The sequence below is a fragment of the Pseudopodoces humilis genome, chromosome 6 (genome assembly GCF_049639895.1).
Source record: "Pseudopodoces humilis isolate 2021_Gansu_Grassland_sample_001 chromosome 6, ASM4963989v1, whole genome shotgun sequence".
Lineage (NCBI taxonomy): Eukaryota > Metazoa > Chordata > Aves > Passeriformes > Paridae > Pseudopodoces > Pseudopodoces humilis.
The window spans coordinates 65,868,742-65,940,830 of NC_142205.1; the positions used below are offsets into that span (position 1 = coordinate 65,868,742).

Sequence of the window (72,089 nt, forward strand, 5' to 3'; positions counted from 1 at the left end):
AGAACATATGGCTGTTACATTAACAACAGCCACCTTTCTTTCTTTCTTTTTTCTTTTTCTTTTTTTTTTTTTTTTTTGCTAAAGTGAAGCATTTTATTGAAAGCATGAGGGTAAAAAAAGCTAAGAACAGAAATAAAGCATGACCTTTGATATGAAGTCGTCTTCTCTGACAGTTTCACCATTTAGTATAGATTGATGGGTCTATACATTCAACCTCCTGTTACAATTTTATAGCCTACACTTCTGTTTTACTTGGTGTCTCCTTTTTCATTCTTTTCTATGTTTAAGTCATAGAAGAATATTATATAAACCTTACATGGTTATATATTTGAAGTGTAACAAGCACGAGGTCTTTACAAATAGCAACCATCCGATTGAAAACAAGCTGTGCCACAGGGTAGTTATTTGCATTTTTTGAAAAAAAGCTGTTTGAGAAACTTCTAGTGATGGTGTGTAAACTTTCTTGTTTAATATGGGAAAAGTGATCCAACTGTTTCTTGGTGGAAACTGGTAACACATAATAACCTGTAGCAAGGCAAACGATGAAAATTTCTTTATGGCAGCACAGGAGGACGTAATTAATGACTATTTCTTTTGCATGAATGAACAAACATAATGCAAACACATGTGAAATGTGCATCCTTTCTGAGAAGCTCTTGAGAGCAGCCAATTACCAGCAGTCCCTGATGCTTCTTGACTAATTGTCCTTCTCCTCCATGGAACTGCTTGTGACAAGTCCCTGGAGAGAAGACACAGAAGAATATTTTTCTTTTTTTTTTTTTTTCAGAATCTTCTGATATAACTCTTTGTTTTCAGTACATATATATATGTCTGCGTTCCATAGGTAGTCCCACTTCCTTGGGGCTCAGCTCATGAACTTCAGGTCATCTTTTTTTTTTTTTGTTTAACACAAAAGGAAGAGATTGGCATAGATTTGAAACAAACAGCAAAACCATAATTGTGGGTGTTGGCTTCCTTTAGAGAAAAACTTGGTACAGGTTTTCCTGTTAATCAGTATAATTTTGTGTATTTGATGAAGAGTTGCATCAAATTGATGTGTCTTATTAGGTTTGAGTAAATTACATTGACTTCTTAAATTTCTTTCAAAAGTTGTTGCTCGAAAGCTTCTTGAAATCCTTGTTAGCAATAACATGGAATATTTACATTGCTCTTACTCAAAGGCTGAAAAACATAACAATCTATTTTATGATTAGTTTAATAAATAGTAGTAATAAATAATTACATTAATTAATTATTCTTAAATAATAGTTATTTAAAATAACCACATTATTAATAAATATTATTAATATTCATTTAAAATATATAAATATTAGTACTGAAATTAAGTATTAATAAATAAAATTATTAATAGCAATGTACATTAAGATAATAATTATATGATTAATTTAATAATTTAATAATTAAAATAATGATTGAATTTAAGAAATAATTAATAAATGGCCTGTTTTAAGGAATTTGTGTTGGAATAATCGGATTTTTTTTTAGAATCTGAGCCATTGCTCCAATTAATCTTGTCAATGGTATTTGAAAGTAATGTATATATTAATTTAGTTTTTCTTTTCATTGCTTGATGAGTTGATGTAGCAGCTTAAGCTGTCACTTTCAGTGTTGTAGTGGCTTGTGCAAAGTATAAATGAGAGAAATGATTTACCACCTGAATGCTTAGGCCAGGAGCTGGGCTTTGGTGAGCCTCATGATCATTTCAACTCAGAATGGTCTGTGATGCTGTAATTTCATGGCATTGAAACAGCACAGGAGTAATGCAACTGGAGAGAGACTTTCTAATACTTAAACACAGGATTCTTAGTGCATGTCAATTACCAAAGTGTAAGTGCAGCGATTTAATATGATTTGGTTGGAACTTGCCAAGTTCCAATAACAATCACACAGTTTAGCATTAAGTTAATCTCAAGTTAGAATATAAACTCTGTTAGTTGGTGGTTTCCAAACTGTAGCTGTTCCATAATTTAGCTAGACTTAAATTTGCTGTCCTGTTTTCTGTCTTAGTGTACGAACATTGTCTAAGAAACATTCTTGATGCCATGGTGTCTGGTCTTCTCTTTCATGCTGAAGTCCACAGAACACCTTTGAGTCCTTGCACTTGTCTTTTGCCTGCATGCCCACTTTGGTCTGAACTCTCTATCTTTTAGTGCACAGCTAAAGAAAGGGGAGAGCTTTATTCTGTGGGAGTGGGTGCAGCAGAGAGATTTATGATTGCTGCCTGTGTTTATATAACCCTTAGGAAATCCTGTCAATTACTGGAATTAATCTTTATTGTGAGGAGAATTCCCCTCTGTCCCTCAATATTCTTCTCACCCTCTTCTGTTGAACCTTGCATTTTGTAACAGGGGGTTTAATCTCCCGTTCTTCAGCACCTTGTCCATCACTTTCCTGCTCTTCCAGGTCTGCAAACCATGCCTTATGCTCCAGTGACACAAGTCTTGGGGCCTGGCCAAATCTTTAGATTAAGCTGGACTGCTGAAGTGATGACATGAGATTTCCAGAGTAGCCATGATATTTATCCAGGGAGTCTGTGGTCTGTCCCAAGGTGTTGTCCTTCAGTTTGGAGTGGCTATTTAACATCTCATGATGGATCACAATGCTTCAAGTAGGATTTGGGAGAGTGACCTCGGACCTTTGAGAAGTGAGAGAGCAAACTGAGCAGAATACTTGAATGGAGTGGGTGGCTGGTATGAGTGAGGTTTTAAGTCTGTATTTCATCTCAATATTATACTTTTATGGATTGCTGGTTAGCACATTTTGAAAGCAGAACAGCTCTTATTTTTATGACCTGGTAGGACATAAGGACAGCAGGCATATATTAGTGTTGAATTATATATTTTGCTTTTCTTTATTTATTTTATTAGAAAAATACATTTTTATTTCATTTCCTGTAAAAATTCCTAATTTAAAAAAAGGACTTTTTGAGATCTTACAAGGACCTCAAATAACTTGCTCAGCTGGATTTTTCCAAATGTGCCTCATGCTCAAGTATTCTAATATTTGCACAGTTTATGCACATCATTGCCTTAGAACACAGATTAATAAATGTAAGGATCTTTCTCGTCCTGGCTGTCTGGATGGCAGATGAGATTTTTGTGTTTTCATCTGCTTTCATTAGTGCACTCAGCTTTGCTATGATTGCTATTCAATACGTGTTTCAATTTGCTGTAAATAATAATTAGAAAAACCCAATTCCCCTGTTGTATTTATGCTATAGGAATAGTAATGCCAAGAGAAGGGAATTTCCTCTGTCTGCTTCCTTGGCCTCTTTGCCATGGTTTGTGATGTTTTTAACCAGACTCAGTATCAGTAATGAGCTTTTAGGGCAGCAGAGTAAGAACATTTGGAATGAAATGGGTGACCTGTAATCTCTTGGAGTGGAGAAGGCTGATTCTAAGTGAAGTAGCAAAGATTTCTCACTGAGGATGTAATGCTAGCTGCTTTCACCACCATATTGGCTGTTCCACAGAGAAATTTATTCATGCCTGACAGCTAAGCTGGTTTTGGACAGAGGTGATGATTTCAGGACTCTGATTTTATGGTATCTCAAAATCTGTAAAAACCTTTTAATTCACTAGTCTTTCATGCAGTAATTCACTAAGTTCTGTGTGGCAGCTCTGTCACAGTTAAAAGTACTATGTTGTCTTTCATAAATGAGAGCTCTTCTGACAGTGAATTTATTTTTTTTTAGTGGTGGAAAATGGTCAATTCTAGTATAAAAAGTTTTAGTGGTTGAAATTCTGAGGTTGTAATGAATGACTGGAGGCCATTAGTCCTCTGAGAATGCTTTCTAGACACTTTTAGAAAGAAGTGTGATACTTGAAGCTTGAAAGCAGTTTTATTTATATTCCTGCTTGCTGTGGGTCTTTAATGAGTTTTGTTAGTGAAGGCAAATATTCTGTCATCCTTGGATCCCAAGTAACACTGATGAGCTGGTGTTGGAGCTGGGCTTCCTGAACAGTCTGGATCCATAGGCAGTTGTCTCTACTTAAAGACAGTGCTGCTTTCCAGAATCCTTGCCTGATTTTCATACGTGGTTATGTAAGCCATGTCTGCTTTAAAGTATCTGGAAAACAGTTGGGAATGGAGGGAATTAACTTTGCTGGGATTTGGTCAGAGTGCTGAGAGGTTGCTTCTCTCTGTGACCTCCTACGAGGCGTTCTTCATCTGAGCTATTGGCAAAGAGTCTGTGCTTACTCAGGCCATGAGGATTTCATTGGTTTTAGCCCTTGTCTGTAAGGAGCAACCTTGAGATGGAAATCAAAATTTGAGCTATTGTGGAAGGTGATCACGGGTACGTTGAGCTTTCCAGGACATCGCAGCCATCTGTTTTCTTGCTAACATAATTCAAAGTGCTGTGTTATTCTGTGTGAAGTAGAACAAAGATAATTTGCAATGAACTTTAAACCAATTCTCTGTATTTTGTGGCCTTTGTACAAAAGCCAGTCTCTTGCATGCCTTCATATTTTGCAAATATCTGTGAAATTCCTTCAGCAAACAAATTTTCATTCATGTATATGCACTCTTCTGCAGGTAGGGAAGCTTTGCATTTGTTTTGCATTTCTGTTAATCCCATTTTATGCTGTGGTGGGTTTGTTTGTTTTGTTTTGTTTTGTTTTGTTTTGTTTTGTTTTGTTTAATATAAAATGCCATGGCATTGACAGACTATTGAGGGCCACTACTCTCTTTGCCACTATGTCAGCTAAGGGCAGACCTAACTGAGAAAGTGCCTAAAACACCAATGATTTTATGATTTTTCTATCTGAAGACTACCGGTGTTGCAGTAGCCTTGGATTTGAGCTACAGAAGTAGGGAGCAAGGAAAAATTGTTCTTTGTTCACTGCAGTTTTTATATCTTGACTGGGTAAGGTGAACAGCAAAATGGAGAAGAGTCATTGCAATTACACATGAAATTTGACAGTCAAAGCTATGTGTAATTAAATGTGAATTTTCAATAGCAGCAAGGTAATAAGTCTCTTTGTGGAGAATAAATATTGAAAAAATGGCCATTCTAATGAAAATCTGTTTCACACTCAACTATTTTCAATGTATACTTTGCCCAGCGTTCATTCACATTATCTGTTTGATTCTTTTATGGTATAAATTACATTATGGGAGTTACAGCCTCATTGTAAATTCATTTGAATGACCTTTGGATGGCCACCAAAATTTGCTGTGGATCTTAGTGCTCTTGTTGGAGTGAAGGTGTAGTGGTACAACCTTTGGGAGATCTTTTATTAATGAGAAACATAAAATTATGAAATCTGCATTCACTTAAGCCTGCAACTATGTTCTTGTCTTTAAGCATGTGACTGCCTTGAGGCTTTGTCTGAAAATGTGAACCTAGTTCTGCTTAAAATAATAGGAAAAGCAGTAGGTAGAAGAATGGGACAGAGTCTATTTGGAATCTGGGATTTCTTAAATTCTGTGATTTCTTCTACTTAAATCTGTAATGTGTTTATGTATATCAGCCCATGTTAGTACATACTCAAAGAATCACAGAATGGTTTGGGTTGGAAAGGACCTTAAATACCATCTAGACACTTGGACAGAGACACCTTCCACTAGACCAGGTTGAATTCTTACTGAGCTTTTCTTCTAAAAATACTCAGTGCAAGCAGCTGAGGATGGGAGACGAGCTAAGGACAAGCAGGTAAGTGGGAGGCTGGGAAGTCAGAACATGATTTTCAGTTTCTCATTTGAGCTTGCAGCACATTAGTTACAAGTCCTAGTTCTGGAATGGTCTTCCCCAGGAGAATGAAGGTATGTAATAGACAAGAGAGCAGCCTTTGCTTGTAAAGGTTCTGTGATGAAAGATATGGAGCATTTCAAGGGGCAAGAAAAACTCACCATAGGGTGGGGGAAATGTTACAGGGCTTTTTCCAATTTATTGAAAACATTAGGGTTTTGGTTGGGTTTTTTTTTCTTTTGTAAAAGTTCTGTCAGCAGTTGGAATTTTTATACATTGTGCTAATCCTACCTTTATATAAAAGCCATAAATCTTATAAATTAATGCATCAGGCAGTTACCAGAACACTTCAGTCTGTTTCTTTTTATGGAGTGATCTGACACGTTTTGCAAACAGCAGACCTAGGTGCTCTGCATGAGTTCCAAACTGGATTTGTAGTGATCAGCTCATAGGAATGGACTCTGGCCCTACTTCCAGTCGGGTGAGAAAATGTGGTTTAAGTTAAATGCAATAATACTGGAAAAAAAGATAGGAATTACTGACCTTTTGACATTGGATCTTAAAGTTTAGCATAATGGTACAGGGGCCTATGAATGTTTTTATAGGTACTTCCATTAGTTCCCTAATAATCTTGACATTTCCAGCTACATAACATTTTCTGAGGTGTAGAAGTCTCTTTTTTCCATCTCCCTATTCTTCAAGCATGCAGATACATTTAATGGCTAATTAGCAGAATCACTTTTTTTGCTTACACTGCTTGTGAAATTTGAGGGATATGATTCTGAACTTTCAGCTGCCCTCTAAAAGTACAACTTTTTAAATGTGCAGCTATTTACAAACATCAGTCAAAACTGCTTTGTTTACTCTGTGAAGAAAATAAACCATGTAACTGCCAAGAAAAGAAATATGTTATGGAGAGAAAAGAGTTTTACATTTAATATCAAAAAGGCAATTTTTGATACTGTAGGGCAATAAAATAATCTACTCAGTGTCTGTCCTAAAAGAAGAAGCATTTATGGGCAGTAGAGATGGCCAATATACATTACAGAACCAATTTTTATCAAAGTGTTTTCATTTGAGCAAATATCTTTGATTTTTTTTTGTTTTAATAGGCTTTTGTTTTACATATTTCTGATAACTCTTGCTGACATCCAGCAAGTTCCGAAGTCCTGGAATTCTCTTGAGGTTTTCTGGTACAGAGACCAAAAAATAATTGTTAAATGCTTCCAGTGCTCCAGCCCTGAAGCAACATTCTGCAACCAGATGATACATATAAACTCGCTTCCCATAAGAGAGCAGTCTAGTGCTGAAGGAAAAAAAATGCAGCTATGTTTTTAATATCAGATGTTCTTAACCCCAGCATCTGGTTTGAAATGTTCCTAATTCAAAAAATGTCATGTTAAAGAAAGTGCAAAGTACTTCAAAATAATTAGGAACGAATCAGGCAATTTGGAGGAATGGCAAACCACTGGTTTTTTTGGAGCACAAGTAATGCTCTGGTAAGACCTCTGGAAGAGCAGTAGTAGCTTAAGGAATCATTGCTGCTGGTACTGGTGGTACCTGCAGCACTGGTTGTGGTGTTTCTGTCCCAGGAAGCCAAAATCTTGAACTCCTTTCACAGATGTTTATTTTCTTGCCTCTAGGTAGCCAGCTTGGGCCTGGGTTGCTGAGAGAAGAGAATGGAAATGGTGTAACACAAAACACAAACAAATGCTTCTGAGTGGTTCCCCAAGAGCTACTTCTGTATTTGTCAGTGTCTGCTACAATTTTAGGAAACATGCCTTCACTGGAATCAAATCAACAAATAACAACATGTAGGTGTGATGTCTCCCATAATTAACTGCTTCATGCATCTCATTGTTTGATTTAAGTAAGTTAAGTCCCTTAAGTAGAGGGACTTAAGCTTGCACTGGTAACACCTAAATTTGCAATTTTGCCTAGAACTTGAAGCTTGGCCACATCACCAGCACAGTGCTTCATTGTAAAAAGCCTTTCTGACCCTCCTGATTAATGGAAATAGAGCTATGAAAATAAGTACCAGTGGATCTAAGCTTTTCAGTGCAGACCACTGGGTGGAATTTGGTGGCACTAGTGGAACACATTGTCACTCAGATACTAAAGTAAAATTACGTATTTTTCATGGAAAATATGCAAATGTGTGCATTTTTTTTTTAAACTAAACATGCATAAGCCTAGAGTAAAACTGCATTTTCTTTTAATACTTTTAAAAGAAAATTATTTTACTCCTACTGTAGTATTCTTTCTGCTGTGATGGGCTATTTCAGCTTCTGGCAGTTCAGCTGGTCATGTTTCTGCCTGAAAAAAGAAAGCAGTTCCAGTCACTGGAAGTTTCCTAGTTTGTACCAGGAGAGAGTTTAGCTCTACTTGACCACAAAGGTTATTTCTCAAACATATTTTTTTTCCCCCCACTATTTTCTGTAGTGGCTCTTTGAGAAAAGCCAGGAGAGTAATGCCAGGAATGGCTCTTGGTCCCCATGCATGCAGATTTTTCTCCTTCCGAGGGGGTAAATATTGATCAGTTGGATACCTCCTTGTGGTTCTTGAACCTTAAATTTATGTGACTTGTGGTATTCCAAATGGATTCTTTATTTTAAGATCTATCTCCTTGCAGGTCTTACTTGTTCATGAACTTACTTCTTGGGTAAAAAGCATTTTAATTGCTTTCCTTATAAAAACAGTGCAGTGCACAGGATAAGCCACTTCCTTTGGCAGCCTCTTGAGAGATTGCTGATCGCAGATAAATATTCTTTCTCTTTCTTGACAGTGTTTTTTTTTCTGCATCTTTTGAGGTTTTATTCTTCCCTCTTTTCATTTGAAATTTCCATGGGCTTAGCCATGTTTCCTAGGAAGTGATTTTGGTGTGGTTATGATGTGTCTGCTCATGTAGTAATTTTCCCACCATAATTTCTTCAATGTTTTGATAAAGTTAAGGATGGAGGTCAAAGACAAGAAGATCTTACTGGTGTTGCAGAAGCCAATGCTTGGGCAAAGGTGAAAAAAATCCATCTGAGAGCCTCCTTTTTGTCCTGGCACAAAAGTTGCTGTGGAGCTCTGCGGCTGTCTTTTCTCTGTGTGCTTTTTCTGGTCCATTGATGCAAACACACAAATCCTTGCTGGGATTGCAGTGCACCTTGGTAGCAGCCAGGCACATGCTGTCTCCTGGCCCAGCATCCAGGTGGGAGCCTGGAGAAGTCGCTGGCTGTGTCCCAGGGGGTGGAAAAAGGGGAAGGAAGAGTTCCTGCAGCAGGTAGGCACAGAGCACACCAGTCTATGTGCCTGCTCTTTGCATGGAGTTTCTTCAGGCATCTTGGGATGTTTCTGCCCAACTGGAGGTCTGTCTCTTCCATTCCAGTATGTTGGTATTATTTTTATCCACCTGTCTGTGCTGCTCCCACACTGAGGGTGTGGTGTCTGAGGATGAGCCCAGCTGTGGGATGTGTGCACTGGATGGGACCTTGTGGTGCAGGGGTTCCCAACTGTGGTCTCCAGAAGGCTGCTTGTAAGCTGCTGCCTCTCTCAGCTTGTTTGCAGCTGCTAAATTGCATTGAAGGCTTCTAAAAATAGACTGTGATGCTTCTCCATTTAGTTTCCAAGCCAGGAATTTCCATAATTGCCGCTTGTCATGTGGAATATAAGTATGTGAGTGCAAATGCATGAGTGTCTGTTCCAGACAGGGAACTGTGGTGAAAGAAGGTCTCCAGAAGAAGATCCACTTTCATTGTCTCCTACTGAATTAGGAATTTTAAGGAACCCTACCCAGGAATGAGAGGAGTCTTCCTTTTAATTTCCCTTTATGCTTCATGAAAGTGAGATTGGATAATGTTGACTGGCAGATCAGGAAAAATTCTTGAATAAAGAAATAATCCAGGTTTTGAAAATTATTTGGTTCCCATACAGCAGGACTAGAGTTCTGTGAATTTTCATTGGCACAATTTTTACCAAGCCTGATAATTGTTTAAGTCCTGTAGGGAAAAGGGAAAGTAACTCCTCTTTGATTAATATTTTCAGATTGTCTGTAGACTCAATGCAAGGAATTTTGGGGGTTATGTCTGAAGCCATAAATGCAGCATATTTTGGAAGTGGGAGCTCAGAATATCAATTTACCATGATTTTTTTTTAATCTCATTACCCCTCCCAAATATCTGTTCAGTCTCTTTGGGTAATGCAGTGAAAAAATAAAAATGGTGTTAACCCCAAACAATAGCAACAACAGCACATTGTGTCTCATGCTCTGTCAAGTGTCTGGGGTATCAGTTATTCTAGATTTATACTGTTTAATTGAATGACTTCTGTACTCTTCTATCTGGAGATTTTACTGGGAAAACTTTAGCTCACTGTTTTTATGGCTTTTTTGATTATTTTCTGGCTTCCAAGCAAGGAGTCTGCCCACTGCAGGCAGCAGAGGGCTGCAGGCTGGGGCTGAAGAAGGAATCAGTGTCCTTTATTAGAGCTAGGTTGGAATCTTCTCCTCAATTCCTATAAAGTTTGTGTTTTTCCTTAAAAAGCACCAAAACAAAACCAAAAAGTAAACCACTCCCAAACAAAACCACAAGCAAAGGAACCTAATTATGGTTGCATAAATGTGATTTTTTAGGAACTAAAAAAATGCAGTCCAAAAATGAATCCCACCAAACTGCAAAACTTTGAGCATTTTTTTTTTTTGACCATGACATGCAAAGACTGTGAAAATGCTCAGCAAATTCCATGTTGTAATTTTTATTTATTTATTTATTTTTAAACTGTAGAGATGTTTCAATGGAAAGAATTTCAGATAATTTCGGCATTTCTCCCTGGAGTAAGGTCCAGAAGAGATGTGAGTGACAATCACTGGGAGGATCTGATGAAGTTTCATGTAGAGGCTTCCCTGGGGAGGCCTGAGGTGGTGTGATGGGTTGCCACTGAGCTCCTTGATGCAGCCTCTGCATGAGAGGAGAAGGCTGAGCACCAAGAGAGAACAGCTGTCCCCTCAGGTTTGTGCAGGTGGCTTCTGGCCTGGGACTACAAAGCTGTAGCTGCACGAGACAGGAGAGAAATAGAAGCGAGAGGGAGGGGAGCCAACGTGGTGCTCAGCCAGACAGTCATGGGAATTGAAATGAAGTTGTCAGGAGCAGGGATGAGTGAAACCTTAAAGTCAGGGAGCCCGCTCTAATTCGAGAGGAATGGTTCTCTCTAGCCAGTTCATGGATTTAAGTGGAGTAGTTAGAGGGGCAGGTGAAGTTGATCTCAGGCCAGATTAATCCCTAATGCAATCTTGTTGGCATCATTGTGCTGTCTTCTCTCCGTTTCAAGCTTCAGTGGAATTCCTTCAAAGATGTGTTTCGCCCTTCCAGCTCTTGTTTTACAAAATTCCACTGAATCATCACGTTTTACCAGATGCTCCTCGGAGCCTCTGCCCTGGATTACATCACTGGTGTCAGGACAGCGGGTCGGGTTACTGGGAGAGTCGGTTTCCTTGTAAAGAAATTGTCATACTTGTGAAATGTTTTGCTTAATGAAGTTACGGCTGTAGCTGTAAACTTGTGAGTATTTGCAGCACCAAAGAACTGAACAGATCGACAGCAAACCTCCATTTATGTGTGTGTGGGAGGCTTGGCAAACTGCTTCCCTCACCCACTCCCTTGAATGTTTGAGAGACAAGTTCCCTTTCCAGCTTTGCCACCAACACACTTGGTGACGTTGGATGCTCTGCGTAGCACCCGTGTCCCCATTCCCTGTTGTCCATAAAGTGGGAATGACAGTATTCCCTTGTGCTATTGGGAAGCATGTAGTGTTACTAGACGGTGCTACACAGCCAGCCTTTGGTGAGCTGACACATATTTGGTCTGATTCGAGTAATAATGATTAAATCTAACAAAATTATATGAGGAAGATGGCCTTGGGTAAAGGAAAAGAACAGGATGAGTACCAGGAGAGGTGCATATCACTGGACTCTAGCTGCATGTCAAGCAAGGAATGGATATGCCATTCTGTAGGGAACCACAAATCCTTTATCAACAGAACTGACTCGTCATCCTTGAATTTTTAATCCACAGAATGGCCTTATTAATTTTAAATTTGCCTTGTATTGCGGCATGCAAGTATCAGATGCAGACCTGAACATTTTTACCACATGGAAAACATTTCAGCAAGGAGATGGAAAGCATTATTCTGTAAATGCATTTATTAGCAGCACAAACTGGAACAATTGAGCACGTCAGGTCTCAGTTTGATTGCACCATGTCCCATGAGTTTGTGGGCGATGGTTTAAGTGTAGCTAAAAAAGTGCAACAGTTTGAGTTAAAAAAAAACCCCTGTACCACAAGGAATACCTTTTTTTTTTTTTTTTTGATCACGTACTTGAATAATGTTGGTATTTTTTGCCAGCTGACTTTTTAAAATTTAATTTTTTACTATTAAGATGTTAAATATTACTCTATTTGGCCAGTGGTCATAGAGTTTGTAGCCAGAAGCTTGTTCAGTTAAATGTTTAATCATTGATCAGTGATCACTGATGCAAATAAACTTAACTTCAGAAATCCAGTTTGTGAACACCATTGGGATTATACCTGAAATGGAAACAGATTTCCAGATTTTTCATGGGAATCTTGCTAGGAACAGCCCTTCTCCTTGTTTACACAGTGGAGCTCAGCTGTTATGAGAACTGAATTCTTCCAGAACTCTTAAATAAAGTTTCTATCTTTTCCATTAACAATGCACTGAGAGGTGGGATATTTGCTATTTGCTTCCAGGTGGTAGAAGCGTTGTGTCAAGATGGACTCTGTTAGGGCAAATTAAGCACAGATCCACCTGCCTCTTTTGCAGCATGATTGACATTTTCTGTAATTGGAGAAGACAGCCCAAACTGACCTGAGTCTGTATGTTTCTAATAATAAAATGGAGTCAATAAACAAAAACCACATGTACAGAAACTGCACCTGATGGAGAGATCACTTTTCATTTTGAGCAGTGTAAAATGCCTGCTTAGCAGCCTCAGACTGTTGGCATATTGACTGCCCAGAAATGTTGTGTTACACGTTGAAGAAAATGTAATGAGGGTGCTAATTAAAGGATGGTGATTGAAGGCCTCCAGATGATGCAAGGTTGGCATTAGGGTTTTTAGTATTGTGCTTGAAGAATGGATGTAAGCAGTCATCAGCTGTTTGTCTCGGTACCTTTCTATCCATTCCCAAACTCTCCTGGTCTGGCTGCCTGGGGCTCATGTTGGTTTCCCTGGTGGCTTTCCCAGATGTATTTTATTTGGTTGCTCCTCGTCCCATTTGTTGAAAGAAAACCTTCTAGTTAAAAGACCGAGCAGGGGCAATGGGTGAAGGTGAGCAGAGTGCCTGGATGAAGGAACTTCTGAACAGATACATGTCTGAAGGTTCTGCTTGAACACAGCATAAGTTTGTATCTTTTTATTTAGTGCATCTTGAGTGCTGCTTGCTCTGAGACTGTCGTGAGATTTCTCGGTACCTCAGAGGAAGTCAGTTTTATAGACTGTTCTTGTAGTCTGTTTTGCATAATTTCTGTTTAGAGAATGTTCAGTGAGTGATAAATAATTTCCAAATGTATCTATCATGCATTAATGCTTCTGTTGCATCAAAAGAAAATATTTTGGTTGAGCTTATTTCAGAGTATTGGCACAACAAAGCCTAGAAGCCAGATGACAGGCATCACCCTAAGATTAACTCATTTTTGCTGCAGGCAGATGCAAACATGCACACATGGGCATAACACCCCCTCCACTTTGCTGGGAATGATCTGGGGTGGGCTCAGATACTGACACTGCATCACTCTGAACATGACAGATTGCATACTGAGAGCTAATCCAAACAAAAGATGAGCACAAAAAGGAAGAGTCAATTATTTAAGAAACAAAGCAATCTGAGGAAAACCTCTCAAGGGCAGCACAAACATGAGAACAGTTTCCAGTTATGTGAATGACTTAAGATATATTGTGAAGCAAAGTAAAATCAACCTGTGCCATGGACAGGGAGGAGTAAGTTGGTGTTTCTCCGGAAAAAAACACCAAACCAAAACCAACCAGGCTTAAGAGAAAAAGAAATATGTGTTGCAGCTTTGGTATACATTTTATATAAATATAAAACATAAAGTTGATATATATTTTATATAAAGATAAAGTTTCCTTCTGTGCATAAAAAAGCAGAGTATGGTCAGAAACAGAGAGTCTGCTCCTGCTCAGCCATGGGGGACATCACAATGTGTGTACACTAGAAGCGGTGTCCTGAATGTAAGGCAAACTCAAAATATGTTTTCTCTTTCTCTTATCCTCTTATCTCTTTTATCCTCCTCCCAGATTTGGTTAAAGTTAGGTCTTCAAAGCAGATGACAAGCTCAGACTGAAAAGTCAGTGGTGCAGGTGTGCCCTGATATTGAGTACTCTGATACAGAGCGATGTTTTTCTGTACCTGCACATGTTTTGCAAGCCAGCCTGAACAGAGGGGCTGCTCTGCCTGTGCAGGCTGGCACACAGACACTTCACACAGAACATCATAATTCCATGACTCATTGAGTCCTCCATGATTCAGTAAGTGATCAGTATCCTGAAGTTTCTAGGCTAGGTGCCCAAACTGTGAGAATCTTCCAGGAGGCAACTTAAGATACTTGGGAGTTTCTTTCATTGGTTTGAGCAGGCATGTTCTCTTGATGTACACACCTCAAAAATCAGTGATGTTGCTGCTCTTCTCTAAGGAAAATAAAATAGGAAGGGTTCCTAAAAATTACGCTTCTTGTCAAGGGTAGATCTGGGTCTAACTTGGCTCTGACTTTGTAGCAGAACCTGGGTGGCAAACTGGTGGGAAAGACTGAACCAGTGTGCTCACAAAGGACTGAAATTTGAGCATTGAGATAAATAATTTTTTTTTCTCTAAGTTAAATTTAAACACTGTGACTTGGTGTGTTACTCTGGCATCAAGCACTGGAAGGAACACATTCATAGTTAAAATCCTAGGCTAGTGGAGGTGTTACTAGATGGGCTGTTTAATGATTTTTTTCATTTACTGTATTAGTTCTTTTGTTAGAAGAAACAAATCTACTGTACATTTTTGTTCAATGAGCTGAAAAATTTGTGTTTTTTAATTTTTTAACCTTTGTTTCACTAGCTGACTTTAGAATCAATGACTTAGTTTTATCTTCAGGAGGTCAGCCTTCTCAATTTAATTTTCTTTCATTTTGTATGTGAATATCCATGGTACATAACTGTGTGCTTTCTATGCAACCTTAGCCCTCGCAAAAGCTAAATACCAGATCTCTACTTTATTCCTCCATACCCTTCATGCTCATTCATGATTCTAGGAAGAGTTATTTGTGATAAAATTAAGTTCTGAGCCCTTGTTAGTTTAGGAAACATTTTTTTCTTTTAATTTTTTTTACTTGGTCAAAGCTGAGAGTGGCTGAAGCTCTGGCTCCCTCAGAGTGCCTGCAAATAAGTGCTTAAATGTGTATACATCTAAAAAATATGCTCTTTTGGCCTTTAAAATCAGGGATGTGAAGTTGCTCAGCCTTACCTAATGATACAGTATTGCCCTCAATGTACTTTTATCTCAGTTAGGAGCTGTTACTACTTTTGCTGATACATTCAAAAATATGGAAGCAGCTTTGCATAAAAGTGACCATGTCAGCAAGCCACGAGAAAATCATTGATGAGATGGACTATCCCATCCTATAATTTTGATTCTTTTTATAATGGAGAAAAACTTAATGGCTTTAGTGTAGTTTATATCAAAAGATTATTTCTGAAAGCCTGGATAAACATTGCTAGGACCTATATTTCAACTTTCAAGTGTTTAACAAAGAATTATGGGATTGTCTTATAACTATGAGCTAAACTATGGGAATTTAAGTTTTCCTTTTTGCAGGACAGTTCCTCTTAAAATGATACTCTGAACAATGGCTTATTTTCTTGTGCCAGTACTTGATTCCAAATACTGTGGCTTGGCAGCAGGCAGGTCTCAGATTTCAACCACATGTATTAAAAAAAAAAAAAAATCAAAAGATCCTTATTTGGCACTCCACTTACATATCTGAAAAAGCTGTGTTTGTGTGTCAGATTTAAAAATAATTGAAACCAGGGGTGTAAAAACCTGAACTCTTCTTCCAGGATGTTTTGACTTCAATTGCTTCCAAGAGCATTGAAGGGAACAGAATGGAAACCGTGTGCAGCGTGAGGCACTGACAACGTGCAGAGAGACTTAACTTGAAATGGACATACGTGATACCACAGTGGCCTTGCCAGAAATATTCATATTTATCTTTAATTATGTACTTAAAACAAAGATATGCACACAAGTGCATGCTCTCCTGGGAAAATGCTGTGCAGATTTTGCTTGGTAAAGAGGAGGATTGCTTTGCTTAAGGAGGTGGTGTGGATTTTTGTTGACTGAAGATTAGTTGCTGTATCTGTATTTGCAATAATTTAAGAGTTGGAGTGCATTCCATGTGGAATTAAAATTGGTGAGGGAATTAGAATGGTGATCTACATTAGAACAGAATGACAGGGGTCAGTATCTTTATTTTTCAAAAATATCTCTTCAGGTACTTTAATATCTATGAATTATATTTTTGGCCATTGAGGTAAGATACTACTGCATGTGCTAGATGTCACCATGTACAAAAGGAAGCCTCAATTTTTTACACAGTTTTGAGAAATGTTTGGAAAAAAATGATGTAAACTCATAGGTCTAGCTCATCATACTAGCCTCTAGTAACTCATTGTGGAGAAACTTGTCCTTGTTCCCTCAGAATTTTTTTTTCTTCCACAAAAATTATGTGGAAAATTGAGTCCCAATCTTCTGCAAGTAAAACATCCACCAAGGGAATGACTTAGAACAGACATGAGGGGAGGAAGCTCCAGCTTGCTTCTGCTCATTAGTTTTAGGTGAGGCAAAATATCAGCTAAGAAAGTTATCCCAAAAATTATCAAATAAAGCACAAACTCACAGCCATACCACAACAAACGCAAACTAAAGCTGGCACATACACATCCATTCCATTTCCATCTTCCCATAAAAAGGTGGTTCTGTGGCTGATGATGACCCTTCCAGGCCTTACATTGCCTTGGCTCCCATGTGCTTCCAAAGGATGGAGAGATGTAGAGAGCAGCAAAGGGTCCCAGATGAAAGAGAAGAGTCACAGGGCTGGGTCAGATACCCTCCATGACAAATATGTAATGCTGTCATGTCCACACCCCAGAATAAATGAGAAAAACAATTGGGAAATCTGGAAGAGGTAAAGAAGCAACAGAGTCATCTACTGCAACTAAAGGGATTCTTTGTTTGCACAGATTTTGGGAAAAAAACCAGCAAACCAAACACCAGAAACACAAACCAGAGATGGAAAAAAGTAGTGAATTCTTACACACTCACTCATCTTTTGTAGCAGAGGTAAAGAAAAGAAAAAACCTATTTACCAGATGGTACATTGCAGTTTGATTTCATGCCAGGCTTGGACCTTCCATGAATTCTTTTCAGTGTTTTTTTATGTTTGCTAAGGATTCTGCTTGCCCAGAAAACTAATGTGAACTCATGTAATTCCAGTCACTTGCTCATCATTGGAATGAAATCTCAATGACCAAGAAAGAGGAAAACAAAAACTTTGAAATGCAAAGTCATTTCTGACTATCAGTGTTTTGGTTTTTTGTGTGCTTAGTTTTGGTGTTGTTTTCTTTTTTGGTTTTATTTTTTTTTAAATCTGAGATTTCTTGTCATTCTAATATGTAGATATATGTATAGATATAAGCAAAGTAGATTTCTATGAGCAGTGTTGAGTATTTTGCAAAATACTTACATATTCTTTTCAAATAATTTTGCTACAGGCTCAATTTAGGTTCAGGCCAAGGAGGATTTGAATTTGGAATTAAATTAGATTGAAATGAATTCAAGTAAGTTGAATTCATTATTCTTTTCCTCTTCTTGACTTCATATCCTAACTTATGGTTTCCACTGTGTTGTTTCTATTGCTTTTGTTGGTGTCCTCTAGTAAAGATCTTAAATCAGAAAGAAATCATGGTAAGGAGATTGTGAACTTTGAGACACCTTGGTTAAGTAGCTCAGCGGGAGCTGTATTTCTGAGACAGGGAAGATTTCATAGGGCATGAAGATTAAAACAAAAACCAAAATCCATCTTCTCCTCCAGACTGACAAAGGGACAAATAATTCTCTTTTATCTTCCCCTTCCCCCCTGCCCCACCCTAAGAATGTGTATAAACAGTATTAAAACTAAAACACCAAGGAAAAAAAAAATCAGAAGAGTTCAAGCTGGCCTGGCCTGAGGCAGTATGACTTTACATTCTTGCATATACATCTGCTCAGTTTTACTGTGCCTGACAGCATGTAAAAGGCAGAGGCAGTCAATGTAAACATCAATGCAAACATGGAATATATTTTATTTCAGAAGGGATGACTCTTCTGCATTTATCTCTCTTCCTTATTGAAATGCTTTCCCCATTGTCAGCTGGCGTCTTCTATTTTTAGTTATATTTTGTTGCAGAGCTGAAATGGAGGAAGTGGATGGAATATGGATATGATCTCTAGGGGAAGTGTGAGTTTTGATTTAATGTTTTGGTCATCTTTAGGTAGAAGTAGTGATACTGTCCTGACATATATTACCAGCAGCTAGATGTGGTTGTGAATTGCAAGCTAGCCAAGAAGTCAGTTCAAGTTTGCTTGACAAAACACCTCTGACTCCAGCTCGTTTCTCCTCAAAGGGAATGTGAGTTCTGCCTATGTTTTCAGATACTGAATAGGTAGGTAGGTTCCAGTAACTTTCACAAGCAATTAACTCTTCATCTTTCTTGCAGATAAAGTAGGTCAAGTGTGTGGGGTACATATGCACTTCACATATTTTGGTGCCCTTCTGGGAGCAAGAGGTTGTTTTTGTTTTTTCTTTCTAAATGTGGAGTGGTTAGTGCCATGGAGAAGGAGATAGCTCTGCAGCATTTGTAACCTAGCAAGTCATTGGGAAGCTATTCCATTCCATATTTCAGCTTTAGGAAGGAGGCTTCTGCTGCACGAAGCACTCAGCAGGTGTATCCTTGTAGCCTGTTGTAACTTGGAATGGAACATAGTCACAGTAGAATGATTTGTTATTTATTTTTTTTTTAAAAAGGTTGAAATTTGGTGAAAATAGATTCTGGAATTTCAAGCAGATTCTTGAAGTAGTGTCAGATTTGTTGTGCTGTATGAAGCATCATTCCTTGTTCCTGTCCTTTCTTGGGAAGAATATTTAACTGTGAGAGAACAAAGACAAATAATGAACCTCCAAGCGCAGTTGAAGTCAATTGTGGCCTCACAACAATCACAGTCTATAAGTCCCCTGGGCCCCTGTCCAGCCTATTTTAGGGACAGTTTTATGGATCCTACCTGGAGTACAGCTGTAACATAAATACAGATGGGCAAGGTAGGAAAGGACTGCTTAATTAAAGTAATTTGTTTTGTCACTCATCTGAATTTCTTCTGGCTGCCTGCTACTGCCACAAGACTCTTTATCCAATTCCACTTCCTAATTTGTCAAGGGACTGCTCCAGCAGTGAAAAAGAACCCACAAAGATTCTGTACAATGAAAATTATTTATTGCTATCAGTTGAAAATTAGCCCACCCGTGGATATGTTGGGGGTGATAAAACTGAATTCATTGCTCATTGTTGGAACGTCTGGTAGTGCTAAACAGGGAGATGTCAAAAATCATCAGGAAACCAATATCTTGTGAAAGACTCTGTAATTCCAAAGTCACTGTCTCCTCCTCACCCTGCATGGTGAATTCCACAGTTTACTAGCTGTCTCTTGGTGTTCTTTTTCCAGTGATCTTTGCAATTTGATATGGATTTGTTTACAAAATTCAGTGACATGATTAGCTCAGTGTGTTTTTGCTCCACCTTTGCTTTGCAGCACCCAGCTTCCTCTGTTGTGGAAGCAAAATTGTGGAACTCTTTTCTGATCTGATAAAAAGCCTGCTCCCTTGTAAAAATACTCCTGTAATCACTTTATTTTCCTTGTATTTTATACAATTCTAGCAATCTCATTGACACTTGTTCTGCTACTACAACTACGGGGCAAAAGCAATCGCAATGCCTAAGAGGAGGAAGAGAGGATTTTGTAGAGAAGGAGCTGGGTGTGTGGCTGGGCTGGCAATACTTGAATGTGATAATAGTTCCCATCTTACCTGAAGAAAGAGCTGTGCTCTGGAGCTTATTAGTTATTACCTTGGACATGGCAATGCAGAATTGACTGCAGAGTGCTTTGGTTTGTCTTACTTGCCTTTAAATGCAAAACACTCAAGAGTCACTTGGGCAGAAAAGGCAAATCTGTGGTACCTCCACCATGTTTGGAAATTCCTGCTTTAAGTGAATGTTTTCTTGAACTTTTCTGTTTTTCTTCATCCACTTAATCCATGTCACTAGGAATCTGTAGAAGACTTTTGCAATCCTATCCAGGACCATTGCATCTTGGTGAAAAAAATCCGCATCTATTGTTGATACATTTATTACCTTTCAGTATTTTATTTCATAGCAGAAGAGGCTGTTAATTGGAAGGATGCATTGCCAGATTTATGTATTAAAGACACATGCAAAAGTGTTTACTTGAGAAAATGAATGTTGCTTTCCCCCTCACCTTTTCTTTTTGCTAGTTTTTTTTTTTTTTTTTTTTTAAGGGCTCTGGCTTCTACCATTTTACCTAGAATTATTCTAAATAATGTTCTAAATAGTGTTCTAAAGCTGGTATTCCAGGGAATGAAGTATGGTGAGCCAGACTCCTGGGTGGAATTTAATGCTGTGGCATGTGTTTGGACTGACTGAATATAAGTAATTGGAAATGCAGGATATTTGGATGCTATTCATTTCTAGGGTTTAGCAAAGCTTCTTAGCACATTGTGCTTTAAATAGAAGAGAAGTTGAAATAGCTCCTCTCAGATTGGAGTTTTTCCAGCTCCTGTCTGCTCTGAAGGTTTGTGCCAGGATACTGGATTCCTGAAACCTTGTGCTGGAAGAGTGGCCGTGTTTTGACTCTGTGCTGTGATGATATCAGTGCTGACACCACCCAGCTTTCGTGCTGTGCCGCGCAGTGCTGCTGCTACGCGAGCGAGCTACGGGCCACGAGTGCAACCTTGGCTGAAGCCACCTGTACTTGTACTTAGCATTCATTACGCTGTTGCAGCACAGCTCTCCTCCTGATGCATGTCCTGGCCTTCCACAAATGAGAGCATTTCATGTCAGTGCTGAAAAGGAGCTATTTATCACCTGGGAAGACACGTGTTGTGAGCATTTCAGCGCACGTGTAAATGATAAACACTTTTTTTCTTATGAAATGGACAATAAGTGCATTGGTCAGACATAACTTAGTCCACTGCTATTTATGAGGTCTCATAAAATACTGTTAGGTGTTTTAGGTGTTATCAAATCATTTGGAAAATGTATGGGTCCTCATGGTAAAACATATCTGAAAGTCAAAGTTGAGGACTCAAGGTGAAGGAAATCTCTAGTTTGATTTTTAAATCAACAAAGAGTCATCCTTTGTATTGGTGTCCTCTTTGTAAGGCATATATTTTTTTACCTCAAAGCAATATCATGCAATTATTTGTCTGGATGCCTGTTAAGAGTCACAGTATGAGTCTGTCATTACCAGGGATTGATTGATTGATTGATTGATTGACTTACTGTAGTTTAGATAAAAAAAAAAAAGGTAACAATTTGGGATCATTTATGATCCACTTATGTACTGAATTTACTGAATTTATTGACAGCAGCAATTACTCAGTTCTCTTTGCTTTATGATGTCTGATGGGGTTGGATGCAACAGCTAAGCACTGTCCTGGCTCCTGCAGGTTCCCATGCAGAAATGGAGTGAAGGTCCTTGTGCCTTTTCCCAGAGACATCTCTACCAGCTGGACTTGGAATCCCCCAGTTCTAGATGGCCAAAACAGCTAATTTCAGAAATTGAAAACATTAGGTCTACAGGGTAGGGCAAAATAAAGGCAGAGAAAGGCTGATAACAGATATCCCTCTGCCCGCTTGTCCTTGCAGGGGGATTGTGCACGCTTTGTTCTCTGTCCACCAATTTTCCATAGCTGTCTGTGTTATAACAAACTCTAATCAATCCCCTCTAAGATGTTAAAGAAAAAGCTGGAATTTCTCTCTTCCCTAGGGCCTGGATTTTGTTCTCTGCTCCTTGCAGAAGTCCCCAGTCACCATCACCATCCATATGCTGTAGGCTGTTGCCTCTTTCTTCTGACAATGTTTCCTTGCCTCTGAAGGAGTTCCAGCCTGTCATAGGTAATCTTTTTCCCTGCAGGAAAAAGAATTCCAAATAACACACAACCAGATTGGATGCACCCTTCAGAGACTGGCAGCTGCCTCATTAAGTGCCCCTAAATGTGAGAGATGGAGACTCCAGAAAGGAGTAGGTTGTTGTTTCAGTCTTTGGTGAGATGAGGTGGTGTGAGATCTCCCTGTAGACACTCTCACTCCAGCAGAGAAATGTTTTATAGTTTGTGCCCAAAGCATCTATTTCTGTGTGCAGTGGAGTCTTATGTAATATATTCCTCTCCACATGTTCTTTTTCCCTTTTAGTACTGCTTCTGGTGAGTTACAGTTACTGAATGCAAAAATACAAATATGACAATTCCAGATCATCCTTTTGTGGCCACTGCTTTGTATCTCAGTCTTTCACCTTCTCAGCCCACTCAGTTTAAATCTGCGGAAGGAAACTCAGTGATACCACCTGAACACAGAAAAGCTCCAGCTTTTGAGGCAATTCTGTCTTAAAAAATGTGTAAGAGTACTTTAGTTCTGAAAATGTTTGAGAAGACTGTACCAAAGAAACTCTGTGAAGCTGAAGTCCTCATTTTGATGCAGCTTATGGAAGCAAAAAAAATGAAAAAGCTGGAAAAATTAATGCTAAAGGAAATGTAAGGAAAGCAGGTTAGTTTAGTGGGTGCAGGGCAGTGGTTTCAGAGAGAAAAGAACTAGGTCTCAGAGGACCACATCCAGGTACATCAGCACAGAGCTCTGCTCAAGTCAAAAACTGTGTAACAATATGTCTTTTTTTCTTTTTTTCTAAGGGAGAAATGACTTAATGTCTGTTTTCATTCAGTAGTTTATGTATCAGTAGCAAAGTCATCCCTGAATGGTCCTGAGTTGTGTTCTGAGTAAAAACACGAGCATAAGGATGATGCATTTCACAGTATACAAAACAAAATTTAATTTGTCACTTTGGGGGTTTAATTTTTTTTATTTATTGGACTTGTTAGTTCACTGAGTTTATAACTACCTTTATGCAGATGGATTGGAAGAACCAGCTTCCTTATATTTTTTTGTGAAACAGCTGCCAACAATAACATGTTGTTTATTCATATAGTTTATTAATTTTCTTAAAAGTGAGTGGATGATTTTGACATGTCTTAGAGAAGGCAAATTAGAAGGTTTTTGTTCATGTGATAGTGCTTATGAAAGCTGAGCTTGAGTACATTGTAAATTATGAATTTTCATTTTAATGTATTATAATTACATTATAAAGTGGTTATGTAATGAGCAGAAGCAATATTACAGTTTTTTTCACACTGCATCAGTCTGTTTCTTCTACCTCAGTCTCTACTTGAAAGACCATCTCAAAATAAGTAAGAAAAGGCTTTTGTCCATGTTCACTGAAGTATTAGTTAAGGAGCATCCTTTCCTACAGGGAATTAGACTAATTTTATCCAGGTATCTGCCTGGTTGTCAGACTTACTCTTTACTTGTATAAAGGCACTTGAACTGAGGATTGTGAAAGAAGTGGCCCAGTCCTTAGGAGCAAAAGACCTTATTTCAGACAGAAGTCAGTGAATGGGAGGAGAAGTGTATGTGCATATGTGTGGGGGCAGGAAAGAGCAGCGAGAGGAAGGGTCAGGGTTACAATAATAATGATATTCAGGTCCATTTGGGTGCACTTCTTGAGTTTATTACTGCTGTATTTAAGTATCACACCGCCTCAATTTTTTCTCTGACCAGTCTCTCCTTTGCTCAAGTGACTCATAGTAAATGTGAAGCAAGTGAAGAGATGTGATTACTAAGGATTATCATCTGTGAAGCTGGAGGGAGAAACAGCTTCATTTTGGCAACTTGAAATTTGAAACAGAGCTGGGAGGCAATGCAGGACTGGTGGAGACTGAAATAGATACATATATATATGTGTATATATATATATATATATATATATATATATATATATATATATATACATACCTATCTATGTATGAATGTATGTTTGTTTTTTGTTTTTTTATCTGTGTAAAATTAAAAAAAAATATTAGCAGGCCTGAATTTCAGAATGGTGTCAAGTTCAGTCCCTTTGAAACACCTTTTTAACCCATCTATGATGCATTAGGTTTAACACTGAAAAAAAGTGAGGAAACTGAGCCCATTAATTACAGTACAGTAATTTAAGCTCAGGTTTATATAATCTGGGTAGGAGAAATAAAGGAGAAGGTTGGATGAAAGCTTAAATGAGAGTTTAGCCAAGCTGAACCCTAGGATTGCATCTCCTCCTTCTGATAGATGACATGAATGTTGCATATACAGAATTTAATGTTGCTTGGAACTTCCTTTTTTAATAAATTGATTTCACATTTAAATTTTGTCAGCTCATAGCAGCTCCTTCTAGAGACACATGTTCCTTGCATACAGCATTAAAGGGCTTTTCTCTTAGCCTTTGGGTATTTTGATAAGGGTCAGGGGAAGAACAAAGGGAAATAATGTAAATATTGCTTAAAAAACCCACCACCCACCACTCCAACCTCAGCAAGTAACAGCTTATTGGTCTCACCAAAAATTAGGATAGTTTATACTTGGCTGAATTTTCTATTGCTCTGTTAAAAAAAAAAAAAAAGTGAAGTTGGCACACAATTTTTTAAGCAATTACACCTTCTGTATTCCATCTCACCCTCTCATTGTACAAACCATAAATCTTCAAGTTCTGCAAACATGTTCAGTTCTCCCCTGCCAACAATACGAGGGAAACAACCTCTTGTACAAAGATATTGACCAAATGCCTTTAATGCATTTTGCAAAATATTCCTCTCTTTGCTGAAATTGTTGATCCTTCTTGAACTTCTACTGCAGATTATTTTATCTTTTCTCTTTTTTACTTTTAAAATTTCTTCTCCACTGCCAATTACTTGTTGTTTTTGTGACCCTCAAAGAAGATTCCTCCAACATTCAGTCAATTGTAATTCTTTTCCTTAAGTCAGCAGGAACACAGCATGACTTTTTCAGAATCAAGGGTAAAATTATTCTGTATGAGAAAAGAGAGAGTGCTGAGACTTCACAAAATGGTTAAACCAGAATGGAAATAATTCTGGATTTGGTGACTGCTTGGATTCTCCAGCCTACCTTTTGGTGATAGGGTTATCTGATTTAATTTTGAAGTGTTATCTCAGTTTCCAAACAGACTGCAAGGAGAGTCTGTGCTCACTGAATATGCTAGGTAAGCTCATGATTTATTTTTACTTCTTGTAGCTCACATGCCTTATTTATTTAATACCATTCAAGTGTTGCTCTGAGAACACTTTGAGCAGTTTCCTTGTGAGGTTTTCCAGCTCCCTCATTGCCATGGTATTTCTATTCCTGTTCTATTCTCCCTGTGAGAAAATATGATGATCTCTTCTGGAGAAAGATGTGATGATTTTGGTGCCTGAAGTGTCTGAGTGAAGAACCCTGATTAGTTGCCCATACACTCCTCCCAGAACTTAGTGTTTTACAGCACCTCAGCCCAGCTTCTTTTCCTACCTGTTGCAAATGATAAAAAACTGCTCCAGCAAATCAGATGTCATCATAAGAACACTTTAAAATAATCTTATCTGGGAAAACCTTCATTTAAATGTTGGCCCAAAATCATGTACCATTTTTTTTCGTCAACTGTAGCTCAACAAAATTTCAATTATGTTTATTCTCTCTCTCTCTGCTTTTCTACCATTTGAAGTGTCGTATAGTAGCAATTACTTAATGACCACTCATGTAAAGAATGATCCTCCTAAGAGGGATAAACCACAAAGGAGGCATAAAAGCTTTTATATCTAAATATTTCAGCCCCCCAGTCACTTCTGTCCTAAGACATTCTTGCAGAAATTTCTTGGGAGGTGCCTGGATAGCATATTAAGGCTTTTTAGTTTTGCAAATTTCGTTGTAAGCTGCCCTTGCCCTTACCCTTTTTGGGCCACTTAAGAGAGCACATCTTTAGTCCTCGTATCTGATTTATATTTGCGAATGCAGTTGCGCGGGTCTGAGAAGCATTTGCGCTCACGAGGCGCGTTGCACGACACCCAGCATTAATGTGTGTGTGTTCAGGCTGTGTGAATTCAGCCAGGAGAGTTGTCCGTACCTCTGGGCGGCACACAAGGCAGAGAGCTCGGAATCACACGGGACGAACAGCTCCGTTCCGTCCTGGCCGAGAGGAAAGCATCCTGGGGACGGAGCGTCATCGTGCTGATGAGTGGCTGGCCATGCGCCGGCTTCATCGACACGTTTCGGAGGATGGGTGGTTTAATGAAGGCCAGGGCTGGGGGATAATTCATTCCGTGCCATGAGGTTAACCACAAGCCTCTCAGAAATCGCAGCCCTTGCTGCTCCGGCAGATGTGCTGGAACCCTGTGCTGTGACTGGAGGTTTTTCAGCACTCCGTTCCCCCCACCCTTCGCTCATCGTAAAGCACGCACCCGTCCTGCTGCCAAAACTTTTAATAAAAAATAGATTTGGGTCTGCAGTTTCCAGAGCCTTTATCAACCTTCCAGCCAAAGTCAGAGTAATAAACCCGGAGAACATCTAAGCGTGTGCTCTGCAGATGATTGATTTCTGCTCTCGGGATGTCTTAGAGGCAGTGGCTCCCACCATTATTTTTACATGGTGTGCTGCAGGGGACTCCTGAAAGCCCCTTTCCTCCTAGTTGCACAAAACGTTTGGGATCATTTTTTTGCCTTTGAAGGGAGTAATTTTTCTGTAGAGAATTAGTTTGTTCATTCTGCTGAAGGTACCTTGTCATTAAGTTTTGGATGGATACTCTTTTTGTTAAAGGATTTCAAAATTTGTGTTAGATATTAGAAAGTACCATAAAAGAAAGACTTTCAGAAGACCAGCCTTGTAAAAAAAAAACTGCTCAATTTTTTTTTTAAAGAAACTCCTTTTTCTATTGCTCTTTCTTCCACACAAGACAAGATCACTGTCACATTCAGCCATTATGTTTAATATAGGTTACGTAAGGGAAGAAAAAAAACCCACCTCAAATCCTAAACCCACTGAGGTAACATATATTGAAGCTTAATGTTTGGTTAGTTTATCAAATGTAAACTCTTCTGTGAATACCAAAAAGATGTAGAATGAAGATAATCTAAAATGTGATCCAGCTTTTTGTTATTGCTCCTCATCTGGGACTTGCAGCCTTCTCACTTGAGCTGTTGGAATTTTGTGTGTAAACATTCCCCATTTGTTCAGTGCAGAGTAAAATGTGTTAATTTATTAATCACCTGTTAGTTTAAGGTGCTGTGTCTCACTTTTCACTGGAGCTCAGAGCACTGTTCCCATCCCAGGGAGGAGGCTGCTCAGGGTGGTAATGAGGAGCTGGAGATAAAGGATTTATAAAGCCAGCACATTAAGTACATATTTGTTCACCATGTCCTTGATCTGACCAAACTAAAACCTGTACCAAATTGAACCAAAGCTGGTGCAAGAGCAAAATAAGCATTTGTGCTTTTATAGCTCTAGTTTAAAGCAATGTGTTTTCTTTGTATGAATGAGCTGCTTGCAAAGTTCAGGTAATGTTTAATGTATATTTTTTGTTGACCCTTCTAAGAAAATGTGTTCAGGTGGGAAAGAAATGAATAGATTCTTCAGTATTTCTTTCTGCAGGACCCAGATATACCCACAGGTTGACATGCAGGGAGTATGTTTGTGGGAATCCTTATTACTAAGCCAACAGGAGGTCATTGACATTGAGGGCAATTCTGGGAGAATGAATAATCTTGACTTCAGGATGTTTTGAGTTTCTCCAGATATTCCTTGCTCTAGCTCCACTATATTTCTGAATTCCTTTTATATTTGTTATCAGTGACACAAGTATTATGCACAATTTTTTCACTATCTTAGTGTGAAAAATTTGGATCCAGATTCTTCAGACTTTAGCGCCTCTATCTGTTAGATATTGTATGTCTTCCCTCAAGCATTCAAGTTTGAATGTGCAGTGCTAAATTTTCATTTATGTGCTTAATCCTCCTTCTTGGAACTTGCCAACTGGAATAGCATAATGTTAACATTTTTAGCAAAAATGTTTATTCTTAAATTGGGATTATTTTGATTTCTCTGCAAGGAGGAGCAAGAATAGAACATATATTGGGATACTGTTATACTAACCACCAATTTATTTGTAAGCATTCTGGGATTAATAGTATCTACTATCTAGATAAATTAAAGTTGGCTGTTTTTCCCATTTGTCTAGATGTGTTTGTGTCCATAACAATTAAAATGAGGCAACTTTTTAATTTGATGGTTTTATTTAACTTTTCAAGTTATTCCTCAATATAAGAGCTTACTGTCCTCTTTGACACAATCCTATTTTCACTTCTATTTGTGTAAATTAGGAATAACTTGGTAAATTACTTCACAGCCTCGATGGCTTTAAAATTGTGTAACACAGTGTTAGGCTGGATTGATGTTTCTGACTCTGCCATGAGTAAATGGCTCCATGTGGGTAAAGTGGACACAGATTAGGATTGAGAAATGTGCAAAGAGAAGCTTGGAGGCACACCAACAAACCAAGGTAATTGTATGGTAAAGGCAGAGGAATTCCCAAGCCTGTTTCAGTGACATCACCCTAACACTGAACTCATTGTCATCAAGCTAAGGTTGATAGAGTTGTGCTAAGAGATAGCAGCTGTTTGAATGCCATAATAAGCCCTCAAGAATGACAGTAAAATAGCCTTAGATCTGCCTGTTTAAACAGCTCAGAAATGGGCTGCCACAAAACACACAGCCAAGTCAGCTTCTTCTGTACCTTTAATTATTTAAGTTTTCCATTCTTCTTTTACTGCAGTGTGAAGCCTTCCCTTTTTCAGACATAGCACAAAAGACAGTGCACCCCATCAACATTTACTGTCAGCAATATTCACTGATCTGTTACCATCTAAACTGTTCCAAAATTCTCAGACTGGTACATGCTGAGGTTCTGCTACTGGGTCATCTGGAAAAAATAAAGTAAATGAAATATACTTTCATATCATCCCTATATGTCTTCCCCAGATGTTCTCCAGAGTGCTACTTCTGCAAAAGAGCGGTGTAAGAGCACTTTCTGGGTATCAGTTCTGCAGTCACCGACAGATGTGAACGGGATACTTTCAAACTTTTTTTTTTTTACAGAAAACAATGCAAATATTTTCCCCATGTGTAGATCACTACTGCTTCTCAGAAAGGGTGCAGAAGACAAAGTGGTTTTGCACACAAATACATATCCTCAGTTTTAAGTGTTCTTCTTGTAAATTGCTGCTGCATCTATGGCAATACTTACCACTGAAAATTATTTGTTTTGTGTCCCAAAATATATTGAGATAAGCTCTCAAAAGTATATATTTTCAAATCTAGGTCATTCTGTGCAAGAACTTTCAATGTTATGGAATATTGAATGCTTATTGAAGGAGGAAAAAAACCTCTCCTTTGTATTGACATGAGGCAATGGAGAAAAGGAATTTCCTTTAAAAAACCAATAAAATTGGCTTTGTCTTCTTCATGGTTCTTAACATAAGAAGATGGGAGTGTGTGTGGACTTTTCTCATGGAGTGAGGACTAGGGAAATTGCATCTTGCTAGATCTGGAAGAGACTTTATATAGCTCAGATATGTAAGAATTGCCAAAGCATCTCTGCTTATGCAGGTGTGATGTGGATGGTCTCTGACATCGGGAGGGACCCTTGACAAAGCTGCCCTGAACAGGCACTAGTTTTGCTAATTCCTTTTGCTCACAGTCAGGAAAAGTGTCAACTATTAAGACAAAAAGGTGGGAGCTCCTGTTGGGTTCTAAAGCATGTGAGAAGCAGCTTCAGCTTCAAGTCCCTCTGTCTGGGTTGTCTTTTCTTTTGCATTTCTTTACATGAAACCCAAGTCTTTCTTATGTATTGCGTGGTTCCTCCAAAAAACTTAGAGACAATTTTATTACAAGTAAAAAGGTGATTCAGCCTCTTGTTTAAATAAATAAACTTCAGGATTTGAGGTTCTTTAGGGCTTCTTCCAAAGGGAGGCTAGCGTTTGAAGTGGAGGCAATCACTACATTTTATGTGATTACTTCACAAGTCTCTAGGACTCTATTCCAGCACAATTAACAATGGTTGGAATCACTGGCTTTGATTTCAGTGCAGTGAAGAAAGAGTATTAAATTCATACAGGTAGAAGTGGAATTTTCTCCTGCTGAAATACACTGTTTTGTGCCAAATGAAAAACAGTAAAGGAGTTTTTATGTCACTTTTCTCATTAACTTGTCCCTGAAACAGAATACTACAAGAAAAGTCAATGGACTTGGAACTGATGAGAGATTGAATTTTCTCTGATTCAACTCGAGGATTAATGCCATAGACCTCTGGGTGGAAGAATAATTAATTAATTTCCTTAAGACAATAAATCAAGAGAATAAATCAGACTTTTGTATCAGGTCTAAGCAGATTGCATTCAACACTAGTCTTTCCCATATGATTTTTATTCTTTTTTTTTATTTTCTCAGGAGGTTCTATGAAGGCAGAAGAATTAAATTCAAGATATTTGTAGCCAAGAGATCTCTGTTGGACTGATTTTTCCAAATAAACATATCCCTCTTACCCCATATTTCTATGACTAAGTTTTTAAATTTTGGACTCTAGTATATTGCATTGTATGTATATTCTGAATACTTTACAACAGTTAAATTTACTTAAATTTAATTTCAGACATTTAATTAATTTTAAGAATTTACTTAATTTCAGCCATCTGAAAAAAAGCATTTTCACACTTTTTTTTTGCTTGTTACTTTTTCTGTGAGGAAGATCATGATTTTGGTTTTCTGTTGGTACTTTATTAATGCACTCCAAGATCTACATTCTGTATTATTAATATAGTAGTGACCCTGGGTTCTTGGATGGCTACTGCACTAAACCTTATGGCTAGTAGTGAAAATGAGAGGAGCTGCATAAGTAATGAAATCTGAGAAGTGTAAACTAGCCAAAAGTCTAAAAGGTCTGTACTTTTCAGGTTTACAGTGCCATTCAGTTGAGTTGGAATATACTTTGGGCTAAGAGTCTGAGCATAAGAGGCTGTAGCACCTATTTTGTTGAGCATTTCCCTGTTTCCCTACTCCATTGCATTCCAGCTGTGATTTGCTGAGCTGCAGAATGTCCCTGAGTGGTATATTGCATGCAATGCTTGAAAATTTGGCTTCACATTCCTCACTTTCTTTTCAGCAATTTCTCCGTTTCTTTTATTGCCTCACAACAGACTTTGCTTTAGCTGGAGAACAAGGTTACAAAATACAACTCCTATGTAGTTAGAGAGGTTTTAATCTATAATAATAAATGAAATATTTTTTACTTCTTTTTATTCTTCCTGGTGTGATGCCAAAAATAAAAGGTAGTTGGAACAATGGCTTCTTGGGGTGGCTGTTGTCCCTGAGTCCTGAATCTGTATTAGGGATATCCATGTTGTCCAGGCTGTCTCAGCAGGAAGAGGGAGGAGTGGAATACTAAAGTTAGGAGCTCATGCCTGTCCATGATTTATTAAAAGCAGCCTAGCTTCATGTCTTAGGCCCTGAATTAAATAACTGCAGTTTGACTGTATGGGTATGTATCTGTGTATCCCACTTCTGTGCAGTGCCTGAAGGCCAGGGAGCTGCCATTGTTACCTCTCCTGCCTGCTGGCACTGCTACAGGAGAAGGGAAGAAATCCAACTAATTTTTAATCATCTAATGTGTCCCTTTTGGATACAGAATTCATCGAGAGCCATAAATACAGTGCATGGCTTTAATAAAGAGTAAACGTGAATTTTAAACCACACCTAGCGTTGATGTTGCTTGGATTTGAATGCGCGTGCACAGCCCAGCGTTCCTCCTCATCACCCCATCATTAATTTCTGCTGTTTCTCCTCTTAATTCCTGTTTGAACAAAAGCAGAGTTTGTGCCACTGAGTTGAGAAAAGCCTGCTTAGACATCAGGCAGCTGCCCTTTGCTCACCATCGCGAGTCCTTCTCTCGCTCAGAGTGGGTGGTGACACTGAAAGGATTCGTGTACTGACTGTGAGCAGCGAGCTTTGGCTCTGGAGCAGCTGAAGGACCATAAGGCAAGGAAGGAATTTTTAAAGAAGTTCTCACTAATCCCTGGATTTGGAGAAATGATGGAATAAACTGCAAACCTTTTGCTTCAGGCACTGGAGCAGATGATTTTTCTAATAAATAATGTTGTTTTGAGTGTTATTGAGCTCATTCGTGTTGTGAGGGATTTTTTCTTTAAAAAAATGTTGATTTCTTTGTACCTTAACAGTGCAGCTTTTGAACAGCTGGGTGCTTTTGTGTTCCTTCTCCCATTTATTATGTCATTTTACTGCATATCCAAGAACAGCTTTTAATTTTTCTCATTTTTAGCTTCACTTTCTAGTTTTTACAGCTAAGTGCATTTTTTATGCTGTAGGTCACCTGTCACATTTCACTCGGGCAGTATCTGTACACTGGAAGTAATTCAAGCTCTCTCTCTGTTTAATTTCATGTTAATGTCTAGGAGATGTTGTCTAGGTTAGCCAGGCAAAGGAACATAATGCTGTTTCCTGATTTTCTTTAGCTGAGAATCTTTTGGCTATCTCACTGCCCCTTGGAGTGTTATGTTGGTCTGGATTTTGCAGATAGCTGAGGTGTGAGCTGGCCAGATGAATTGCTGCCCGTTCTGAATTGCTCAGTTTAAATTTCTGTGCTGTGCTGGATACTGCTCAAGGTGTTGGGTCCTTAAAGAGGATCCTCTGCTACTTCTTGCTTCAGATGCTGTAAATGGGGCAATGAGAAATTCCTTCACATCACTGACTAAAGTCCTGGCCAACTATTTGTTGTTTCCCAAGGTATTTTTAGGCAGAGTTCTCCAGAGGAGATGTGTGATGAACTCCCTTTGCTGCTGTATCTGTGCCATACTTTCACCTTGTAGCTGATTGTTTATAACATACATAGGTATGTGTTAGAAGAAAATCTGGGAGCATGGTGTGTTCATACCTACTTGATAACATATTTTTGGTATGTATAACATGTCAATGGAAAAAGGGAAGTGCAACACAAAGAGTATGTTTTGGGTATCTCTTGCAGATGTTGAATCTGTCCACAAGAAGAGATTTCTAAGAAACAAGTTTTATTAATGAACGTTGCATCATTGCTCTTTTTATGCTTGCAGCTGCTCAGAGGGAAGGAAAGTCCCATGTCTCTCTTACACATGTTGAAATGCAGCATGATTTATTGGTGTATATAAATTTAAGCTAGTTATTTCTCAATTGACTTCATTTTGCTTTGTGCCAAGGTCCCCTGAGTAATGTGAAAGAAAATTAAAAAGCCTATTCTGATGTAATGATTGAATAAAACGTAAAGGGATAGTAACAGTCAAATTAGATCCTCTTGCTGCTTGTTGCCAAGAGCAGTTGGTTCATTAAACCAAAGCAGGATGGAAGTGATGAGCAATGTGCTTGCTTAAAGGATTCCTCTCTTGAGAAGGTACTGGTGTTACCTAGATCCTTAAGATCATCCTCTGGTGCTTGCTGACTGCCTCTGAGGAATAAGCCTTAATGTCATATTACCTGTCTGTGATCCATCTGCCTTAGTTACTTTCTCTCATGCTGCATTGGTTTGGAAAAGAAAGAAAAGTCAGGAAAATTGTGACTTTAACCTCTGTGAGTGCTTTGGAGAGAACAAGACTGAGTCTTCTTATGTAAGAAAGTGTGTCTGTCTCTTAAAAAGCCCGGTGCTTATTTTCTTTGCTAGGCGATTGCAAAGAACCAGTGAAATAGAGAGACAGTGTTGTGGTGAATATTAACTTTTAATAAGCTTACAGAATAGAGCCTTTCATAATTGGAATTTCTTAGATCTGCATAGATAATGAAAATAAGAACGAACTTGCTACATACGCTAGCAGATGATTTCCAAACACTTAAACCCAGCAGATTTAAAATTTATTATGCTAAGGAATTGCTTGGAACACACAAATCTTGGACAATAACTACATTTCATGCTAAGTAGACATCATCAGGTTATGTTGAAATGTAAAGACTCAATTTGGGTCTTGCTGAAAGCAGTGGTAGATGTACTGTTGGCTTGGCTAAATGCAGACCTGGGGCAGTGGGAACTATCCTGGAGTTGGGAGACAACAAGGTCTGCACTGAGGAGGGGTGGGGGTGGAAAATCACTGTTAGAGGTTATTTTAAGAGCTATAAAGGGCTTGGAATGGCTTGGGAAATTCTGTTACAGGTAGGAATGATGGTGGGATGGGTTAGCATTTAAGAAATGAAGATTAAATGGAGGGCATGTAGGGAGTTGAGGACCTTGTGTTAAGGAACAAGAACAGGACATACCAAAGCAATGCTGTGTAGGATGGGTGCTTGGAGTGGGACCTGCATTCTGGAGGCAAAATAAGAGTGGAATTGCCTTGGCAAAGAAAAAGAGATGGGGACCAAGAAGCACCCAAAGAAGCTGGAGTTTGCATGAATGGCTGGAAAATGTAGAACCAGGGTAGAGAAGAGAAGCAAATAGCCCAACTTCCTTCTTTGTTTCCTTACATATCTATATATATATTTATTGCTCATTCAGTAAAGACAATTGCCATGCTGGAATATCAGTTTCCAGGAGGCAGAGTCCCTGTGAGCAGCACTAAATCCAAAACCTTTCTAATATGCTGGGACTGAACTCTATGTTGTATGAAATGACCTCTTTCTGAAGAATGGTATTCTCAATCCTTATCCCAAAGCACAGACTGACTAGCTTTTAGTTAAAAGGGAATAGGATAAATGATTGTTTTACCAGAACATCAGTTTAATGTCTTGTAGATATGCTGAATTGAATGAAATGTCTTTTTATTTTCCGTTGTTGGAAATTCATTATAGCAGGTATTACAAATGTAAGTGAATTTAGTGCTTTACTCCCAAACAACAGCTTTTCTGTGCTGGCTAGCTGCTTCAGAATGCAGAGAAGGTGGTGTCCACTGCTCAATCAGAAATGCTGAGTAGCTTAAGTGAGACAAGATGATCATAAAGGTCCCCCTCCTGTTTCTCAGGGAGAGTTAACTGTTGAGTTAAATCCATACTTGTCCACCTTCGGTGTGCGTGGAAAAGAAAAAAACTTAGTGATGTTAATCAGCAGGCAGAAGGAAAAACCCATTTTGACAGATTGAGCTCTGAGACAGACTGGAGACATGAAGCTCTTTTAGATTTCCTTGAGGCTCTTTCCCCCAAATCTCCTATTTGGAGTAATGTCCCATCAATGTATTTGCCATCAAGACCAAGACCTCTGCTGGATAACCTTTCTCTTTAGTCTGAACAGACTGTGAAGGCAGCCCTAGCATTGTCCTTTACAAGGCATCAAGTATGGGGAGAAAAAAAAAACTATTTATATTTATCTTAATCTTGACCTTTGCTTGAGTGTGAAAAGGAAAGAGGAATGAGCCTGGCTTATTATTTTACTGTAAACTTTTTTCAGATTCTGATTATTTTTCCTTGAATACCTTGGACACAGGCTAGTGTTTTGGCTCTGCATTTACACTCTGGTTCCATGATGTGTGTAAGACACTACGTGACCTTTTTCTTAGAGGAAAAATAGATAAATAAATATAGGAAATATAGGAAAAAGATAAATAAATATAGCCTGATATGTAGAAGGAATCCCATAGTGCAAGGAGCCTCATCAGCATGATCATCATCTGCTTTTGCGTTTAACAAGGAATCTTGTTCAGTTGCACATATTCAATCTGAAAACAATAAAGGCAGAACTGTTACAAACTAAACTATTAAAAAAAAAATTAAAATCCTCCTCATTTCATTTGTTGAAAAAGAAGGAGAAGGGATAGACATATGGCCACCCACTTGGTTGTGCAAATTGAAAGAAGTGAAAATAACTTGTGACAGAATTGCCTGGAGGTTTTGTTTAGCCTGTCACACATGGCCTCAATAACGCTGTGAAACAGTTTCTTTTACCCCCTCCAACCTACTCAGCCCCTTCTGCTGCGGAATCTGCAAGGCATTTTTCAAATTAAGTGAGCACTGTTTTCCTTTTAAGTTTCAGGAGCAAGTGCCTGAAAAAGACATGCTGAGAGCTTGGAAACAATCTGCATCAGCAACAAAGGGAGATGCCTGCTGCTTTGCAGGCAACACAGAAAATATGCCAGCCATCCAGCCCTGATTCCTGGGCTGGCTGATGATTATTTGTCCTCTGCACTAGCCTTTCTCAGAATGCTGTGGGGAGGGGGGTGGATTTAAGAGTCCTTGGAAAACTGCTGGAGTGTAGGTCATGTTTTATTAGTGCATTGTCTGGGATTTGGAGCTGGTGTTTGCCTCCTGAGCTTAGGTAATGAGCTTTTTGGGAGTGCTGTGCCTGAATTCCCTGTGCCTGGGGAGGTGGATGGGTCTGTGTTTGGTGCTGGGGGTCTGACTGCTCAACGCAGTTAAGCACTGGGGAAATTAAATAGAGCCATTAACACTGGGGGAAATTAAATAGAGCCATTTGTAGGTTCTGATGAAGAACTGATAGCATCAGAAATAACCTTGGCAGCCATTTTAATTGGTGGTAGAGGAGCAGCTTTTGCATCTTAAATAAGCAGGGATCACTTACCCAAGTCAAGGAGTTGCCTGATAAAAGCATCTGAGGGTGAATACAAGGAGTCATAGAAGTGGTAGGCTTGTCATAGCTGCATCAGTCAAGGAAGAGAAGGCAGGAGCTCTGTGGCAGGGCATGAGCTTTGCTTTTCTTATGGAGACATAGAAAGACTTTGAAAGAAGACAGTGAACAGTTCAGTACCTATCTGTAATCTAGATAGGACAGGAAGGTAGAGGGGAAAGTCCAGTAGTTGCTTCTGTTTTGCTGCTGCATACATCCATTTAAACTTCTGTTTTTTCCTCATTATAAATGCACTCATGCTTGAAAGACTTTGACTACAGCCTGTGTGCTATGCAGGAGCCCCTTGCTGCTCCTGGTTCAATAATCCTCTGCCTGCCCCAATGTCTCTCTCTGCAGGGTTTACCTATATTAAATCACTCAAGACAGCTGTGGGGCCAGAGGAGGTGCTGGTGAGGGAGGAGCCAGGTCTGTGTAGCAGCCCCCTGCCAATGTGTGTGTTTCTGGCTGCCCCACAAGGCAGTGGAGACTGTGGTGCTGGGCTGTGATCAGCCCACAGGCTGGGGAATGAGGGCAATGTTCCTCCCAGCGCCCTGGCCTGCTGCTCACAATGTCCCCCAGGTCGAGGATTTTGGTTTTGGTGAGCTAACGAGCAGTAGCTTTGCAGTTCTGCAGCATATTAATAGCTTGAGAGTGAGCTATAAACGCTTTCTTCCAGCCTGGAAGAGATTAAGCATGTAAATGATGTAACCCAATTTGAAAAAAGGCCAGTATTCCAGGAGACACCCTGCCCTTGCTTTTCTTTTCTAACCCTGCGTTTCTTTACATCGATTAACAGCCAAGAAGTGAGAGAAGGGACAACACTGAGATGTGAGTGTCAAAAAAAGCAGTGTGATGATCTAGGTCTTCACACTGATATTTAGCTGCTGTATTATGGAGTAGCTGAGGTTCATATAGTCATAAATGAGATACAACTGTTGACTTTTACCACTGGAATTAGAAAAGTTTTGTGTCAATCACAATATATTTTTAAGGTTTCATTTGCCATTAATATGATTGGATTTTTATTTATTTTTAGTATTTTATATATATATATATTTATATATAAATTTTATATCAGGGATTAATACTAGAAAGGTAAGGGAAAAAATGAAGCCCAGGGTTGTAGTAAGCTGAGGTTGTCATCTTTAAACTTGGAATTTATATGAGAAAACAGGGAGGCTATAACTAACTATAGGTTCAAAATAATGGAAAGTAAATATAACCAATATAAGTATCTGAAATTCTCAAACATTTTCTTTCACATTAGATGGTTTAGTCTGCCCATTTGTACAGCACACTACTCAAAACCTTTCTTGGCAGAATGTGTCAACTGGAAGACATTTGCAGCCAATATGCTGATAGCAGGTATAAAATGCTTTTGCCTTACCTAGGGCCCTGGAACTTGTTTATTTGCATCTGACACAGAATTTCTTCTGGGAATAAGTGGCTCAGAGATACAGCTTAGAAAAACTGTAAGTTTTTCTGGCTTCATAGGGAAGTATACACAACATTTGTTTGTATATGCCAGTAAGCCAAGTGTGGGTGAAGAGTATTCAAACATGTAGAGAATTACAGTGTTTAACACTCTGCTTAAATTGTTTTAGCTTATGTTATTCATGCACACAACTCCTGAAGAGGAGAAATACCTGGAAGTGAAAACTGAGAAGTAAAACAAAGTGAAATAAATTTTTCTTCTCCTGTTCTACTTCTCCTAGGTAAACCCCTTAAATGACTGAGCTCCAACTCTTCTCCAGCTCTTTCCTTGTCTTTTTGCTGTTGATAACACAAAAATTCACCCACAGACCCAGCAGACCTTTTTATTATTCTTTTTTTCTGGCATGGAGAACAGGTTTAGAAGGCTCTGAGGACTCAGTTGCCCCTGGAGCCTTGGCTGGCATGGGGTTTGTGCAGCAGCAGTGAGGTGGGATCACAGCTATGCAGCCCCCCTGCTTAACCTATGTGTAGCAGCAGAAGTTGGCAAAGCAGCATATTGACTTTTAAGGATTAGTGTCTGTGCCAGCTGCCTTGCAGAAATGTAAAGCACAGTTGCAGGAGAAAGTGGCACTGGTTAGGGGGAAGCAGGATTCCCTGGGCTGAGAGTCAGATAAACTTGGCTCCCTTGTTGCACTTAGGTTTGCAGTTCTTGTGCTACTGATGTTTATTCTGGACATCTAGTCTTTCAGAGTGCTATTTTATTGTAAACTAGTGCCAATTTTGATTACAAAGACTTTAAAACTTTCTAATTCAAAAATCAGAAAATTACAATCCTACACATGCTCACACCTGAAACAAAAATATTTCTTTTCGTCAGGTTACACTTCAGGCCTTTAAATAAAAAGTGTAGACATTTTAATGCCTTGCTCATTTTCTCTTTTTCCTTCTGGGAAAAATACTTCGTAATTTCTCCAAATTATGGAATAAACCCCAAAATTATTGAATTAGAAAAATAAAAAAAAAGGAAAATGGAGAACTGGAGAATGAGGAGAGGGGGAGGAGAGAGTGAGGATTATTATTTCTTCCTGTTGTGCTTAGTAACAGAAGAGGAAGGATGAACGTTTTTGGAATTTATAATCTTAATGAGAAATACACGGCTTTCATGAAACCTGGTTTTGAAGGCAGACCATTTTCAAATTAAGTTTCTCCCAGCTCTGGCTCTAACAGCTTTTGCCTTTACCTGTCAAAGAACAGGAGACTTTAAAAGCTTTGATTCACTCCAATCCAACGGGACTTAAAAGTATGTGACTTCAAATGTTCTCAAGTGGTCTTTTTAAAATCAGCCTAATTGATGTCGTACAGGACTGTGGGTGTAGTTAAAGTTAAGTACGTGATTAAGTGCTTCCCTGGAAGCAAGCCAGAACACTTAACACCTTCCAGAACGAACTCAGCCTGAATATGTGCAATATGCACTCATCGGGAGTTGTCTCTCTTTTCTAAGAAAAGAGAATTTTTCCTATTCCAAACCCAAAATTGCTCTTCCTTGCTTTCATCTTTTAGATGTACTCTTTCTAAGCCCCCTTCTCCTTGAACTCCCCTTCCAAACATAAAAATACCGAAACACATATGCTCTTTACTTTTGGATTGTGCGCAGGTGAATGTTTTCCTCTCTCCCAGCTGTGGAGAAGCCAAATGTCCACTCAGCAATGTTACTTTTTTATTTCCTAATTGATACCTGAAAATGGCTTTTCCATAGGATTCTTTGTTAAAAGCGATTATCTGGAGATAAATAAATAATGAAAACCCAGAGACTCCTGTCTTTCCTCTTTTTATCGTTTTTTCACACTAGGCCAAAGCATATTGTGCTGTTTCCCTGGGACACTGACAGTATGCTTAGGTGTTTAGAATGTGATAATGCTGGTGTGCATTTACAAGGACTAATAACAGGGATCCAGGAGTAGGTAAACATGACAGGGATTTCCATCCTCCCTGCCAGCTATTCAAAAAGTGAAAAAACTAAACAATGCAGTATTTAAAAAAAAAAAAAATCTGGACAACAGGACTTCAGCACTGCTTGTTCTGCAAATAATTTTTGGACAGGAAAAATTCAAGCAGTTTTGGCACTCTTGTCAGATGGGATTCTGGGGTCAATTATTATTCAGTAATTGAGGTGGATTTTTAAAATTATATTTTATAGGAATGCTGTGAGAAGAAAGACTAATACATTGTTTTCATGGTGAAAGCTTTTGTTTGGAAGACTCCATTACAGAGGTTTTACTCATCCTGTGCCAATCAGATAGTCTCTGCTTTCACCAAAATTTGCCTGTGTTCCTTGCCACAGTCCTTTGCCTCTTCACCTGAGAAGGTGCAACTGCAAGCTGTTATTTTATACTTACATGACTGTGTGATAAAATTAGCTGGCACATAGCATGAAGTCAGTAAAGCTTAAGCTTTTATATTTAAAAGCATTTTGCTTTTATTAACCTTTGTTAGTTGGAACAACTGCTATGTTTCAGAGGTAGCAGGTAATTTCACCTCCTCCAACTCCTCTATTATAATGGCTGAGAGATAGATAGATAGATAGATAGATAGATAGATAGATAGATAGATAGATAGATAGATAGATAGATGATAGATATTGTAGTATGTAAGCAAAAGCATACTCAGCTCTGGCTGCAGGAATTTAGCAGAGAGCAGAATTTAAAGACAAGCTGTGATACCTTTATTTGCATTGTAGAAAATTTTACTGTGTGACTAGTGCCAGTAAAGTCTACCAGAACACAGTCATTCCTCCAACTGCAAATCTGATACTCTTGCTAGATTTGGGCCTGGATTAGGAGAAAAAAGAAGTCCCTATGCAGTTTGCTGCGTCAAGGAACATCTCTGTCTTTTCCTCAACTGACAGGAGCAGGTGTACTCATCATCTCAGGTTTGCTATCACCAGCCTTTGTCTCTTTGCTGCACTCACTTCCATCACTCACTTTTGTGTCATCCTGGTGTTTTTTTTAAGTTTTGGGCAAACTTATTTGTACCATAAAGGTTCCCTACCATCATGTTGTAGCAGTAAGAAATTAGTAGGGGAGCTTGAAGGAAGGTGGTGCTGGAAGAAGAATCAAGAACTCAGTGTTGATAAAACTTTTACTTGTACCTTTGCATAATTTTCTCTCAAATTATAAATGTGTTTTTTGTGTAGCAATTATTTCCCTTTGCAACTTGTATTTCCTGGTGACACTGTGTGGAAGCCGTGCGGATCTCAAGTGGCAGAGTGGGAAAGAGGTGCTCCTGAAAACACTGGTAGAGCTTGGATTTTTGCAGTAGATACAGATATGTTAATTTTGTAGAATAATTCTGCATCAGCCTTATCTTGGAGAGATTCTTATATATTAAAAACCAGAAATCCCTTTACATTTTTTTTTTGACCGCTCTGTATCTTTTCAGAAACAAAATGCCTATTTTTCTATGGTAGTAACCTTCTGATATATTACCCATTTTGTTGAAACCTCTGCTCAGTATGGGATTCTCAGAATAATATGCCTTAAGAGCAGAGTCACTATGATATGAACAGGGAAGATTTTCTGATCTGTATTTTTCATTTCAAGGATTTCCTCAGTGCTTGCAAAAGTAACTAGATTTTTCCTGAATTTCTTTGCTTTCATTGTCTAACAAGTTCTTCCTGCTGATAAGAGCAAATTCAGTGTAGCAGTTGCTCCTTAAGTATTTGAAATAGAGTTCAAAACTGGATCTTTTCAATTTCTTTTTGACTTATACACATACTCTTTCTTCTACAGGATTGCCAAGTCTTTGCCCATTCATCTACTGATTGTGAATATTCTCAAAGAGGTAAGAGCATTTTTTGTACACTATCATATTAGCTCCTACACTTGTTGCCAAAATAGAAGGAAAAATGGCCTGTACTGTTTTCTAGATGATTGTTCATTAATCTTTCTCCGAGATATTCTCTTCTCTGAGTAATTATTTTGAGATAATGGCTATTGGCATGCTTGCAAACTCCATGTGTTAAGCTGGCCTTCAGTCACTTTGTAGCAAAGGCATGTAACTCTTTATAGTTCTTGCACCTTTTTCCCTAAATTCTGAGTATTTTTTCAGTTGATAATGCTGAATACAGTGGTTTTTTTGTGGTTTTTTGAGTTATTCTGACTTTGAATTCTGTAGCTCTTTTTACCTTATTTGATTTTGCTAGACAATTTTTGATTTTTAATGGCTGAGGACCATCCCTCTTTCAAAAACCAGCTCATTATGCATGGCAACTTCTCTGTGCCTTATCAAGGGCTAGCTCTGTGTCATTTAATAGTGTGTACTAGAATGTTTTGATCCCAGTTGTGATGCCTGGTCTGTCACCAGAGTCAGTTTCTCTGTGCTTATCTCTGCAGGCTTACACTGGCAGCACACATTTCTGTGTTATTGCCTTACTGGACACTGAGAAGTCTATGTCCTTTTGCCTCTCATTTTTCTTGCATGAAGTGCATTTCCCCTCAGATTCCTGTCAGCTTGCCCTGCCTGAATAAGCTAAAACCTCCCCCAAATTTCAAGTGCTTCAATAAATGCTACTGTCAGGCAGCTTCTGATAACTCCTGTGAAGCTCCTTTCAGAGGAGGCCACTGACAAGAGGCTGCTGGAGAGAAAAAAGATAAACTATTCATTCACTACCGATATGGGGCTTAAAAGTAAGTATCCATCTCGTCTCTCCACTCAATATAAAAAAAAATCCCACCATGAAAAGTCATTCTGTATTTTCAACAGGACTGCATGAAAAAAAATACTTGCTTGTTCATTCATTTTAATGGCAACACCCATTAAAGGGAGGCTCTCACATGTCAGCATCCTAAGAGTGCTTTTCAGGTAATTTATATTAACTTAATTGAGCTAACACATCTTAAAAAGGAATCTGTTTTGCCTGCCAAGACAGGAATATAACAGCAAGTAATTCACTGCATAGCTGGAAAATAGCAGAACATCAAATGCATTGGGAGGCAGTGAGTGTTACTTTTGCAGATGTTCTTACACATGCAGCTAAACTGTATGGGGCAGGTAGATACTTTCAGAAAATTAAATTGCCACAAGGTAGTGAAGACAAGGCTGGCATTATGCACAGGTATTGAACTGTGATCAGCAAAGCTGGCCTCACCTCTCAGACTTTCTTGGCTGGAATAATTTATCATCAGCTGCTGCTGATGCAGGGAGACTTGCTTTACTAAAAAAGCAATAAATCTTTTTTGTCTGGACAAAAGTATAAAAATTGTAAAAAATTGATATTTCAGAATTAATTAATTTTAACCTGGTTTTTAAACTGGTCCATACAGTTAGTACTCATTGTGTGTTTTGTTTGCTTCAACTAATGCATGCTAATGTTGGAGATCAGAAGAAAGTTTGGGAGTGCTATTCGCAGGTTGGTAGCATAAAGGCCTTGGGGGAACAGAAGTGCTGGCACTGTCCTGACAGCCTTGTGGCAATTCCTTGGCTTGGGCTATTCCCTGATTAATAAGATGGATCAGCATCTCTGGCAGGTACCCTTTGAAAGCCAGACACAGCTGAATTTTGCACCCAGACTAGCCCACCCCCAGAGGGCTTTCCTGTTCCTCGTTTTTTTATCCTGCCATGACGCTTGATGTTGGTAATTCCCATGTTTGTGTTGGCATGCTGTGAGCTCCTGTCTCTGGCTCCTAGTGTGTGGTGAGGGGGAGGAAGCCAGGAGAGGAGGTGATCAGTCTTCTCTGGGCTCTCACGTGGCTGCCTGTAGTTGAAAGTGGCTGGCGCCATGCAGGTTCTTTTTTTGATTTTATTTAAAAATACATGTATGTTTAAGAACAGTGAGATAGATGACCAAAATATGCTGCTCTGTGGAATTTAAAAAGAGATAGGTTTGTCCCATTACCTCAACCATTACCTAAGAAGCAATAGATATTGACGTGTGATGTTTGATTTTTCTGTGAAAACAGATTTCTCAGTCTGTTGCTATAAATGTCTAAAAATGCCATGTCATAAAAGCAGTCCTTCTATATTCCTCCTGCTGTATTTATTTTCCTGGCTGCCAAAGACTAATCTGGGCAGAGTGGAGAAATGTAGAATAATTTCCTAAAAGGCTGAAGGAGCTCGGCAGAGAGAGGGAAGCAGAAAGTGGCCCCAGCTCGTGCCAGCTGGCCAGAGCTCAGCCCCAGCGAGACAGCCCATGCTGCCAGTCCCCCAGAACGTGCTGGCAGCCAGCACCTTGCCCAGCCCTCCCACTGCCAGGTGGGGGAAGGCAAGCAAAGTGCTCCTTTCCTTGCTGGGATTTGCCATGTGATGTATTGGACTGGTTTAGATATATTACATTAGTGCTTCTGGCTTTAAATTGGGAAAGGCTGTGATTAAAATACTCTGGACTCCGTGGTCGCATAGTTGGTGTTGGCAATTTCTGTGGTCACATATTTGGTAGCTAATGTCTTTTATGAATTCCAGATTTTTCTCCTTTGGGTTAATTTTGCTCCTGGAGCTAGTGCTGGAAGGCTGTCCCTTGGTCTTATTTGTTGCACTGTCCTTGAAGATGACAGCTTTTTCTTTTACTTCTACCACAGGTACACTGGTGGGAAAGCAACAGAACATCCCTGTAGCTACATCTAGTACCTCTCCCTGTACAAGGGAGCACAGGTTTGCCCCAGAAGACGTTTCCTTGTGCTGTACTCTCAGTGCACTGAGTTGCTGTCAAGCTCCGGCTGAAGGGAGTCCTGGTGAGCACTGTTGGTTTGTTCAGGAGGTGGAATAACTCATCTTTTCTGAATGAGAAGAGCTATATTCTGAAATATACAGGTGCCAATGAGCTCAAGGAAGTGAAACCTTTTTGAAGAACTCCACTTTTGGTCAAATTTTATATTTTGCTGGCAACAAAATATGTATTATAATACATGTAGATGTTGATAAAGTCTGGAATTTAGCAATACAAAAATTTTTGCATCTTTAATCACCAGTATACCATAAATGCTGTATATTTTAAGTGGATTTAAAGTGTCCTTGATAAAAATTCTTAGATATGAGGGGCAGACAGGAGTACTGACTTTATTTCTCCTGCTACTCTTGCAGTAGTGGGAAAAATCAAAGAATACCCCTTGAAAGTGTTAAACAGTCAAGTTGTGCAAAAGATGCTTTTCATTTTCCAGTGCCTATTTGCTGTTGGAAATCTGAGTATAAAGCCATGGAGGCCAGCTGTTTTCTCCTTCTGGCATTAGTAAAAAAAAAACCTACCAAACCAATATTCTTGTTGCGTATTTCTGGGACAAATTTCCCAGAACTTTCCTATTTCTTTTTCATTTCTTTACATAAAACACCCACAACCCTTCTTCCTTGATGAGGTGGCAAAACATCCAGATACACTGGTTGATTATTATGGGATTGATTTCTATCTCTCTTTTCCTTCATTTCCCTGAAATGCATCTTTCTGCCTACTAATTACTAAAAGGATGTGCAATCTGAGAGAATCCAACATTTCTGTTTCATTATGCTAGACTGAGGCTGCAGTGGAAAAGTAGATGAAGATGATTTTTGACTGTTCTGTTCTTTCACACAGAGGTACTTGGGGAACAAAAGGAAATCTCCTTTGCCTGAGTGTTAGTTTGAGCACAGATTTGAGCACGTGTACCTGAGTATGCAATAAACCTATTGGAGAAGTAAGGAAACCCCCAAAAGCTGCAAGACTGGCGATGATCTTGCAAAATTTGCAATGCTATGCGACTGTGCTGGTACATCTGCCATCAGATCATGGAAAGACAGGAGCATCAGCCCTGTTATGGTGGTGGTATTGTCCTGCAGCTGGAACCTGCTCTCCCACCTAATTTGTAACCTGAAACTCCCTCAGTCTTCATCTTTGAGATTCTATCCCCTTCAAATGACTTGGTGAATAAAGTTGAAGTGTGAATTTTCTATTCTTTGAACTCCAGTTTGAAGATGACAAACCCTCCCCCCCAACATCTTGAAAGAAAGGAGTATATTTCACAGAGCAATAGTGAAATTAGAGGATTATTGTTTTCAATCCCTTTACATTTGTTGGCAGATGGGTCCAGTCTGTGAATGAATTAATTTCTGTTTTGTCAGGAACTCTCATCTGGATTTAATCTTGATACAGGACCCAGTATTACAAGAGATAGACAAGAGTGAATCATGATGGACAGACTGAGAAGCAAGGTAGAAATAAAACCAATGAGAGTATATTTTTATAATCAAGCAGGGTGGAGAGCTGTAACGAGTGAGAAGAGCACAGTAAGAGGTTTGGAAAACGCATTTTGTGGGCAGGAAGGCTTCTATTTTAAAATATTTTCTATATTACATTATGTATCTGGCAGAGCTTCCAGCTTTAATGAGAACACAAGCCAATGCCCAGAGCCTCTGTAAACTAAGAATCGATCTTTTGCAGGGTCTCCCTTCTCTGTTCTTGATCATTTTCCTTGAAATTTCAACATTTTTTTTACAGTATTGCTGTTCTGACTCATGGTTTGATGATAGCAAGGGTCTCCTACCTGTCTGTAGCTCTCAGATGCTAGCTGGTGCTTTTATGATGCTTTTTATTTTTCTAATACTTTCCACTATTTTCTAATACACCGTGTCGAGGAGGTAAAATAATTCAATGATGTTATTAATGGATGAGAAATTAAGAGAAGGAGAGTTAAGGAAATGGGTTACAAAGATAGCATAGTTGGGAATGGAGGCCACTGGCATGTGGACCACTGCCTGGCACTAAGGTAACTAGCGTATTTCTCATGCTCAAAAGTTATTCTCATAATTCGCTCCTAAACCTAATAATTCTTTCCCAGTTTTTTTTTTTTTTTTTTTCTCATTTGGTTTAAAAGAAGCAGGATGGGCCTATGACTAATTTAGCAAATTTTAGGCAACATTTTATTAAAGGCAACCTTGCTCACTAGAAGGTTTTCTGGAAATCTTCCAGAATTTTAAAATGTTAAAACAATTTTAAGATTGTCACAATGTAAAGGATCCTTTAATTACACTGTTCATTTTGCCATGCAGTTTATACTACGTTATTGTTTATTCCCCATGCCTGTCTCTTGGGGCATTACAGTAACTGTTATAAGAGCTATATCTGTCTACCCATATTTTAAGTAATCTTTATGTGCTTTAAGTAACTTTCCATAAACAGAGTTTAAAAAAGTAAAAAACAAGGTATAGTCAGAGGAATAATCTTTAATAAAAGTAATATGGTCTGCTAGTCAGGAAGTAAAGTCTTTTTTTTTTAATATATTAAATAAATAAGAAGGCATCTCTGAGGAACTGTAGTTACAAAGAAAATATTCATACACTAGCAATACATTGAAAAGTGAAATACCATCCTCGGTTTCAGTTTGCCTGGTCCTTTTAAATTAACATATTTGCCACAGATTTAGGTCTTAGAAGTTTGATGTGATGCTCTTTTATGTAGAATAGCTGTTGTTCTAATTAATTACCTGACAGACCATAGAAGACCCTCAGTAAACCTGTTGTGAATGTGATTAAAATGCATATTGAGCAGATACAGTGTCCAAGGGGGGAAACCATTTTACTCATGTTCTTTCTGTACACCTAATGTTTATTTTCTCAGTGACAGAGCTTCTCCATGCACTGCTGAGGGAGAAATTATCAGTACTTTGTTTTTTAAAAGCACTTCTTGTATTTAGATTTCACATATTTTAAGTTTGGGAGGGTTTTGTTTTGTTCAATGACTTTGAAGGAACTGTGAAACCTTTCCTTTCCTCCTTCTCTCTTCCCCCACCTCCCATTTCCCCAAGGGAAAAAAAAACCAAAAACCCAACTGATTTGATTACAAAGTCTTTTTTTAGCCCAAAATAGCCCACCCTTCTCAGCAACCCTCTCTTTCCTCCTCATCTCACTTCTCCCTCATCCCCACTATATTTTTAAATATAGGCTTGAGTACCTGCCAGCTGCACACCCAGTCGTCAATGCACAGCCTGTGGCAGGATCATCTTTCTGCCTTCACTTGCAGCCAGTGAGGAAAAATATCCTGGAACAGTGGAGGATATTTCATATTTTGAGTTTTAATATTTAATTTAATCTTCTTGCTTACTTGGCAAGGCAGCTCATCCACCAAGAACTGCACGAGTCAGATGTTTTGTAACTCGCTGTGGTTGGAAGGAATCAATATTGTGCCCCAGGAGGCTCAAGCTGAGGATGCTTTACTCCATAATCTTCCCTAGGTCTCCAAATAAAACAACAACAAGAATTTCGGACTTGCTTACAGTAGTTCTGCTGGATCAGTAAAGCAGTTTGGGCGTAGACAGCTGTTTTCCTTTCAGGATGTGGGGGAGTTGAATCATTGAGTGTGAGGGCAAAATAATTCCATGATAGAAGCTGTTTGGGAAAATTCATCTTAATGAAAGGAAACAGTTCCAAGCAGAATGGAGAAGTGAGTGGTTATAGCTTTAGGTGAACTATCAAAGATGATAATTTGACAAATTTTCTTCTTTGCTCCACTTGTGCAATCCCAGTGAAGAGAACATGAGTTTCATTCTGATTGATTCATTCCAGCTGTGCGCTACTACAGACAGGTGAACATGATCTCAACAGTGAAATGTTTCCACCTGAGAAAATTCCATCAGGAGTAAATCTGTTCAGGTGTTCACTCTGTGGCTGGCAGTGTTGACTGGGACAGGGGAATGACTTTGGCCCAGTTTCTTCCTGCTTCTTTGTAGTGAGGAGTTATGCTTGAGCATGGAGATTTAGAAGGTCCAGGAATAATTCTTCATTTTAATTTCAGAAATGTGGAAGGAATGGGAGGAGATACTTTATGTCCTGCAGCAAGAGATAAGGTCAGATGGTCTAATGATCACTAAACTTTAACCTCCTTAGGCATTTGAAAACATGGCAATTTCTTTAAATTACCCTAATGATAAGGTGAAGTACTGCCCTGATAACATCATAGAAATTGATAGAAAAGGCTTGTTAAGCTGTCCTTTCTATCTGCTTGCCAGCATAAGATTATTCCCTACAGGATGTTTTCTAATGCTTGGTTCATATTGTGTAAGAGAATCATGAGTTTTATGGCTTTGGCCTCTTGACAGCACACACTTTATGGGACTTACTGATTGTTTTAGAGGTTGGAGTAAGACCCCATTTCATTGCCTGAAATTGGAACAGAAACATGTTAGCAAAAATTACTTAGAAATATGTGAGATTTTAATTAAAATTGCTAAATACACAAGGGCAAAGCTGAGCCGTTGCAGATGAAGTTTGCAGCTGAGAATACTTTAGCTGCAGACTATCACTGAGTTTTTCTAATAAACCATACGGTATTTAAAGTAAAATAATCTCTGTGGTTCTCTGTTTCTCTATCTCCCCCTCCTCTTTCTGCTTTGATATTTTCCTGTCTTTCATTTCTGCCCATCTGGAGCTGGAGTTGAATTATGGCATATGATTTGTGTAGATTTGTATCTCTCCCCCTGGATCATAACCTTCTTATTGATTCCCTCAGCTCCTGGTGCTTACTGACATGCTCTTGCTTATTCTCCCCCCTGACTTTCTTCCATGGTTTTGCCTGTTTCCTTTTACTCTGTGGGCTCTCATTCAACTTAATTCTCTTCCTTGGTTTTAGAAAAGGAATGTATTGGTTTCCAGGTATGCATTTTTCATTTCATAATTTTGATTTTTGTTTTCTTTTTTTCTCTAAACACTAAAGTGCTAAAATACTGTTGTCCTGCTCCAACAGAGAAAGAATTAGAATGGCTTATCTTGCTGTGAAATGGAAAGACTCTGTTCCAAGCTGCCATCCGGAAGTTTCTGGCAGTGAGAAGAGGTGTTAACAGCTGCTGTGAAAGGGCTACTGAACTTGGTATTATTATAGAGGTTATTTATGCCTCAGCAGTGTGACTAATTTGTTAAATTAATTAAAAATGTATTTCCTTCCCTCAAGAAAGAGCAGAGTACATCCACATGGAATTTTGCTCCGTGGATGAAACAAAAGAAAGCAAAGCTGAAACAGAAATTCTATAGCAGAATACAAATATGTTGAAATATTGCCTTGGGCTGTAAAAATAACTCCTGAAATGGACACTTATTTTTCAAGCACAGTGTTTAATTCTTAGTTTTGGTTACTGATCCTATTGAAGCAAAAGATTATTGTAGCCTTAAGCTGTTATGTAACTTAGCTCAGTGCTCTACTTTTGGAGTTCTCTTAAAAATATATGTATTTTGATGTTCCATGGTGAATACACCCATAAAGAGTGAATTTTTTCAAGTATGAGTGATAGGTCCTTAAACATACAAAGCAGGACCAGACTTCAGCTGCTTTAGAGAGCTTCACTAAAATATCAGAATTTTAGTAAAGCTAAACTGAAGCTTCTTCTTGCACAGTGTGGATCCTAAGACATTTCTTAATTATAACCTTTAAAAATATGGCAAACTTTGTTCATCTCCAAAGTCAGAAATGTTAATTCACCCTAACCTTATACAAAGTGTGAAAATCTGTTATGAAAGAGGAATAAAAATCTAGCATTTCTCTGAGGGTAAAATTATATATTATCGTAATCTGTTTTGGTTGTTTTTTTAGGCTCTAATTAGAAAACTCCAGGTCTCACTTTTTAATTCAGGTGAGAAGCCCTGAAACTGTAGGAACACCAAGCATTGCTAATAGAATCTGGAATTTTGGGGTATATTGCCCATGTAAAAAAAATTAAAACAATGCCGTACATTTTACTTTTGTTGAGGGATTACTTCATAATTTCACTCTAAAGTGTCACTAACAGATATCTGTAAAAAAACTTTAAAAACAGGCTGTGGTTAGAACAATTGTCCCTATTAGTTTGCTGCTCATAGCAAAGAGACAATTGTGCTGCTGGGTTGCTACTTTTTGAAAGATGGAAAAAGCTCCATGGTTTGGCATGAGGACTCTTAATTCCTGAGCAGAAGGCAGCATTCAGAATTTTATTACTTCACAGATTAATGGGATTGAGCATGACGGATGCCATGCTGTGGTGACAGCGTAGCCCCTGCGTTCGTGAAATGGCACTTCTTTCAAGTCACAGCTCCAGCACCGACCTTGCACTTTGGGTTTGCTAGAGATCTAAGCCAAAGTGGCTTTTAATGGGGGGAAGAGATTGCTTTGATTAAACAGAAGCCAGATATGGAATTAAAGAGAGTTCAAAGGTTGCTATTATATTTTGGCAAAGATACCTCCTTCAATTTTTAGCTTTTTGTTTAGGAGACAGCTACACTTTTTAACACTTATTCTCTTATCTATAGTCCGGCATTTGAATTGCATTTAGGATTTATAGTAAGAAATACAGCATGCCTTTCCTTTTAGAAATATAAGAAATTTAGGACTGCCATGATGGCAGGCTAATTCCATCTAGTTCGGTATCTCATTCTTGACAGCTACCAGCCTCAACTAGTCGAAGTGCAAGAATTCGGTTTTACTCAGCTGTTTCTTTGCTTAGTTCTCTTCCTGTCTGATTTTTATAACCACATTTATCCTTCTCCCACTGAGAGCTACATTGTACCTTGTGCCACTGCTCCAAAATAGGATACAGCAGGTCAAATTGTGTCAAAGAAGTATTTCTGGGCTTGGAGAGACATTGCCTCCCAGGACACCCATAGCTTTTCCTGTTTCTCTTTCACATGAAGTAGATTAACTTCAGTTCTGTCTTTAATAGGGCTGGCTGGAGTGTTTTTAAGTATAAGCTGGATTTGCTGCAAGCCTCTCCTAAAAGGATCACTGCTATTACGTTGATTTTCCTTAAAGATTTTAGGACTTTGAGCTGTGTGACCAGGCCAGGGATTTGGAGCAATTCTTTCTTTTTTCCTTCCAGCTTTCAATTTCTAATGATTTATGACAACCCCCATATGTCTTGCACCAGGCATTAAACCTGCAAGAAGCTCTGTAGAACATGTGAGAAGTGGCGCTTCCTTGCTCTGAGGAGAAACTTGGGATCAAATTTCCGCAAAGAGCATCATCCATGGGTATGGCACAAATGATCTGATGTACGGAGCAGGGGGACAAATCTAGGGCAGGTGGGAAAGGCCTCAGAGGTACAATTAAAGTTTTCAAAGAATGGTTTGGGTTGGAAGGGGCCTTCAAGGCCATTTTGTTCTAACCCCCCTGCGCTGGGCAGGGATGGCACTCAACAGACCAGGCTGCTCAGGGCCCCATCTAATCCGGCCTGGAACACTTCCAGGGATGGGGCATCCACAGCTTCTCCGAGCAACTGGTGCCAGTGCCTCATCACCCTCATATTGAAGAATTTATTCCTAATATTTAATCTAAACTCGCCTTCTGTCAGTTTAAAGCCATTATCTGTCATTTACCACCAATTTATCAAACACTGCCTGCAGCAACCCTTCCTGTACTTCTCAGTAAGCCTAGAAGAACAGATGGCAGCATTTTGGCAATTGAAAAACTCTTCCAATCAGCAAGTTTTGTATTTGAAATCTGTCATGTCTGTTGCAGCTCACAAGAAGCCAAATCGTTCTGTGGCATTTATTTCACTTAATGTCTTGTGCCCATTATGAATGGGCAGATTTGACATTTATTGTAAAAGCTGTGCTGGCAGATCCAGCCTGCATGGTTTGCCTCTGTACTTGTCCTAACACTTGATAAGGACAGCTCTAATAGTGATGATTATGGTGTTCCCTGGTAGCAGGCTGGGAGAGAGCAGGAACCTGCCCAGAACACTCAGTGAATACCACTAGATACCTTCCAGCATGTATTGTTTGGAGTGGAAAGAATGGACACACACCATACATATCCTGTACTCCACAAAAAGAAACTGGCTTGGATTTGAGTTCTGGTTTTACATTCTTAATCTGGAATGAGCATTGACTTTTTCTGGTGCTTTGCATAGCTGAGCTGCATAGCTGAATTTCAAAAGAAAAAGCAAATACTGGATTTGTGGTCTTTTGTGTGAAGGGGCAAAATTGGAAGCTTTAACAAGGAATGAATGGGCAAGGAAACAACTTATCCACTTGTGCCTTCAAGGCAGCTCCTTCAGATAAGGACTGAGATTTATCGACAGTTGAGACAGTTTACTGCAGAACCTTCTCTGAAATACTCTTGTTGTAAAAACACAATTTTTTTTAAAGACTGTTTTCTAGCATGCCTCAAGGAGGAGAAAATTTAGATGTTTCCAGCAAAAAGCAACATAGACAAGGTCAAAGCGAGGTGGGGTTTGAGATCTTCAAAACTCACTCCTGTCGCTTGTGTACAAACAATGCAGAAGAAAGCCTGGGGACCCATAGATAGTGACAGTGCTGTTGCACATAACATTTTTCTACCCCATTTAGCAGCAATTTCATAGATGAATGGTGCTCTCAGGATCTGTGCTGAATGTAACATGGGAGCTAGAAGGAACTTTGTAAACAAAGGAAATGGAAAGTTTGGTTAAGATATTGTTGGCTAAGAGAAAAAGGCTTATTGCCAGTCTGAGTTTGTTTTGGGTTCTTAGCTTGGAATTAAAATGTAGATTTTCTATGACTGGAAATATAATAAGAAAACACTGAATTTTTCCTCTACATAGCAGTATTGGAATTTAAAGGTCTGTGATTTTTTTTTTTTTTTGAGTGATATAGGCTGTTGTTAAAAACACTGGCTTTTTAGAGTATACAATTCAAAGACCATAAAGGCTGGCCTTGTTTTTGTTACGTTTTTATGCCAGTGCACAAATGATCCAGTTGTCCCGAAAGCATCTGGGTCTTGATAAATGTGCAGTCAGTGGTGAGAGGGTGAAGCATCCAAAACTTTAACCTGAAATTTTAGGTGGGGGGAGAGGGAAACAGAGATGGGGAATCACCCTTAAATCATGATAAATGTGTCTGAGAGGGAATCGCCCCTAAATCATGATAAATGTGTTCCTGTCTGAAAGGTAATAGCAAACAGATATGCAGCAGCAAGGATTTTCAGAAGAAAATCAAACAAAGTACTACTGGGGAAAAATTGGAATTTTACTGGAAGCTCCAAGTTTTGGAATAAATAAGATTAGGACATTATACATTAGCATGCTATGAACAAATCTCCTTAAGTCCTATTTTACCATAGATTTGATCTAAAAATAATGCTTCAAAGAGTGCACTTCAGATTATGATGTGAGGTATATGTTTTCATTTAAAGTTTTCCTGCCAGTTGGCTTTTGGCTGAAGTTTTGAAGGTTTTAATATGTCTACCACTGGAATGCTTTAACTAAGCTCATTTTAGATAGTCTTGGTATCTGTAGAAAGGAAATGAATTTGTTAAATGAGAAAATTGAGCTTATAAATGGCGTGCTTGTATGTTCTAGAAATTAATGGGAATTCTATGAAGAGTTTTACCATTGCTTAAAGCTTTACATGGCCGTGTTTTGCTTGGATACTTTTGACAACTCTATGGGATTAAGATGGTAATGGAGATGTCAGTTTTTGCCTTTAATTTTTTTTTTAATAATTAAAATACTAGGGGTGTTTTCCTAGAAAACCTTTGAGGTTTATTACCATGATTTTATAATTCCAACTATTAGCTACAGTCCAGTAATCTTGACTTTGTTGGGAGGGTCGTGAGGCCCTGGCACAGTTTACTCAGAGAAACTGTGGATACCTCATCCCTGGAAGTGTCAAAGACAAGGTTGGATAGGGCTCTGAGCATCGTAGTCTATTAAAAGGTGTCTCTTTCTGTGACAGGGGAGTTGGAACGAGATGATCTGGAAGGTCCTTCCATCCAAAACTGTTCTCTGGTTCTGTGATTATTGCACCCTGCTGGGGAAAGAGTAGAGGTGAAAACAGGGATTTTGCTGAGGAAAAGGAATGTGACTATCTGTCTGCTTCATGTTTCATCAGTGTAGAACCAAGCATTAATGTAAATCTCCATGTTACATTTATCAGATTTGGATCTCAGTGTAGTTTGAGTGATGAGTAACTTTGAGAGAGTTCTTCTTAATCTGGTGGCTTTATGTTAGGAGAATTTTTTTTTTAACAAGGGTATCATTGAAGCCTTCATTGATTATTTTATACAGTAAATTTTGTTGCCATGGAGTTGCCTTTCCTTGCCTTTAGCAAATATTTATTTATGGTGCTTGGTACTTAATTACTCTTTCCCCACTTTGATTTCTTAAGGATATAAATTGTGCTTGAATTGCTTGTGGGAAATTCCAGCAGAAGGCCTTTGTGCTATCACATAAGCTCTCAAATACTGAAATAACTTTTGAAAATATAATTTAGCAATTAAAACAGGTTACTTTTGCAAGAAGAAAAATGTTAGCTATATGATTAGAGGAAAAGAAATTAAGTTTCCACTTTCAGTGCTATATATTCTGCAAAGGACCAAGACTTGACATGGTTCATGTGGTCTGCAACTGTCATGAAGCTTCAAGACAGCCAAAGTACATGAAAGTTAAATATATATGTACATATTTTATTTTCACTTTGCTAGGAAAGAAATGTTCCTTGCACCTTGAAACAGCCTTACTGCTCCAGTGGGGATTTAGTCAATCTCTAAACTATGCTAAATCATTTCCCAAAGATGTTGTGTGAAACAGCAAGTGGGCAGAAATCAAACTTTTTCTTGTGCTTCCCATGTCCTAACTGGACACTTCTGAGACAGAGGTATAACATTAACTTGCAACACCTAATCATGCTTTTAGTTAAATTGGTACAACCATTTCCTGGTTGTTTGGTTGCTTTGTTTTCTTTTCTTTTCCTTTGCTAACTCCCACTCAGCCTCTATTAAAAGCCCAAATAAACTGAGAGCAGATCTGACAACTCTTTTACTGTTTGTGGGATCTACAATCGGAATCTGAGAAGCTTCATAGCCTTGCTGGCTCTCCACAGATATGGGTGAGTCCAGCCATGTCTGCATTAAAGTGCTCTGAGAAACAAACCAGTGGATGTGTGTGAATGACGCAGGGATTAATTTGTAAGCCAAATTGGTAGTACAGGTGCAGGCTGGAATCCTCCCTTCCAAGTTAAAAAAAAATAAATAAAGACATCTGATAATGTCTGTAATTTTTTTTTTTTTCCCTTTGTAAACATGATACATTTTCATGTGGGTAGAGGAGTGGATGAGAGTTAAGGAATTTCTGACAGTATTAGATCTGTAATTCCATTTAGCTGTACATCTGTTCTTCTTTAAAAAAAGACCTTCCTCAATTTGCAGTCAATATTTTATTCCTGTTTAATAGAATTCTACAATCTGTTTGCTGAAGTTCATTTGGCTAAAGAATGGATCATGGACATTTAGAGATTTATTAGTATTCAGAGAATATTTTGAGATTCATGACATTTGTTCACTGTTGGTATCTTTTGGAAGGTATGGAAGTAAGTGATCTCTGTTGAGCATTAACTATATTCACAAAGCAAGATTTTTATATAGTATTTAAATCCTCTGTTTTCCTTTTGAAGGCATGTTGAATATCTACTTTAGAAAACCAATATTAAATAAAAAACTTTTGGAGCTGTCATGGGGTGACTTTACCTTTAAGATAGTTTTGAGAGCTAAAGAAGTTGAAGCTGCTAGTGGCTGATGGGAGTCTTTCCTCCTGACCAATTATCGGTCATTTCTAAGAATTGACAGCAGTTTTGACCACTGAAAAGTGAGATCAACTTGTGAACACCCCCTTAAGATGTAAAGCCAGGGTTCTCTTGTTCTCTTTGTGTTTCCGGCCTCTGACGAGGTAACAAGGCTCTGTCTCGGCCTCTTTCCCAGCCCCCTCCAGGCCAGACAAGGCCGAAGAGGGCGGAGGGGGGAGAAACGGAGCCGGCTGGTCTGGCTTGGTTTGTAGTTCTGCTGCTGGACTGAAACCTCACACCATGAACACTTGCAGCTTTTCCAAGACTTTAACTCTTTTACTACCTGGATAAAATGTACGGATTACTCCTTTTTCCCAGAGAGACAGAGAGAGAGAGACAATCAACATAAAGAAGACATTATAAAAGCATCAAAGACAGTGAAGAAAAGAGTTAAGTTTTAGATGGGGAAGAGAGAATAAGGAGATGCTTTATAAGCTGAAATATTTTTCTGTTAAAGCTATGGAGATGGACAAAAATGTTCTTAAAAAAACTCCTTTAATTCATGACAGAGTATACTGGGAGGAATGGAGTGTTCAAAGTGTGGATTTTGAGCAAAAAGTAGAGTAGTTGTGATACAGTGAGGTGCTGGAACAGAGTGGAGTGAAGATTTGAGGCCTTGAGGGCAATGAGAAAACTGTTTTCCAGCGCAGCTCACAGAAACAGATGAAGACTTTTGCCTTTGAATAATTCATCCTTAAAAAATGCCATCCCTAGACTCATGGCCCATACACACCTCAGAGTGATGTGAAATGGGAGGAGTGAACTAATGGCAGATTTCCGGGCAGCTGGCATCAGAGAAATAGAAAACTATAACAGAAATAGTTTTCTCATGAGAAACTCCATAAATTAGCAGAAGAAGACTTCTGTTTCTCTACAAAGACTGATAAAAAGACTCTAGGAGGAATTGAGACTGTTTTAAACACCAAAGTTACAAAGTTTTTTGTCTCTATGTTGTCATGTGAACAAGGGAATGGTGGGTAGTGGGGGATAAAAGGGTTTTCTGAAAGTTTATTCTGGTGTTCTTATTCTTGTAGTTTTGTTAATAAACTTTCTTTATTCCTTTTAAGTTTTAAGCCTGTTTTGCTCCTGCTCTAATCCATATCTCACAGCAAGAAATAAGTAAGTTTTCTAGTAATTTTTAGTTGCTGCTTTAAAACCATGACAGGAGCTTTTACAAATTTGGAGATTTTACTAAATATCCCCCTTTTCAGAATTCTTATTTATTTGAACTAAACCAAATTAACCAAAGTTAGTGAGCTTGAGATGGGGGCTTGAAAAAAATCCAGATCTACTTGCCACATTACATGCTCTTTTCAAAGAATCTGGTATTCTTGCTGAATTGCCCTGTAACTCAGATTTAGTTTTCATGTCATCACTTCTGTCTAAGGGAGTGTGAGAACACAAGTGGCAGCCAAGCAAAGGTGGCACAGGCTGGTGCTTGTTCACTTTAGCACTGATGTCATGAATGCTGGCAGAAAATTAAGATTTTTTTATTTTTTTTATTTTTTTTTTTCCATGAAGAGGTGTGACTTTTTCTCTGGGACTGCATATCTTTTCAGGTGCGTTGTAATTAAGATCTATAGGTCCTCAGAAATGTGGTAGGCAGAATATATGAGGCTTAGTTTTGCCATCTGTATGAGGCTTCTATGTTTTTGCCTAAGAATATAATTATCAAAATTACCTATTTGATGGCCACCACTGATATCCAAAGGCAAATTGTTTATATCCCTCTAGAACAGGAAGTTCTTTTTTCACTTGTTTTTCTTTGTTCAGATATTCTCTTTCCTCTGTTCTCCTCATTTCTGTCTCTGGTAACCTCTGCTCTATCATGGCCAAGGCAAGAAAATTATGTTGGCTGGGGACTCACAGACTCCAGTGTTTTGATCCCAACACTTTCTTGCTTCAGTCTGTTGCCCACTGCCTTTCATGGGCACAGATTTATATTCAGGCAGGATTCAAACTGGCTTGTGGGCACTCAGACCTTGCCTCTTTTAGTTTGTTGCTGAATGGTGTTCTGTTCATGCTGTGCTTCCTTTTGTTGTTAACAAATGAAGTCTTTTGCTCTAAATGGAAGATACTTGAAACTCTTGATTACAAACAAACAAACAGGTGTTCATTAGACTATGTGAGAATGTTTTTCACTGGTTTGGCTGTATCACTTTAGGGAATAAATTCAAAAACTTAGGGAATAAATTCAGAAATGCGCTATGATTTTCACATAGTTTCCTTCAGAGCTAGGCAGCTTGCAGCCTAAGATATCAGTACTGCTGTGAGTTTGCCCTATGTGGTGTTAATCCATTTGTGCTGAGTGTAAGGATCAGGCACTGCTAGAAAATAGTACAAGTGAGTTCTAAAAATGAAGAAAAGGGGACTATAAAGACCACGGAGAGAACAAGTGCAGCAAGGAGATCATATTGCTGTTTGTATGCGTCCAAGGGATGTAACTATCAAGGACAGTTAACTTTCATCTCTGGCTGGTTTCTTTCAGTCATATTTCTTTTTCTTAGTCAAGGCAACAGATGCTGCTCCTGGGAAATGGTATAACAGGTAAAGAATGGGTTGGGAAGTAGGTTTGGAAAAGTGCATTGCATGTTTGAGAGAGCTCAGAATTATAAAATTTCAGGTGGTTAAGTGCTTATTCTGCTTGCATTTTTCCAAATGTGATTCACTGAGCATCTAGATCTTGATCTGACAATCCTTTTGGTGCAACTTCAGTGGCATTTTTTGGGTGTGAAAAGAATACATGGATGACTAAGCTATGGAAAACAGATGACTAAAACAGCACGATTTGGTACTTCACGCATCTTGAATGGTGTTGTCTTTTGTGTTTCACTTGTGGTATTAAGAATTGTACCATCTTTTTCCATTTCAATTCACATGACATTCATTTACATTCTCCTACAGGCTTCTCCCCTTATCACCCGTCTGATTTTACCTTAAGCACTCTCCAAGCATAGTCTGATCTGAATTGACTTGCAGACGACTTGGGTTGTGGGGAAGGGGACACTTTGTCATGGTATTTCTGTCACTCAAATAATTCGTTAGGTTCAAGAAGAACCTTTTTTAGCAACTGACTGTCTCTGTCTAGCTTGATTTTCAGACCAGAAACCTGCTAGGCAGAATGGTATGTCTCATTGCAGTGTGTGAATTGATGATGAGTTGTGTTGAGTTTCCTCACCTATGCAAAGCTCTTACACTGACAGCAATTCTTGCTGTCTGCTTGTTCATAGCATAATGAAAAGTTTGAGTTTCCTCCAAATTGTGCATACTGGCAGAACGATGTGAGATGCAGATTTCACATGGCATGTGGTATAAACTGCCTTGTTCTCTCATTTTTAGAGTGCAGTTAGGAGGCTGTGTGATATTTTTAAAGCATATGTTTGATGCTCTAAACTGCTGTTAAGACTGTGGTGCCTTTGTAATTTGCTGATGTATGTTACCGGTAGCTTTTTTTTTTTCTTTTCAAGGAAATGTGTAGGTTATTGGCATTTGTTTTTACTGCTGACACTTTTTTTTCAGCATTAATATGTTGCTATGCAATTTCACTAGAAAAATGTTATGGTAAGCTGACTGAAATGTCATCCTGTCTGTATTTCCCTACAGGTTTTATGGGCTTCAATAAGCACCTGAATAAGCTTTTGAAACGTGTCAGATAATGTAATTTCACAACATTATTAAGAGCTTGTTTCAGTTGGCACGTCATTCAACAAGCTGTTTGTATGGCTGTTTGCCTTGCTGGGGCATTTAAAAATTTGTTCTGAACTAAGACATAACCCTGTTTGTAAGAGGAATAATCACTGAGTTATTTTTACCAACTTACTTTGGACCAGAGATGTGTTGATTCCAGAGTATTTTCTTGATACTGGTCTATGTTTTAGTGATTTACTGTATGAAAAAAAATTAATGGTGGAAATACTTCATATTTACTCAGTTGGGCAGACAAATGCCCTTCTTTTAAGATTTCTTATTAATAGTTCTTTAGAAAGCCTTTTTTTTTTTGTTGGCTAGGATTCATATTTCCCCTCTCCCATTGGCCATTCCTGAGGAAACTTGTTTCCAACCTCAAGAATACTAGTTATATTGAAATGACATATGCTTAGTTTTTTTTAAATCTGAAATATATCAGAGACCAAAAGTTATTCATGTAATAGTTTCATTCCCTGATGTGAGTTGTATATTTTTGACTTTTTAAAAAAAATCAATAAAATAGAAACTGCTTAAGAAAGCTGCTAGCTGCACTAGCTGAAAAGAGGGAAAAATACTAATGTGATGTTCCTCAGACTGCTACCAACTAACGTCATTTGAACATGGTTATAAGACCTTGCAAACAGATTAAGGTGAGAAGAGAGATGGTTTGGCAGCTGATTTTTTTTAAACTTCATTGGATGCAATTTAGATTAATGGGGGAAAGTACCAGATGAAAGTATAAATCATTATCTGCAGTTCAGGCATATCCAGAGTTATCTTTTGTAAGCATGGGATGATAATTTAGAATAGTTTTGCCAAAATAACAATCTGCCTGCTAATGTGTCTCAATTTTTAGGAAGAGTTAGGATTGATGACTGGAGATACATAATTACAGATTTTTTTTCCTTTGTAATCTTGCTTATTTTAGGCAATTTAATTAATTTGTTTTAGCTTGAATACTACAGCTGACCTGCCTTATGTTGTGACAGGAAAAGCCAGATTTTGTGTGAGATTGTCTTCGCTCTGTAGTGGGTAGGTGAAGGAAAGGCTGGGTCTTGGACTTCTCATCTTAAATCAATTTCTGCTATTCAGATACTAAGAACATATGGTGGCCACCCTGTACACTCTTAAGTGTAGATGCTGTTTGTAAAGATGGGACATGATTCCACTCCATGTTTTTTTTGTCTTCTATTAAACTACTTTTGGATGGAAACCTTCTTGGGGTTGTGTCTGCTAAAGCAGCTCATTCTGTGCGAGTGAAAACTTCAGCATGACTTGAAGGGAGCTGAGCAAGGTCAAATTTTTGTTTCCTTCATTTGTTATTTGCATCACAGTATATTTCCAAATACCTTAAATCTTGACTGTCTGTTATCCAATACAACAGCTGTTTCAACCTTTCTGTCAGAAGGTCCCTATCAAACCAGTACTTCTGTGCTTTTTTGGCTGTACTGCATGAGATGCTGAAAAGAAATGTGCCCGTGACAAGCTAAAGTTTTTCTTGCTTAACATTGAGATTGTCATGGGAAGAAGGGAGGCCATAAACATTTAGTTTTATTATTTGGAAGGTCTCATGCTTTGCTGTGTTGTTTAATAAAAAAAAAAAGGAAATTGTCTCCCCTCTGCTTATATTTGTTCCAAGCATTTACAAAGTACCCTTTTAATCTTTTGTTAAAGTTCATTTTAGAGATGTTTGAATGCTAGGAGATTCTTGACACAAGAAAAACATGGTGTGTTGAGCCATATATATTTCATTTTTTTACTGGAAATGAGTTAAATTAAACATGTTTAGACTAATTAGATTAAAGTTATAAGGTACAAATACACATAGATTTTCCTGAAGTGTATTTGATGAGTACAGAAGGTTGGGGCTGCACAGCACAACTAAAATAAAGCTGACAGTGCTGCCAAAGATACCAGTGAGAGTGTTAAAGCTGGAACTGAGCACGGAGGTCTGGCCATGGCACATTTCTTTAACCTTGCTGGCTCTTCATCCTGTCTGAGCACTCTTAGACTTTCCTGCTAGCTTTGACTGAACTGTGCTCTTGCCTCTCTCTCTTTTGTCGGAAGCTCAGGCTTTCAGACCCTTTTTCTGCCTCGAGGGCTTCATTATTTCCCTCATGGTGCTCTTTGCTGTCTTTGTTCCTGGCTGGTTTTTTTGGCTTTTCAAATTTTTTCTTATTTTCCTCATCCTTAAGTTTCACACATTTCTGGGGGGACCTCCCCACCAACTAATTAAAGCAAACTATTTCCTGCTCATCTTTCATGGTAATGAAATTGCAGTACTTTCCAGCTCCCATGACTTTATTTTGCTTGTACATCAAGACAAAATTCAGGCATTTCCCATCCTTTCCCCACTTCACTTCCTTTTCCATTGTGGGAGCCCATTGCAAATGACTGGTTTGGCCACTTAAAAAATCACCATCAAAGGTATTTAAAAAACTAGGATTTAATATAAATTTTTGAAAGCAAGACCTAACAGAGTTTGGCAAGGGTCACTCTGTTAATTAGTACACAAAAGAAACATACAGAGGTAAATTTGATTAGAACCAATTTAGAATGATTTGCATGAAGACCAGGCATGCAAAGGGCATGAGAGACCCCTCCATTGAGTAATGAGGTTATGAGAGGACCCCTTGGCTTTCTAAATTCCTAATGGAATCCAGGTGTGGCAGGGTCTAGTCATAGTCCCAGATCTGCTCAGTGGCAACCAGGGCCTGCCCTTGGAGTGCAGGGACCCCATATGTCCTGAGATTCCTTCTTGTCAGCAAATACCACTCAGGTTAAAGAGGGGCTGAAGTATAATAAGGAAAGGTTCAGTCCTCTGGGCCTTACCATACCTAGAAGCACCTGAGAAGTGGACAGGGTAACTGTCTTTGCACAACAAGACAGAATGCTTCACTTGTGTATAGACCCAATGTAACTGAACAACTAAAAATGGAACATTTTTCCACTGCCTACAAGGGGATAAATTCTGGGGCTAAGGGCTGGTGCCAAATACTTTCCTGCACTTGATGCATCAGCACAGGTCTGGCTGGTTCCCTTGCAAAAACAGAGCACATGTTTGTGCACATTCAACATCCTCTCCCAGACAGTTTGCTCAAACTGCTCCTTAGGTTGTGTTTGGCACCAGAGGTTTTTCACAGGAAAATACAACATGTGGCATTCTGGGGAGGGACTCTGGAGGTCTGGAGGTTTTGATCCTTGGAAATGCAGTAGGTAAAATGGTGAACAGGGGTTTACTGTAATGGGGAGCCTACACCGCACAGGCAACTAATACAAGGTGTGCAGTACCCATAAAATCTGGTCCAGTTGGGATGCCTTAAGAATCTGCTGATAGATGTGTATGGTATAGAACAGACATTTCACATGCTATCCTTCATAATTTAGTAGTGATCAGAGAGTTGATGGATAACAAAACAAAACATAATGAGTTCTTTCAGTTAATCAGAATATTATCTCATATATGTCTGTCTTTCTCTAGGCCATGGAAACTTGTTAGTTTAGGCTGCAGGTTTGTCACATCACTGTTTCCCCTTCCTCTTGAGATATTAGAGATATTATTGAGAAAAGAGTTAAAAACAATAATTGTGGATTTGTGACTTTATTTTTTGTGCACACAGATTTAGCATATCAACAAAATATTCAGATGTTCATGCCTGAGGTTGTGCCAGGGAATGTTTAGGGCAGATATTGGAAAAAGGTTCTTCACCCAGAGTGGCTGTGCACTGGAACAGGCTCCCCAGGGAAGTGTCACAGCACTAAATGAGACATAGAAGTGTTTGGACAATGCTCTCAGGCACAAGGTGTGACTCCTAGGGATGCTGCTGTGCAGGGCTAGGATTTGTCCTTGTGGGTTCCTTCCAAGTCAGCCTATTCTGTGATTCTGTATCATCTCTAGTGATTTAGTTCAGTCTTACTTAGCCCTGTGCTGAGAGTGAGCATTGTTTCTTTCAAATGCAATTAGCAGTTGATAACCAGAAGAATCCTCACAGTCTTTTGGAAAGTTTGGCTGCTTTGTTTGGGATTAGAGTTTGAGTTTACTGTGAATTTTCCTGAGAAAATCCCTCTGATATCAAAACCTGCCAAGTTGTCAAAACTTAAAATTTGGATGGAAGCGTAGCAGTTTCAACAAATGTTACAGCTGGAAAAGTTCTTTTGGCTGCATGTGGAGTTCCTAGTCAATTCCTGAATCTGACACAAAATCCCACTTTAGGGCTTTGGGACAGATGCAAATTTGGGTTCCTCAGCATTTACGTAGGTATGCAGAAGTGGAAGTGCAGCTGGACAAGAAGCTGCTGTAACCATCCAGAGGTGATTCTAAGCTCTCTGCTCATGTTCTCAGAACACAAATCCTGCATGCTCTAGTTAGAGCATATGCACTGCTTTTGTGTAACCACTGGAAGAGCTTGGTTGGTTGATCAGAAAACTGTTTTGAGTCTCTGAAGGTGGTGCAGATGAGAGTTTTGTTTTCCCAGTATTGAAAAGATGCAGAAACTCAAGGGCAATCTGCATTTAATATACAACTCCTTTTCCCATGCAATGGATAGCTTCCAATTCACGTTATCCTGTTGATTGTATTTTGTTGTTTGAGGGACAGAACTCCTTATTATCATTATATTTGTCTTTCAGCTCAAGTCTGTGGTTGAAGTGTTGGAGCACATTGAAGATATATATATAATTTTGAATATTTTTATTTTGAAGGGGAATATCCCTTGATAATAAAGCAAGAATGATTGCCTAAATTTTAAGTAAGATGTATTTGGGAAAACAGGGCTGTAATGTACCTCCACAGAGTCAGCTAATTGGTAGAACAGTCTTGTAAACATCACACCAGGTTAATAAAAGGTTGTGCCAGTTTTAAGGTAGTAAAAGTACCACTACATAAAGTTTTTAAGTAGAGTTTTTCAGCAGTCTGATGTGACACTTGGCAGAAAGCATCAGAGGACTGAACCACTTTCTCAGGCTGAGAGAAGAGCTAGGCCCTGGGTACAGATATTTCTGGCATTTTATGTTTCTCTTTGTTCCCATGGGCTTGTGAGATTTAGCAGTTTGGTATCTAGCAGATATTTACCTTTTTTTTTTTTTTTTTTTTAATTTCCTGGCTTTCTATTTGTTAATAAACTGTTATTTTTTCACTTCTATCTACTTGAGTCTTGTTCCTTAGTGGTAGAAAGGGATTGGTTGGAATTACGGGGAAGTTACTTATTTTGGAGTACCCACCTCTAAACTGTTTCAAACCAAGACAACTTGTTTGTAGCTCTGGGCAAGGCTGAAGCTCAAAAGGTGATCTGTGATTAGTAGCCACAAGTAATTGGGGTAACAACGGAGTTTCAGCTTTTCCCAATGTGTGTTCATGGCTACAGTGCTGGATTCCAGAAAGCTAGTTGTGTGATGGCAAGTAAGATTGTGCATCTTGGTTTGGACAGCAGATGGGAGTTACAAGAAAGCTCTTAAACCATAATGCTAGAAGAAGGATCCTTTTGTGTGCAAATGATCCAGGGGCAAATTTTTCTTTTTTTGAAAGTCACAAAACTGTTGCATTCTGTTCTGACTGAAGGGATCCCTAAAGCCCAAAATAGTGTGGTTAAAGGGTATTGAAAAGGAAAAAAAAAAAAATTCTGAGAGCATGAGGAGCAAAGTGATATGGGAACATGGCAGGATTTTAGCAGGATAGCAGTCTCTGAGGCAGTGGAAAATTCAGGATTGGGGTGGGAAACCATGGCAGGAATTGGAGAAGTCTGGTCCCCTTTAGGCACTGGGAGGGGCTCTGAAGTCTCTCTGGCACCTTCTCCAGGCTGAACAAGCCCAGCTCTCTCAGCCCGTCTCCATAGCAGAAGTGCTCCAGCCCTTAGATCATCACTGTGACCCTTCTCTGGAGCCACTCCAGCAGGTCCATGTTCTTCTTCTGCTGGGTACCCCAGGTCTGGGTGCAGAGTTACATCTGGGTTCAGGTAAGTGTTTATTGATCACAGTTACTCCCACAAGCCAGCCCAGATGGGAGCAGAGCTCCCTCCACCCCACCCCTCCTGTTCCCATGCCATGGCGCTTTTTCCTGCTACGTCCCGTGAGCTGTTGGCTCTTGCCCTGCCTGACTGCTGCACCAGCCTGAGGACACTGCCCAGATGTGTGTTGCCAGTTCTCTGAGTTTGAGGGAAAACCCAAACAAATCTCTGAATCAAAGTAAAGGTGTCTTGCAAACTTAACCTAATCCTTCCTAAAGCTGTATTAACACTAAATTAAATTCCAGTCTGTCTGTTCATTTTGCTCTTAGGCTTTTTTCCTTGTTTGTTTGAGAGAGCTAGTGAGTCTTTTAGGACTCATGGTACCTTGGTTCCTTTTTAGAATGGAGCAAACCTTAGAGTTTTGCAGCCAATTTTCTTTAGATACTTTGAGTTTTCATTCCCTTTTCATTTAAAAGACTTCAACCATTTAACATTAAATGCTGGGCGACAAAACCCACTCGCACTTCCAGTTGGAAAGAAATATGTGTAGCTCAGAGGAGGAATTGTGCATGTGAGGGGATGGCTTTGAGGTGGATCAAACAGGTGCTCAGTCAGCTTCTGGTGCTGAAGCACTTTTCTTGTGGCTTGATTGTCTGATGGCAAGAGCCCGAGATTTTAATAGCAGAAAGAAGGAATTTCCAACTAATTTTCTCTGAGAACTGTCACTTGTAAATCTTCTCAGGCCTCTGGTTCTCTGACCTGTCCCTGCTCCAAAATGTGGTTAATTTTTATTCTTTTTAAATGTCTTGTGTTTCATTTGCAGAGAGTAGGAGGGTGCTGGGTATTTTTTTCAGGATATTGACAGTAGTCTGTGAGGGAGGAAGTCCCCAATTCTCCCCAGAGAAACCTTTACCTGTCAGCCCTGCTGCTTCTCAAAGATGAGCTACTGGTGCATGTGTGAAGACAGAGATTCTCTGGTATTTTCAGCAGAGGTGATGGAGGGAGAGGAGTTGCTGGCCATGAGCCTCATGGTGCCAGAACCACCTCACATACAAGAGCTGAAAACCCAGAGATTTTTTCCATTATGTATGCAGTGTATTTCTAATTTAAACTCAGTTAATTCCTTCCTCATCCTGTGAGGTTCCAGAGTGGTAGCCAAGGGAGACACAAGGACAAAGATTTTAGCAGCGCCCATCCATCCCATGTAACATTTTACACCATTCTGGATTTTGGCTGGCTTAAGCGGGACAAGAAGCCAGGTCTGGCATCTCCAGGCCAGTGCTTCATCTGACACTGAGTGTTGCCGTGGGGCAGGCTGAGCCCTTGAGGGCACGCACGCGTGCTGGAGCGCCCCAACGAAGTGGGGCCCTATTTGGGGCTGAGCCGCAGGAGGCTGTGAGGTGACTGGAAAAAGGAAATGTGGCAACTCCCAGTTCAAAGAAAGAAAAAGAAAATTTTATTCTGGGAGATGAGGGGATCTAGAGAGGGGGCTGAAGCGCGTCGGGTCCTGCTCTGGTTGTCAGGCCGACTGTAGGGCTTTTTGGCTCGCCGCTGTTGCCGCCACACGTGTCTCATGCGAGCAGGCCCAGGCTGGGAGCGGTTGTCGGTGGTGGGGCCAGGAAAGCAGAGCGATGGTGGTCTGTTTGGAGCTGTTTGTCTCCTGGATGCCTGAGTGTCCAGGGACGGCCTCCATGGCACCTGGCTGGCGTTGCTGGGGCTGCTGGTCTCGGCGCTGTGGGCTGGCACGTCGCCCATCCTGCGTCGTTTTGCCAGCGGGCCCTCGAGCGACAGTGGGTCTGCGGCTCCCTGTGGATGGCCTCGCTTCAAGCTCAGCCTTCCACAGGGGAAGCTGCTGCTGCTGCTTCTGCAGCTGTTGACCAGCATTACGTCCTGGGACAGCCCTGGCACCTCCTGAGTGGCGGTGCCGGGGCTGCTGGTCTCAGCATGCTGAGCTGCCACGTCGCCCATTGCGCAGCAATTTGCCAGCGAGCCCTGGAGTGTTTTTGGCTCTGTGGCTGCCTGTGGATGGCCTTGCTCCAAACTCTGCTCTGCGTAAGGGAAGCCCCCGCTGCTGCTGCTGCTGGTGACCAGCCTCACGTCCTGGGACAGCCCTGGCACCTCCTGAGTGGCGGTGCCGGGGCTGCTGGTCTCAGCATGCAGCAATGGCCCACGGTTGAGCCGTATGGGCTTCGCTGTGTGGCTGCCTGCGCCTTGTGCTCGCTGTCCCCACGAGCGGCGTCGAGCCTGGGATGGTCTGGGCTCTTGAGAGAGGCTGCTGCTGCTGGTTGGATCTGCCTCTGCCCCGTGACGCATTGTGGAGGGAGAGAGAGGGAGAGGACATCATGTGTGAGCAGCTTCTCAGGGCTCAGGAAATGTCCCTGCAGGATTGTTCCCATGGCCCTGCTGTGTCCCTGCTGGGCTGGCTGAAAGGCAAGGGAGGCACAGGTGCCCATGGCCCAGCCTGGCCCCGCTGGCCCCTGAGGGGATGGCTCTAATCTGGGGTTGTTCTGTGGAGCTCCTGCTTCCCTTTTCTGCTGCTTTTGGCCACTCCCCCTGTGCCAGCCATGGGGAACTGTGGGTAGGGAGACTTGGCTCTCACCTCTCTCCTTCCCAGGAGGACACTTCTCAGTAGAGTCCTGCTGTGCCATTGAGGATATGGACGTGTGCCTGGAGGGTCTGTGCCGCGGCACTGCCGGCCTTTCTCCTCCTGACAAACGTACCAATCCTTGGCTGAGCGGCGAGAGGTGCGTATGAGCTGCCCAAGAGGCACCGGAAGTGGTTCCGGGGGCTTGGGAAGCTGCTTCTGCACGATCCTCTCCTCGACTCTGCAAGTTGTGTTGCTGCACAACCCAGCTCTACAGCTTAGGCCTGGGTGATGATGTCACAGCAGTCCCTGTGACCTCAGCATCGGCGCTCTGGGCGTGACCCCCAGGCCTGCTTTGGGGAGGGTGTCCTTGTGGGTGCTGACAGGGACTTTGTTGGGCACATAGGACATAACAAAAGTCTCTGTTGCTTTATGCCTTCTAAGTGCTGTTACTAGTCAGTGGCATGGTATAAAATTTGATAGTCTGGAGAATTTGGTACACAAACGTTTGGTGAAAGCGATTTAAAACCCGGAGGAATTGTCTCTGTTTCAGAGGTTTACAGATATTCTGTCAATGATACACGTTATAGCATGCAACGTCTGGATGGGAATTTTGATTAACTTCAAGCAGATGAAATGAAATATATCAGCAATCTTCTCCACAAGAAGTCCTTTAAGAATTTCTTAAGTAGCCGTGTCCTGCACGTGACTTTTCCTATGCATATATGCTTCTGTGGAAGTGCATACGGCTCTTTTCCTAGTGATGTATCTATAAATGTTTTTGGTGTCTTATTGCCATTGTGCTTTGACTCAGATGAAACCTTGTCAGAGTTGAGTGTATGATTTTTCTGATCTAGGCGTGAGCAGTGCCTGAGCAGTGCCTAGGCCTGAAGAGTGGAGCAATGGAAGTGTGACTGTCGAGTGCCCCTGCTGAAAGAGGCAAGGATTTGGTTTTAGATGAGCAGTGTTCAAGTGAGAGGCGTGGCTTTAAGTGCTGGGAAGAGTGGATTCGAGCCCTCTGCTTCAGGGCGTGTGCCCAATAAGCCCAGGAAGAGTCAGTGCAGCCCTCAGGGTGCCTGCAGCAGCTGAGATGCAGGAGCTGAAAAACCAGAGTTTTTTTCCTTGTGGCATGCAGTATATTTCTAATTTAAATTCAGTTAATTTCTTCCTCATCATGGGAGGTGTCTGAGGGGTGCCCAAGGGGACACAAGGATCAAGTTTTTAGCAGGGCCTATTGCAAGAAGGGAAGGGTTGATGGCTTTAAATGATGGTGGAACGATGATTCATACTAGCTGGAAAGTAGAAATTGTTAACAATGAGCGTGGTCAAAATGCTGTGGTCTCTGCCACAGGTTGCCCAGAGGTGCTGTGGCTGCTCCAGGCCTGGAGACATTCCAGGTTGGATGGGGCTTGGAGCAAGGTGACTCGTTGAAGGTGTCCTTGCGTATTGCAGGCGAGGTGTAAGCAAATGAGATTTAAGATGCCTCCCAAGCCAAGGCATTGTATGATTTCATGGTCATCCAAATTCCCTGCTCCAGCAGGATCTCGGTGAGCACGTTATTGAGGAGTCTGTCCAGCTGTCTTTTGAACATCTCCAGGGCAGACACGTGCACAGCCTCCCTGGCCAGTCTGTGCCAATGGCCAGTCACGCACACAGTAAAAATGTCCTTCTTCCTGTTCAGGTGGAACTTCATCCCAGAGGCACGAGACAACCAGAATCAGCCCAAAACACAGAAACTCAATCATTTAATAGAAAAAAAAAACCCCAAATTCTTTAAAATTGCTGTCCTGCAGAGTTTGTGAGAATACCAGTGTGGAAGTGGAACTGACTCTGATGTTCAAGAAACCCACTCCTGCTGCCCGGTGACCGGTGCCTTTTCTGAAACGTGATTGTTACAAATGAGTTTTTTGGTTGCACGCGCCAGTGCTGGCCTCCATTAGCAAGAGAATATGTGATGCCATTTGTTCAGGCCCGGGAGGAGCCGCCAGGGTGTTCAGGGAAGGAAGGCACTTGTGGAAGTGTGATGGCTGAGGCTGGTTGTGGGGGAAATGCATGGCAGAGAAGGGGAAATGGTAGTTGGGGTGTGAAATCAGAGGTGTCTCAATGTGCCTGTCTGGTAAAGCAGTGTTCCCAGGGAGGCAGGAGTGAGGGCTGCCCCTGTGGCAGAAGCCAAGTCCTTGCCATCAAGCCTGTCCTCCATTTCTCCCCTAAGCTGAGCTGGCACTTGTGTAAAATCTTGGAAAAAGGAGGAAACTCTCAGCTTGTCAGTGCAAGATGACCAAGCCTCAGGCCATGGGTTCCGTGTATTTTTCCGGGGTTGGGCTGGCTTTAGTTTTGCCTACCCAGCATCAGCTGCGTTATCCCATTTACTCTCCAGGCCTGTAGGTGCAAGCGCAGTGGCAGCGATGGTGAATTGACCTGTGCGTGGCCTGGTGTGGAAAGGGAATAATCCTGCCGCATCCATGGTTTTCCCTGTTTCCCGGGGAGCTGCGGGAGGGCTGGCATCTCCAGGCCAGTGCTTCATCTGACACTGAGTGTTGCCGTGGGGCAGGCTGAGCCCTTGAGGGCACGCACGCGTGCTGGAGCGCCCCAACGAAGTGGGGCCCTATTTGGGGCTGAGCCGCAGGAGGCTGTGAGGTGACTGGAAAAAGGAAATGTGGCAACTCCCAGTTCAAAGAAAGAAAAAGAAAATTTTATTTTGGGAGATGAGGGGATCTAGAGAGGGGGCTGAAGCGTGTCGGGTCCTGCTCTGGTTGTCAGGCCGACTGTAGGGCTTTTTGGCTCGCCGCTGTTGCCGCCACACGTGTCTCATGCGAGCAGGCCCAGGCTGGGAGCGGTTGTCGGTGGTGGGGCCGGGAAAGCAGAGCGATGGTGGTCTGTTTGGAGCTGTTTGTCTCCTGGATGCCTGAGTGTCCAGGGACGGCCTCCATGGCACCTGGCTGGCGTTGCTGGGGCTGCTGGTCTTGGCGCTGTGGGCTGGCACGTCGCCCATCCTGCGTCGTTTTGCCAGCGGGCCCTCGAGCGACAGTGGGTCTGCGGCTCCCTGTGGATGGCCTCGCTTCAAGCTCAGCCTTCCACAGGGGAAGCTGCTGCTGCTGCTTCTGCAGCTGTTGACCAGCATTACGTCCTGGGACAGCCCTGGCACCTCCTGAGTGGCGGTGCCGGGGCTGCTGGTCTCAGCATGCTGAGCTGCCACGTCGCCCATTGCGCAGCAATTTGCCAGCGAGCCCTGGAGTGTTTTTTGGCTCTGTGGCTGCCTGTGGATGGCCTTGCTCCAAACTCTGCTCTGCGTAAGGGAAGCCCCCGCTGCTGCTGCTGCTGGTGACCAGCCTCACGTCCTG

The 72,089-nt window shown here is 40.0% G+C and overlaps 1 long non-coding RNA gene across 1 annotated transcript; it reads left to right on the top strand.

The window, feature by feature from the left end:
- The first annotated feature begins 37,092 nt into the window (after positions 1–37,092).
- Positions 37,093–45,821, top strand: LOC148184216 (uncharacterized). The gene is made up of 4 exons (XR_015772626.1): positions 37,093–37,183; positions 41,808–41,859; positions 44,592–44,744; positions 45,578–45,821. It is a non-coding gene; the product is annotated as an uncharacterized LOC148184216 (long non-coding RNA).
- The last annotated feature ends 26,268 nt before the right edge of the window (positions 45,822–72,089 follow it).